Source organism: Rutidosis leptorrhynchoides, chromosome 4, assembly GCF_046630445.1.
Source record: "Rutidosis leptorrhynchoides isolate AG116_Rl617_1_P2 chromosome 4, CSIRO_AGI_Rlap_v1, whole genome shotgun sequence".
NCBI lineage: Eukaryota > Viridiplantae > Streptophyta > Magnoliopsida > Asterales > Asteraceae > Rutidosis > Rutidosis leptorrhynchoides.
Genome location: NC_092336.1, coordinates 170,063,478 through 170,135,566, shown reverse-complemented (window position 1 = coordinate 170,135,566; position 72,089 = coordinate 170,063,478).

Here is a 72,089-nt window from a genome sequence, read left to right as displayed (position 1 = left end):
ATAGAACATGTGTTTAGTTGATTTTAAAAGTCAAGTTAGAAGGATTAACTTTTGTTTGCGAACAAGTTTAGAATTAACTAAACTATGTTCTAGTGATTACAAGTTTAAACCTTCGAATAAGATAGCTTTATATGTACGAATCGAATGATGTTATGAACATCATTACTACCTTAAGTTCCTTGGATAAACCTAATGGAAAAGAAAAAAATGGATCTAGCTTACAAGATTGTTATAGTTGCCAAATCATGACACGAAAACAAGTTCAAGTAAGATCATCACTTGAAATAAGATTGTTATAGTTATAGAAATTGAACCAAAGTTTGAATATGATTATTACCTTGTATTAGAATGATAACCTACTATAAGAAACAAAGATTTCTTGAGGTTGGATGATCACCTTACAAGATTGGAAGTGAGCTAGCAAACTTGAAAGTATTCTTGATTTTATGTAACTAGAACTTGTAGAATTTATGAAGAACACTTAGAACTTGAAGATAGAACTTGAGAGAGATCAATTAGATGAATAAAATTGAAGAATGAAAGTGTTTGTAGGTGTTTTTGGTCGTTGGTGTATGGATTAGATATAAAGGATATGTAATTTTGTTTTCATGTAAATAAGTCATGAATGATTACTCATATTTTTGTAATTTGATGAGATATTTCATGCTAGTTGCCAAATGATGGTTCCCACATGTTTTAGGTGACTCACATGGGCTTCTAAGAGCTGATCATTGGAGTGTATATACCAATAGTACATACAACTAAAAGCTGTGTATTGTACGAGTACGAATACGGGTGCATACGAGTAGAATTGTTGATGAAACTGAACGAGGATGTAATTGTAAGCATTTTTGTTAAGTAGAAGTATTTTTATAAGTGTATTGAAGTCTTTCAAAAGTGTATAAATACATATTAAAACACTACATGTATATACATTTTAACTGAGTCGTTAAGTCATCGTTAGTCGTTACATGTAAGTGTTGTTTTGAAACCTTTAGGTTAACGATCTTGTTAAATGTTGTTAACCCAATGTTTATATTATCAAATGAGATTTTAAATTATTATATTATCATGATATTATCATGTATGAATATCTCTTAATATGATATATATATACATTAAATGTCTTTACAACGATAATCGTTACATATATGTCTCGTTTAAAAATCATTAAGTTAGTAGTCTTGTTTTTACATATGTAGTTCATTGTTAATATACTTAATGATATATTTACTTATCATAGTATCATGTTAACTATATATATATCCATATATATGTCATCATATAGTTTTTACAAGTTTTAACGTTCGTGAATCACCGGTCAACTTGGGTGGTCAATTGTCTATATGAAACATATTTCAATTAATCAAGTCTTAACAAGTTTGATTGCTTAACATGTTGGAAACATTTAATCATGTAAATATCAATCTCAATTAATATATATAAACATGGAAAAGTTCGGGTCACTACAGTACCTACCCGTTAAATAAATTTCGTCCCGAAATTTTAAGCTGTTGAAGGTGTTGACGAATCTTCTGGAAATAGATGCGGGTATTTCTTCTTCATCTGATCTTCACGCTCCCAGGTGAACTCAGGTCCTCTACGAGCATTCCATCGAACCTTAACAATTGGTATCTTGTTTTGCTTAAGTCTTTTAACCTCACGATCCATTATTTCGACGGGTTCTTCGATGAATTGGAGTTTTTCGTTGATTTGGATTTCATCTAACGGAATAGTGAGATCTTCTTTAGCAAAACATTTCTTTAAATTCGAGACGTGGAAAGTTTTATGTACAGCCGCGAGTTGTTGAGGTAACTCAAGTCGGTAAGCTACTGGTCCGACACGATCAATAATCTTGAATGGTCCAATATACCTTGGATTTAATTTCCCTCGTTTACCAAATCGAACAACGCCTTTCCAAGGTGCAACTTTAAGCATGACCATCTCTCCAATTTCAAATTCTATATCTTTTCTTTTAATGTCAGCGTAGCTCTTTTGTCGACTTTGGACGGTTCTCAACCGTTGTTGAATTTGGATGATCTTCTCGGTAGTTTCTTGTATAATCTCCGGACCCGTAATCTGTCTATCCCCCACTTCACTCCAACAAATCGGAGACCTGCACTTTCTACCATAAAGTGCTTCAAACGGCGCCATCTCAATGCTTGAATGGTAGTTGTTGTTGTAGGAAAATTCTGCTAATGGTAGATGTCGATCCCAACTGTTTCCGAAATCAATAATACATGCTCGTAGCATGTCTTCAAGCGTTTGTATCGTCCTTTCACTCTGCCCATTAGTTTGTGGATGATAGGCAGTACTCATGTCTAGACGAGTTCCTAATGCTTGCTGTAATGTCTGCCAGAATCTTGAAATAAATCTGCCATCCCTATCAGAGATAATAGAGATTGGTATTCCATGTCTGGAGACGACTTCTTTCAAATACAGTCGTGCTAACTTCTCCATCTTGTCATCTTCTCTTATTGGCAGGAAGTGTGCTGATTTGATGAGACGATCAACTACTACCCAAATAGTATCAAAACCACTTGCAGTCCTTGGCAATTTAGTGATGAAATCCATGGTAATGTTTTCCCATTTCCATTCCGGGATTTCGGGTTGTTGAAGTAGACCTGATGGTTTCTGATGCTTAGCTTTGACCTTAGAACACGTCAAACATTCTCCTACGTATTTAGCAACATCGGCTTTCATACTCGGCCACCAAAAATGTTTCTTGAGATCCTTGTACATCTTCCCCGTTCCAGGATGTATTGAGTATCTGGTTTTATGAGCTTCTCTAAGTACCATTTCTTTCATATCTCCAAATTTTGGTACCCAAATCCTTTCATCCCTATACAGGGTTCCGTCTTCCCGAATATTAAGATGCTTCTCCGATCCTTTGGGTATTTCATCCTTTAAATTTCCCTCTTTTAAAACTCCTTGTTGCGCCTCCTTTATTTGAGTAGTAAGGTTATTATGAATCATTATTTTCATAGATTTTACTCGAATGGGTTCTCTGTCCTTCCTACTCAAGGCATTGGCTACCACATTTGCCTTCCCCGGGTGGTAACGAATCTCAAAGTCGTAATCATTCAACAATTCAATCCACCCACGCTGCCTCATATTCAGTTGTTTCTGATTAAATATGTGTTGAAGACTTTTGTGGTCGGTATATATGATACTTTTGACCCCATATAAGTAGTGGCTCCAAGTCTTTAATGCAAAAACAACCGCGCCTAATTCCAAATCATGCGTCGTATAATTTTGTTCGTGAATCTTCAATTGTCTAGACGCATAAGCAATCACCTTCGTTCGTTTCATTAATACACAACCGAGACCTTGCTTTGATGCGTCACAATAAATCACAAAATCATCATTCCCTTCAGGCAATGACAATATAGGTGCCGTAGTTAGCTTTTTCTTCAATAACTGAAACGCTTTCTCTTGTTCATCATTCCATTCAAATTTCTTCCCTTTATGCGTTAATGCAGTCAAGGGTTTTGCTATTCTGGAAAAGTCTTGGATGAACCTTCTGTAGTAACCAGCTAGTCCTAAAAACTGGCGTATGTGTTTCGGAGTTTTTGGGGTTTCCCACTTTTCAACAGTTTCTATCTTTGCCGGATCCACCTTAATACCTTCTTTGTTCACTATGTGACCGAGGAATTGAACTTCTTCCAACCAAAATGCACACTTTGAAAACTTAGCGTACACTTCTTCCTTCCTCAATACTTCTAACACCTTTCTCAAATGTTCACCGTGTTCTTGGTCATTCTTTGAGTAAATAAGTATGTCATCAATGAAAACAATGACAAACTTGTCAAGGTATGGTCCACACACTAGGTTCATAAGGTCCATGAACACAGCTGGTGCATTAGTTAAACCAAACGGCATGACCATAAACTCGTAATGACCGTAACGTGTTCTGAAAGCAGTATTTGGAATATCATCTTCTTTCACCCGCATTTGATGATACCCAGAACGTAAGTCAATCTTTGAATAAACAGACGAGCCTTGTAGTTGATCAAATAAGTCATCGATTCTCGGTAGTGGGTAGCGGTTCTTGATGGTAAGTTTGTTCAACTCTCGGTAGTCGATACACAACCTGAATGTACCATCTTTCTTCTTGACAAACAAAACAGGAGCTCCCCACGGTGATGTGCTTGGTCGAATGAAACCACGCTCTAAAAGTTCTTGTAATTGGCTTTGCAGTTCTTTCATCTCGCTGGGTGCGAGTCTGTAAGGAGCACGAGCTATTGGTGCAGCTCCTGGTACAAGATCTATTTGAAATTCAACGAATCGATGTGGGGGTATTCCCGGTAATTCTTTCGGAAATACATCGGGAAATTCTTTTGCAATGGGAACATCATTGATGCTCTTTTCTTCAGTTTGTACTTTTTTGACGTGTGCTAGAATAGCATAGCAACCTTTTCTTATTAGTTTTTGTGCCTTCAAATTACTAATAAGATGTAGCTTCGTGTTGCCCTTTTCTCCGTACACCATTAAGGGTTTTCCTTTTTCTCGTATAATGAGAATTGCATTTTTGTAACAAACGATCTCTGCTTTCACTTCTTTCAACCAGTCCATACCGATTATCACATCAAAACTTCCTAACTCTACTGGTATCAAATCAATCTTAAATATTTTGCTAACCAGTTTAATTTCTCGATTCCGACATATATTATCTGCTGAAATTAATTTACCATTTGCTAATTCGAGTAAAAATTTACTATCCAAAGGCATCAATGGACAACTTAATTTAGCACAAAAATCTCTACTCATATAGCTTCTATCCGCACCCGAATCAAATAAAACGTAAGCAGATTTATTGTCAATAAGAAACGTACCCGTAACAAGCTCCGGGTCTTCCTGTGCCTCTGCCGCATTAATATTGAAAACTCTTCCGCGGCCTTGTCCATTCGTGTTCTCCTGGTTCGGGCAATTTCTAATAATGTGGCCCGGTTTTCCACATTTATAACAAACTACATTCGTATAACTTGCTCCGACACTACTTGCTCCGCCATTACTCGTTCCGACACCATTTGTTCCTTTCGTTCTATTAACCCCTGGTCTGTAGACCTCACACTTCGCCGCGCTATGACCATTTCTTTTACACTTGTTGCAAAATTTGGTGCAGAACCCCGAGTGATACTTTTCACACCTTTGACATAGCTGCTTCTGATTGTTGTTGTTGTTGTTGCAGTTATTATTGTTGTTGGGATGATTGTTGTAGTTGCTGTTGTTGTTGTTGTTGTTGGGCCGTTTGTTGTAGTTACGATTGATGTTGCGATTGTTGGGATAATTGTTGCGATTATTGTTGTAATTGCTGTTGTTGTTGTATTGGTGATTCTTATCACCGTTTTCCTCCCACTTTCTTTATGACTTGCTTCACATTGGCCTCTTCAGCAGTCTGTTCTTTAATTCTTTCTTCAATCTGGTTCACTAGTTTGTGAGCCATTCTACATGTCTGTTGTATGGAGGCGGGCTCGTGTGAACTTATATCTTCTTGGATTCTTTCCGGTAATCCTTTCACAAACTCGTCGATCTTCTCTTCCTCATCTTCGAATGCTCCCGGACACAATAGGCACAATTCTGTGAATCGTCTTTCGTACGTGGTAATATCAAATCCTTGGGTTCGTAACCCTCTAAGTTCTGTCTTGAGCTTATTGACCTCGGTTCTGGGACGGTACTTCTCGTTCATCAAGTGCTTGAATGCTGACCACGGTAGTGCGTACGCATCGTCTTATCCCACTTGCTCTAGATAGGTATTCCACCATGTTAACGCAGAACCTGTGAAGGTATGCGTAGCGTACTTCACTTTGTCCTCTTCAGTACACTTACTTATGGCAAACATCGATTCGACCTTCTCGGTCCACCGTTTCAATCCGATCGGTCCTTCGGTTCCATCAAATTCCAAAGGTTTGCAGGCAGAGAATTCTTTATAGGTGCATCCTACACGATTTCCTGTACTGCTAGATCCAAGGTTATTGTTGGTATGTAGCGCAGCCTGTACTACGGCTATGTTTGAAGCTAGAAAAGTACGGAATTCCTCTTCATTCATATTCACGGTGTTTCGAGTAGTCGGTGCCATTTCCTTCAAAATAGTCAAATGGAACAAGTTAATCATACAGAATATTAAGAGTAGTTAATAGTATTTCGTAGCATAATATGAACTCATTTATAAAAGCTTTTTCTTCATATTAGCGTTTTATAAGTTTAAATTCGGGTAGTACCTACCCGTTAAGTTCAGACTTAGTAGCTAATATACAATTCAACTACTACAATTCTATATGAAAAACTGATTATAATAATATTTCGTGTTCAAACTTTTACACAATATTTTACAAACTTACAATACCGCTTATTTTACATATAGCATGAAATATAGCACACAATAAATTTGATACAAGATGGTTGTGAAGATAATTCTAGCTAGTACACAAGTCGTTCAGCAAACGCAATAAAGACACGTAATTCATACGTCCAGAAACAAGTCATGCATTCTGGTTTTACAAGAATTACTTCCCATCCTTGGTCTTGTGGAACATAACCGTTATGGCCGTTGATAAGACAGCGTGTTGTAACGTCGTCAAAGGGATGAGGGTTACGTAATGTCCAACAGTCCCGTAACAATCTAAAAACCTCATTTCTTACCCCAATTACCGACTCCGTCACTTGTGGGAACGTTTTGTTTAATAGTTGTAGCCCGATGTTCTTGTTCTCACTTTGGTGAGAAGCGAACATTACTAATCCGTAAGCATAACATGCTTCTTTATGTTGCATGTTAGCCGCTTTTTCTAAATCACGAAGTCCAATATTCAGATATATTGAGTCAAAATAATTTCTTAACCCATTGCGTAAAATAGCATTTGGGTTCCCCGCAATATATGCGTCAAAGTAAACACATGTAACTTATGGATTTTCCAATGTGATATCCCCCATCTTTCGAACGAAAGCCTTTTATAAACCAAGGCATTCTTGGAACGTTCTTCGAATGTCTTACAAACTGATCTCGCCTTAAATAGTTGTGCCGAAGAATTCTGACCGACTCTAGACAAGATTTCATCAATCATGTCTCCGGGTAGGTCTCTTAAAATATTGGGTTGTCTATCCATTTTGTGTTTTTATACTGTAAAATAGACAAGAGTTAGATTCATAAAAAAAAATACTTATTAATACAAGCAATTTTTACATATATCATAAAGCACAAGCACACTATATTACATATATTACACCACACGAATACAACTATCTTATTCCGACTCGCTTATTTCTTCTTCTTAGGTTTTGGTTCGTTTTGCCAAGTTTCTAGGGATATATGATGTTCCCCTAATACGAGCCGTCGTTTTCCACATTGGTTTAGAAAAACCTGGTGGTTTAGAGGTTCCCGGGTCATTGTTACAACTTAAGGACTTCGGGGGTTGACGATACATATAAAGTTCATTGGGGTTGGAATTAGATTTCTCTATTTTTATGCCCTTTCCCTTATTATTTTCTTTTGCCTTTTTAAATTCAGTTGGGGTAATTTCTATAACATCATCGGAATTCTCGTCGGAATCCGATTCATCGGAGAATTGGTAATCCTCCCAATATTTTGTTTCCTTGGCGGAAACACCATTGACCATAATTAACCTTGGTCGGTTGGTTGAGGATTTTCTTTTACTTAACCGTTTTATTATTTCCCCCACCGGTTCCGATTCTTCTTCCGGTTCCGATTCTTCTTCCGGTTCCGACTCTTCTTCCGGTTCCTCTTCGGGAACTTGTGAATCAGTCCACGAATCATTCCAATTTACATTTGACTCTTCATTATTATTAGGTGAGTCAATGGGACTTGTTCTAGAGGTAGACATCTATCACATGATATCAAACGCGTTAAGAGATTAATATATCACATAATATTCACATGTTAAAAATATATAGTTTCCAACAAAATTTGTTAAGCAATCATTTTTCAAGTAAACACGGTCGAAGTCCAGACTCACTAATGCATCCTAACAAACTCGATAAGACACACTAATGCAAAATTCTGGTTCTCTAAGACCAACGCTCGGATACCAACTGAAATGTCCCGTTCTTATTGATTAAAAACGTTCCATATTAATTGATTTCGTTGCGAGGTTTTGACCTCTATATGAGACGTTTTTCAAAGACTGCATTCATTTTAAAACAAACCATAACCTTTATTTCATCAATAAAGGTTTAAAAAGCTTTACGTAGATTATCAAATAATGATAATCTAAAATATCCTGTTTACACACGACCATTACATAATGGTTTACACTACAAATATGTTACAACAAAATAAGTTTCTTGAATGCAGTTTTTACACAATATCATACAAGCATGGACTCCAAATCTCGTCCTTATTTAAGTATGTGACAGCGGAAGTATGTGACAGCGGAAGCTCTTAATAATCACCTGAGAATAAACATGCTTAAAACGTCAACAAAAATGTTGGTGAGTTATAGGTTTAACCTATATATATCAAATCATAATAATAGACCACAAGATTTCATATTTCAATACACATCCCATACATAGAGATAAAAATCATTCATATGGTGAACACCTGGTAACCGACATTAACAAGATACATATATAAGAATATCCCCATCATTCCGGGACACCCTTCGGATATGATATAAATTTCGAAGTACTAAAGCATCCGGTACTTTGGATGGGGTTTGTTAGGCCCAATAGATCTATCTTTAGGATTCGCGTCAATTAGGGTGTCTGTTCCCTAATTCTTAGATTACCAGACTTAATAAAAAGGGGCATATTCGATTACGATAATTCAACCATAGAATGTAGTTTCACGTACTTGTGTCTATTTTGTAAATCATTTATAAAACCTGCATGTATTCTCATCCCAAAAATATTAGATTTTAAAAGTGGGACTATAACTCACTTTCACAGATTTTTACTTCGTCGGGAAGTAAGACTTGGCCAATGGTTGATTCACGAACCTATAACAATATATACATATATATCAAAGTATGTTCAAAATATATTTACAACACTTTTAATATATTTTGATGTTTTAAGTTTATTAAGTCAGCTGTCCTCGTTAGTAACCTACAACTAGTTGTCCACAGTTAGATGTACAGAAATAAATCGATAAATATTATCTTGAATCAATCCACGACCCAGTGTATACGTATCTCAGTATTTATCACAACTCAAACTATATATATTTTGGAATCAACCTCAACCCTGTATAGCTAACTCCAACATTCACATATAGAGTGTCTATGGTTGTTCCGAAATATATATAGATGTGTCGACATGATAGGTCGAAACATTGTATACGTGTCTATGGTATCTCAAGATTACATAATATACAATACAAGTTGATTAAGTTATGGTTGGAATAGATTTGTTACCAATTTTCACGTAGCTAAAATGAGAAAAATTATCCAATCTTGTTTTACCCATAACTTCTTCATTTTAAATCCATTTTGAGTGAATCAAATTGCTATGGTTTCATATTGAACTCTATTTTATGAATCTAAACAGAAAAAAGTATAGGTTTATAGTCGGAAAAATAAGTTACAATTCTTTTTTGTAAAGGTAGTCATTTCAGTCGAAAGAACGACGTCTAGATGACCATTTTAGAAAACATACTTCCACTTTGAGTTTAACCATAATTTTTGGATATAGTTTCATGTTCATAATAAAAATCATTTTCTCAGAATAACAACTTTTAAATCAAAGTTTATCATAGTTTTTAATTAACTAACACAAAACAGCCCGCGGTGTTACTACGACGGCGTAAATCCGGTTTTAAGGTGTTTTTCGTGTTTCCAGGTTTTAAATCATTAAGTTAGCATATCATATAGATATAGAACATGTGTCTAGTTGATTTTAAAAGTCAAGTTAGAAGGATTAACCTTTGTTTGCGAACAAGTTTAGAATTAACTAAACTATGTTCTAGTGATTACAAGTTTAAACCTTCGAATAAGATAGCTTTATATGTATGAATCGAATGATGTTATGAACATCATTACTACCTTAAGTTCCTTGGATAAACCTACTGGAAAAGAGAAAAATGGACCTAGCTTCAACGGATCCTTGGATGGCTCGAAGTTCTTGAAGCAGAATCATGACACGAAAACAAGTTCAAGTAAGATCATCACTTGAAATAAGATTGTTATAGTTATAGAAATTGAACCAAAGTTTGAATATGATTATTACCTTGTATTAGAATGATAACCTACTGTAAGAAACAAAGATTTCTTGAGGTTGGATGATCACCTTACAAGATTGGAAGTGAGCTAGCAAACTTGAAAGTATTCTTGATTTTATGTAACTAGAACTTGTAGAATTTATGAAGAACACTTAGAACTTGAAGATAGAACTTTAGAGAGATCAATTAGATGAAGAAAATTGAAGAATGAAAGTGTTTGTAGGTGTTTTTGGTCGTTGGTGTATGGATTAGATATAAAGGATATGTAATTTTGTTTTCATGTAAATAAGTCATGAATGATTACTCATATTTTTGTAATTTTATGAGATATTTCATGCTAGTTGCCAAATGATGGTTCCCACATGTGTTAGGTGACTCACATGGGCTGCTAAGAGCTGATCATTGGAGTGTATATACTAATAGTACATACATCTAAAAGCTGTGTATTGTACGAGTACGAATACGGGTGCATACGAGTAGAATTGTTGATGAAACTGAACGAGGATGTAATTGTAAGCATTTTTGTTAAGTAGAAGTATTTTGATAAGTGTATTGAAGTCTTTCAAAAGTGTATAAATACATATTAAAACACTACATGTATATACATTTTAACTGAGTCGTTAAGTCATCGTTAGTCATTACATGTAAGTGTTGTTTTGAAACCTTTAGGTTAACGATCTTGTTAAATGTTGTTAACCCAATGTTTATAATATCAAATGAGATTTTAAATTATTATATTATCATGATATTATCATGTATGAATATCTCTTAATATGATATATATACATTAAATGTCTTTACAACGATAATCGTTACATATATGTCTCGTTTAAAAATCATTAAGTTAGTAGTCTTGTTTTTACATATGTAGTTCATTGTTAATATACTTAATGATATGTTTACTTATCATAGTATCATGTTAACTATATATATATCCATATATATGTCATCATATAGTTTTTACAAGTTTTAATGTTCGTGAATCACCGGTCAACTTGGGTGGTCAATTGTCTATATGAAACATATTTCAATTAATCAAGTCTTAACAAGTTTGATTGCTTAACATGTTGTAAACATTTAATCATGTAAATATCAATCTCAATTAATATATATAAACATGGAAAAGTTCGGGTCACTACAGAGACACCACCTTAAACCCGTTTAAATCGACAAGCTACTACTGTTGCAATTTTTTTTTCTTTTTCGTATGCTACAGCTGCTACAGTTTTTCTATTTCATATTTAAACCAAACCCATGAAGAACTGCTGCTACCATGATGTTTCTGTTTCTGTTACGAGCTGAGCAGACCATCACAACCCCACCATGAACCCATATGAACATCACCATTTAGTTACTGCTACAGCTATACGTTTCTCTTTCAATCAAACAAAGAGGAAGATGAGTAACGATGGTTATGATATTATAGCGAGATAGATGGTGGATGATACACAAGATCGTGAATGATTGATGAAAGGGACGATAGAATAACAATTAGGATGATGAAGATGATAGTAGAATGATCGTGATGATAATCACGATGATGATGAGTACGATTAAAATTGATGATGTTTAAATGATTATGATAACGATGATGAAGTTAATGAAATGATGATGATGATATGTGATAATGATAAATGATTTGATGATGATGAAGATGTAAATTAAATGGGTTTTGTTTAAGAAGAAGACAATAAGTCTCATAAGGTTAAATAAATTAAACTTGCTAGTTAATTCAAGAAAGTAACAACGGTTCAATGGTTAAGGGTGTCATTTGGGTTACGGTTGGTTGTGAGTTCGATTCCAGGCTACAACAAATTATCTTTGTAATTATATTGGGGCATGTTACTGTAGCAGCCCAACTACACAAGCCCAACTCAATCATCTAAACTGCTAATGTTTGCTGGGCCGTTTGGGTTTCCTACTTGGGTTAAATCACGTAAACCCAACATCAACAGAGTAAAATAATTAAATATGGGGATTAACTCAAAAATAGTTGATCAGTTAATTGGTTAGGCTTGTTTGGTTTAACCGAGAGGTCTCAGGTTCGAGTCCGTACTGAGGCATTCTTTTTGGGAAAAATTTGAAAGGTAGTCTTCCATTATTATTATTATTATTGTTGTTGTTGTTGTTGTTGTGTTATTATTTTTAGATTACTTATTATTATTACTAAGACTAACATGATTATTATTATTATTATTATTATTATCATTAATATAAATTATATTATTATCATTATTATTATTAAAAAAAGTATTATTATTATTATTAATATTATCATTATTAGGAGTATAAATATTATCATGATTTTTAAAATTATCATTTTAAGTAAAATTATTATTAACATTTTTATTATTAATTTTTATCATTATTATTATTACTATTATCATTATTTTCATTTTTATTATTAACGTTATTATTATTATTATTATTATTATTATTATTATTATTATTATTATTATTATTATTATTATTATTATTATTATTATTATTATTATTATTTTTATAGATACAAATATTATTATAGGAACGATTAAGTTGCAAATTAAATAAAATTTTTAATAGTATTATTACTATCATTACTATATCATTATTTTAGTAACAAACAAATATTTTTATATATAAATAACTACATTTAATACAGGTAACATAACTATATTAATTTTTTACTAATTATTTATCTAAACTATATAAAATAGATATACTTAATTAAATTATTAATGAAACCTATAAATTATTAAAATAACAATTATATCACTAATAACATGTAAATTTGTTTGATTACGATTATATGTTTTAATATATATAATTGATATAGGTTCGTGAATCTGAGGCCAACCTTGCATTGTTCAGTTCCATCGTATGCATATTGTTACTACAAAATATCGTATCGTGAGTTTCATTTGCTCCCTTTTTAAATGCTTTTGCAATATATATTTTTGGGACTGAGAATACATGCGCTGCTTTTATAACTGTTTTACGAAATAGACACAAGTAATTGAAACTACATTCTATGGTTGAATTATTAAACCGAATATGCCCCTTTTTTAGTCTAGTAATCTAAGAATTAGGGAACAGACACCCTAATTGACGAGAATCCTAAAGATAGATCTATTGGCCCAACAAGCCCCATCCAAAGTACCGGATGCTTTAGTACTTCGAATTTATCATGTCCGAAGGGAGTCCCGGAATGATGGGGATATTCTATATGCATCTTGTTAAGGTCGGTTACCAGGTGTTCACCATATGAATAATTTTTGTCTCTATGCATGGGACGTATATTTATGAGAAATGGAAATAAAAATCTTGTGGTCTATTAAAATAATGGAAATGATTGTTTATGATAAACTAATGAACTCACCAACCTTTTGGTTGACACTTTAAAGCATGTTTATTCTCAGGTATGAAAGAAATCTTCCGCTGTGCATTTGCTCATTTTAGAGATATTACTTAGAGTCACGCATGACATATTTCAAAAGACGTTGCATTCGAGTCATTGAGTTCATCAAGATTATTATTAAGTCAATTATAGTTGGATATATTATGATATGCATGCCGTCAAATTTCGATGTAAAGAAAGACTGTCTTTTAAAAACGAATGCAATGTTTGTAAAATGTATCATATAGAGGTCAGAACCTCGCAATGTAATCATATGTTATTGTATTCGTCCTTATGGATTAGGACGGGTCATCTCATGTGGTATCAGAGCAGTGGTCTTAGCGAACCAGGTCTTGCATTAGTGTATCTAACTGATTGTTGTTTAGATGCATTAGTGAGTCTGGACTTCGACCGTGTCTGCATGTCAAAAGTTTTGCTTATCTTTTCGTGTCGAAAATTACTTGCTAATCATTCTTAAGGAATCACTTGCTTATCATTCTTAGTCTAGACACATTTTATTGCATTAACTGCATGAATAGTGTATAGATAAAAATTCATATCTTAGCGTATCTGTTATTGTTACCTTTGCCTGACAGATTCCGTAGATTCCTCCATAACTTATGGGATTTTAGTATTATATATGCATATGTAAATTATGTATTGCAGGGTACTAATCTACATCCTATAATCTATTTCTTATCAAAAATCCTTCATCTGATCGTACGGGATGAATCTCTCAATCAGTTCAAACTCCTCGGATTTTGACATTTATTCCGATATGGATTTTCACTCTAGCTTCAAAAGCAGTGAGACTGGAATGGATCAACCATTTAGCCATCATCAATTCATCTGATGGGTTCGTAGTTGACTTAATCAATGGAGACGAGAAGAAGGTGATCCTTTTCACCCACCGAATTTCCCTCTTGGCGAAGAACCTGAAACACTTACTGGCGAATCTATCCGAAACACCATTTTCAGCCTCATTTCCAGGGTAGCTTGTCACGATTATATTCTATCTAAAATTCTAAACCTTATTCATCCACTCGTTCCGACCGAAAATCATCCCGGAATAATAGAAGAAGTCAACGAACTTCGCGCCCGAGTTGTAGCCTTGGAAAGTATGGTGCAAAACGTACCAGCTTCAGCAACACCACCGGCACCAACATCAATACCTGTACCACTAACAACAACATCCGCATCACACGCCTCAACATCAAAATCTATACCTCAAGCATAATCATCGTTATACATGACGTTTTACGTCATTTAGCTTCGTTCAATATGGCAATTATGTAATCTTTAATGTTTTAGAGATTATATATTCTAGTTCTAACCTAAATGAGTTTAATATCATATTAACTCATTAAATCCATGATTACATCTGAAGAAAATATATATGTATATATGTTTTCATAAAGATTGTAATTAAAAATTCTTTTGTACAAACTGTTAATGGTGAAAATATTTTAACGGGTAGGTAATACCCGAGGAATACCTACCCGAGGAATATTTAGATTTCACCTTAATAGGTTACACTGTACATTCTTCAAATCTGATTCAATATTCATTTACTATTCTACTTACATCCACAGATATACGAATCCATTCACCACAGAATAACCATTTTCATTCAATTTCATTTTTGGATTTTGACCTATCAGAGTCCAACAAGTGGCATAATGAAGAAAACATTGGATAAAAATAAAATTTGTTAGAAACAAACAAATTAATTATGAGAAAAAAAATTTGTTAAGAATCCACGCTAACAAAATCCTAGCTAACTGTTCCTAGCTAACTGTTAATTATTTATTACATTTATTTATCGCAATTTAATTATCGCAATTTATTTATCGCAAATTAAATTCTCACAATTTTATTTATCATCATTTTATTTCTGTTATTTATTTTACGCACTTTATTTATCGTCATTTAAATACTGTTATTTACGCATTTAAATATCGAAACACGTATACAAGGTTTTGACATATCATATCGACGCATCTATATATATATTATTTGGAATAACCATAGACACTCTATATGCAGTAATGCTGGAGTTAGCTATACAGGGTTGAGGTTGATTCTACAATAATATATACACTTTGAGTTATGATAGAGTCTGAGACATGTACACGGGTCACGATACGTATTAATTAATTCAAATATTATATATTAAACTATATATGAATTATTGGACTGTTACTGTGGACTATCGACTGTGGACTTATAACATTGGACAATTAAAATGAATTAAAATATTGATTATAACATATGAAACTAAACATTTCTTCAAGTTTGACACTTGATTTCATCTTAAACCCCATTTGTATCTTGACAATTACAATCTGCGTTCAAACTTTTCATGATTCTTGGAAACACCTCAATCGAGAGGATGAACCAACCGCACTTCATCTACAGAAGGAAGGATTTATACATATAGTTATGCACCTGAAAAACTCTCGGAAACTGAGTAAACATTTAAAACGTATCTGTACTAGCTCCTTTGGAGTTGTTATTACCGAAGATAACTTTACAATTCCTATCCAAATTAGCCAATTTTGTCACAGCTCCAGCAAGACAACTTCGACTTTTCATTCGGATTAGCCTCAATAAAACTTTGTTATATAAGTTGCATTTCGTCATCGTTACCAGAGAACCGTTTATATTCCACCACATTAGCAGTAAACTTACCAGCAACTTCATTACTCATTTGCATAAGTTTCTCCGAAAAACCATTATATCCGTTCATTGAAACCCTATCATGTACTCATCGACATCTTGTAACGATAGTTGCCATATCAAAAACTGGGAAGTATTAATCATTAATTCTCGAATTTCGCAGCGTTTCTACGTCAACAGTTATATATCTATATATAACTCATATTTTCTGGATTGATGAATTTCAATTCGGAATCTCTGAATTCCTGAAAAGCACTCTAGCTTACGAAACAGATCTCTGAGTTTTGAGAAAATTGATGAAGCAGCGAAAACTGAAGACTGTTTAAAACAGTCAAGAGTTTGATAATAAAGAGCGACATACTGAAAAAGCTCAAAAGTTTTGATACTGAAAACGATTTGAGCAAACCATGAAGGAGGCTGTGGACAAATCACAAAGACTAAACCTGCCTTCAAAGAATCCAAATGATTCAGTGTCTACTGAAGTCATTATTGAATACCATGCTCCTGACTCTACACTTTTACGAACAAATCTCCATCATCATCCTTCGATATTAAAAAAAAAAAATTTCCAAGATATCATCGTATTTTTCATTATAAATATCCTCCATATTTCTGAAGATATTTTCATAACTATTCTTATCTGAAATCATTAATCTCTTAGTGCTATCAGTGTTACATTATATAGAAACTGTTAGTTTCTATACTCTGCAAACTTTCGAGCTTAAAATATGAATGTTATTGAAGTAATGCTGGGAACTGATGCATGAGTTAGTATAATATAATGACACTTGATCAACGTGATTATATTACAGTAAGTCATGCTGAGTTTCTAATGGAATGTGATGATTCACAGATCATAACGTCATCATGTGCCATGTTACACGACTCTTACATTCTACATAATCTCCAAATATATCAAGAACATATCTTTCTGATAAGTTCTATCTTTTCTCTTGAATTTTGGTAATTTAACCAATCAAGATCATGATATTACAATTTCTTAGAACATTAGCCATGTTCATTCGAAACTCCATACCTACGAATTCTGGACCATTATTCGCTTGACTTAAAGTAAAAAAAAAAAGAAAACGAAAGTTTGGAACTCCAAAATATAAAGGAAATGAAGAGGGTGGATTTACAATGAAATATCAGACAGAGTAATCGAGGCAGGTCATCGTGTTTAATTATAGAAATCTTAATTTCCTTATTCGCTGAAGAATCAAATCTTTTAGACTTTGAAGATTTCCTCTAAACCCCTTGAATTCCTGAAATCAACCGTGACTGCGTCACCGATTAAGACGAACGTGCAAATATTCATTTCACTCTTTAGTGATAGCTTCATTCGTGCTCTTCGAATAATCGAATTTATCCATAGTACTCAATGATGATAAAACTCTACTTATCAACTCACATTCGTCATGAAAACATTTTTAAGCCATGACCACCTCACTCAAATTTCGGGACGAAATTTCTTTAACAGGTAGGTACTGTGACGACCCAGAAATTTCCGACCAAATTTAAACTTAATCTTTATATGATTTCGACACGATAAGCAAAGTTTGTAATGTTGAAGTCTCAAAAACTTAGAACTGTCTTCATGTATACATTTGACCTTTGAACTATTTATATGGATTCATTTAACCTTTGACCATTCCCGACGATTCAAGAACCACTATTTATAAATAGATACATATATATTTAAATATATGAATTTGAAATATAAATTGAAATAGTGTATGACGTAATTGTTAGAACTAATAATGTAAAATAAAATAATATATAATAACTATTATTTAAAAGGTATCTATATATGTAAATGATGTATATTGAACATATATATATATTTTCGAATTTATTTTGTAATCGACAGTAACGCTCAATTGTAATTCGATCGATATTAAACGAGTTAAAAATGAATATATGTGATTTTAAAATAAACGGTGATCCGAAAATGAGTTCTATAAATTTTAGACTTATTAAAAGTGTATTTAGGAACTATTGGTTAAGTTTTGACACTTTTTATATTTTACCCATAAATGAGAGGGACAGTTGATGTAATCTTTATTTAACAAATTAATGATCAAATTTTATACCATAATGACCAAAATAAATAAATATAGTTAATTTAAAAATATGAGATTTTTTCTGGATACTTTTATTTGCCATTGAGTAACAACGGACCACGATATAATCACCGTGTTAAAATCGTCGGTAGATAAAAGCCAAATATATGGCTGCTACCTATTCATGTACTGTTAATGATTCAATTATGAATATGAATTAGGATTGAATTATAATATGTTACTGTGTAATCTTTTGCATCTTTCCAAACATTTATAAAATACATATTCTTGTCTGAATGCAAACAACTTATATTTACGAGTCAAATTATTAAAGTAATGTACTGTGTATAATTGATATATTGGTGATTCTGTATTGTGTGATTGATTATCCTTTTACCACTAACAAACTTACTTTACATATTTAATATACATGTGTATAATGCATATATATAGATCACGACATAAGCAAAATATATAGATATATATCCTATCACCTTTTATTTCTCTTTCTTGTTTACCACACAGCAAACCACTAGAACGCTTTTCATCACACTTGTTGGCCAAAGAACCACCATAAAAACTGCACACCTTCAATCACGATCATCAAACCCAAATATCCAGTTGATCTTGCCAAACTACTTACTTCGAACCATAGTTATTGCTTCTGTTCAAGGAAGACCAAAGAACATCGTGAACCATCTTGCTCACTAGCTCATCACCACCGGAGAACTACCTCTAACCATCTCTTTCAATCTCTCTCTCTCTCCTTTAATCTCCTTCGTAAACCTACACAACACCACTATCTCTTTTTCTGTTTGCTTCGATGGATGCAGCACCCATTAAACTCAGCCCACCGCCACCATCATAAACCATCCTCACCGTACCACCACTTTAAAACTCATCACCATCCAATACCGCCACCTCGACAACATTTTTTTTCGTTTTCATTACCAACCCAAGAATCCATAACCACACCATCATCTACTGCTGCTACTGCAGTTTAGCTTCTGCTTTCTATTCCCATCGTGAACACCCTAAACCACGACCATGAGAGACTACCTTAAACCCATTTAAATTGACAAGCTACTACTGTTGCAATTTTTTTTTCTTTTTCGTATGCTACAGCTGCTACAGTTTTTTTGTTTCATGTTTAAACTAAACCCATGAAGAACTGCTGCTACCATGATGTTTCTGTTTCTGTTGCGAGCTGAGCAGACCATCACAACCCCACCATGAACCCATATGAACATCACCATTTAGTTACTGCTACAGCTATACGTTTCTCTTTCAATCAAACGAAGAGGAAGATGAGTAACGATGGTTATGATATTATAGCGAGATAGATGGTGGATGATACACAAGATCGTGAATGATTGATGAAAGGGACTATAGAATAACAATTAGGATGATGAAGATGATAGTAGAATGATCGTGATGATAATCACGATGATGATGAGTACGATTAAAAGTGATGATGTTTAAATGATTATGATAACGATGATGAAGTTAATGAAACGATGATGATGATATGTGATAATGATAAATGATATGATGATGATGAAGATGTGAATTAAATGGGTTTTGTTTAAGAAGAAGACAATAAGTTTCATAAGGTTAAATAAATTAAACTTGCTAGTTAATTCAAGAAAGTAACAACGGTTCAATGGTTCAGGTGTCATTTGGGTTACGGTTGGTTGTGAGTTCGATTCCAGGCTACAACAAATTATTTTTGTAATTATATTGGGCATGTTACTGTAGCAGCCCAACTACACAAGCCCAACTCAATCATCTAAACTGCTAATGTTTGCTGGGCCGTTTGGGTTTCCTACTTGGGTTAAATCACGTAAACCCAACATCAACAGAGTAAAATAATTAAATATGGGGATTAACTCAAAAACAGTTGATCAGTTAATTGGTTATGCTTGTTTGGTTTAACCGAGAGGTCTCGGGTTCGAGTCCGTACTGAGGCATTCTTTTTGGGAAAAATTTGAAAGGTAGTCTTCCATTATTATTATTATTATTGTTGTTGTTGTTGTTGTTGTGTTATTATTTTTAGATTACTTATTATTATTACTAAGACTAACATGATTATTATTATTATTATCATTAATATAAATTATATTATTATCATTATTATTATTAAAAAAAAGTATTATTATTATTATTATTATTAATATTATCATTATTAGGAGTATAAATATTATCATGATTTTTAAAATTATCATTTTTAGTAAAATTATTATTAACATTTTTATTATTAATTTTTATCATTATTATTTTTACTATTATCATTATTTTCATTTTTATTATTAACGTTATTATTATTATTATTATTATTATTATTATTATTATTATTATTATTATTATTATTATTATTATTATTATTATTATTATTATTATTATTATTATTATTATTATTATTATTATTATTATAGATACAAATATTATTGTATGAACGATTAAGTTGCAAATTAAATAAAAATTTTAATAGTATTATTACTATCATTACTATATCATTATTTTAGTAACAAACAAATATTTTTATATATAAATAACTACATTTAATACAGGTAACATAACTATATTAATTTTTTACTAATTATTTATCTAAAGTATATAAAATAGATATACTTAATTAAATTATTAATGAAACCTATAAATTATTAAAATAACTATTATATAACTAATAACATGTAAATTTGTTTGATTACGATTATATGTTTTAATATATATAATTGATATAGGTTCGTGAATCTGAGGCCAACCTTGCATTGTTCAGTTCCGTCGTATGCATATTTTTACTACAAAATATCGTATCGTGAGTTTCATTTGCTCCCTTTTTAAATGCTTTTGCAATATATATTTTTGGGACTGAGAATACATGCGCTGCTTTTATAACTGTTTTACGAAATAGACACAAGTAATTGAAACTACATTCTATGGTTGAATTATTAAACCGAATATGCCCCTTTTTTTAGTCTGGTAATCTAAGAATTAGGGAACAGACACCGTAATTAACGCGAATCCTAAAGATAGATCTATTGGGCCCAACAAGCCCCATCCAAAGTACCGGATGCTTTAGTACTTCGAATTTATCATGTCCGAAGGGAGTCCCGGAATGATGGGGATATTCTATATGCATCTTGTTAAGGTCGGTTACCAGGTGTTCACCATATGAATGATTTTTGTCTCTATGCATGGGACGTATATTTATGAGAAATGGAAATGAAAATCTTGTGGTCTATTAAAATAATGGAAATGATTGTTTATGATAAACTAATGAACTCACCAACCTTTTGGTTGACACTTTAAAGCATGTTTATTCTCAGGTATGAAAGAAATCTTCCGCTGTGCATTTGCTCATTTTAGAGATATTACTTGGAGTCACGCGTGACATATTTCAAAAGACGTTACATTTGAGTCGTTGAGTTCATCAAGATTATTATTAAGTCAATTATAGTTGGATATATTATGGTATGCATGTCGTCAACTTTCAATGTAAATAAAGATTGTCTTTTAAAAACGAATGCAATGTTTGTAAAATGTATCATATAGAGGTCAGAACCTCGCAATGTAATCATATGTTATTGTATTCGTCCTTATGGATTAGGACGGGTCATCTCACTTCCCACACTTAAGATCTTGCAATGCCCTCATTTGCAAGAAATCAATAACAATTTAAATTATTGAGGGTGATTAGCGTAAAAGGATGATTAAAATTTTACCAAAGTTTCCAAACATATTGTTTTATACTTTGAATGATAAATGGTGCACTTCATTTGTTCATTCCGTCTGTTGTTATTTCACATATATTTTGCATTTTGTCGTCAAAATTAATAGCTTTTGCTGAACTTAATGCCAGTCTTTGAAAATGCGCTGTTCTACCCAGTTTTGTACAATTGACAATATACAAACATACAAATATAAACATGCATGATAATTTGAAATGAGACTTAATATCCCACTTTCAGATCAAATATGAAATATTAGTACAAAATAATAAAAATGTGAAAAATTTCATAAAAGTATCACAATATTATATGTTTAAACATAAGTAGATAAAAACAATAAAAGTATAGAAATCACCAACGGAACTATATCAATCTGGATAGGAGTTTCAGTTCATGTCATCGCTCGGGTTCCATGGTTGGTGATAGGTGTCCTGATAGGCTTGGTTAGGGTCGTACAAGGTAAAGGGTGGTCGCATATTGGGCTGATGTGGCGGATAGTAAGTAGGTCGAGTCGGGACGTAGTTATGCGCTACCTGATATGATAGCTGGCTCATGATCTGATGCTGATGATAGTGCCATCTATCATGCTGGCATTGCCTGGATTGCTCGTACACATTCTCGGCGTGCCACTGCTCATACTGACAATGCCTAGCCTCGTTCGTCATTTCTACCTCATCTATACGCTGGAAAACGTCAGTAGCACTATCCCTAATAACATCCCTTATTTCATCCGCTTCCTCCATATCCTCATCCGAACCCCTTTCCACCTGTAGATGGTTGCCCTGATATTGTATTGCCTGATTGCGTCTCCTATTCAATAACTTTGCACCTTGATAGACTTGCAAACCTAAAGTCTCGTCATGTTCCCTAACCACCATCATTGGACCCCCTTGTTCCCTATCTACACCTAAATACTCTCCAATGAGAGTAACAAAAATACCTCCTCCTATTATTCCCCCGTCCTGTATACCTTCTACCATTTTGGACAGATAAAAAACAACACAGTAGGGGATATTAACAAAGCCTCTAGTGTCTCGAATGCACTTAACATAAAATAAATCGTGTAGGGTCATTTTCTCCTTGTTGTTACCTCTTTGTGTAATCGAGTTTGCTAAAAATCTATGTATTATACGAAGTTCAGCTTTATTAATATCTAAATAGGAGTGTCTTCCTCCTCGCATAAAAACATTAAAATTTGACATACGCCTCCAGATGGCATTAGCGTCAAAATTTCTATCTACCCACGCACCATGATAAATCAAATTTGTACAATCAGGTGATAGTAATTCAGCGGGAGTGTAAATCTGTAAAGCCCTGGCCATGTCCAGCATGGACATACTGTACATCCTACGGCCAAGTAAAAATCTAAGAAAACTCTTATCATCTAACCTATCTACATCCTTATTAAAAGCTATAGTACTCATTAGCTCAACACACCACTCTTTATATACAGGCCTACGAGTGGTAAATAAACGTTCTCAATCAGAAAAAGAAGAGTTGTCATACCTTTGGATTAGATGCTGCCTAACTGGGTTAGCTAGGTGGACCCTTTCCAAAGGCTCCCAATCTATTATCCTTGGTACTTCTACATTTTTGGTCCAAAGCTTAAATTTGTTACTTTGGTACGTCGGGTAATCTCTCCAACTTATATCAATCCTTAGATTTGGTGGTAACTCTTGTTCATGAATTCTTGAGTGTTCTATTACATGGTGAAAGGGAAATACTACCTAGGCAATAAAAAATTGTGGTTCTGGTTCATAGTATGGCACATGTTGATTATAATGTTGTTGTTGTTCAAGTTGTGGTTCCGGTTGCAGTTCTTGATCAGGTTCTTGTTCAGGTCGTCTAGACAATGATGCACCGTCCGTATCTGTATTTCTCTGCAAAACACATTAAAAACAAAATTTGTGCATACAAATATGCATTAGTGTTAGCAAAATAACAAATTAAAACAATTACAATAACATGTTTAATCCATATTAAACTTATACTCATTTTCATATTTTTATCAATTCTACACATTTTCAAATAATCATATATGAAAATGTTTACAAAGTTCATAAGCTTTTATCTCAAATAACATGTAAAAATAATCATTACTAGCAATTAAACAAGTTTCAAATGGCATTTATATCAAATTAATCAAGTTCATGAATTTTAGACTTAAAAAGTCCACTTTAATTCTCAAAAATCATGTTTAGGATCAATGTTTGGATCATTTAGCTACCTAAACAAGTTACTCTACTTAATTTAGCAATAATCCATAACAAAAATCGGCCATAACCTGTTTATATCAAACAACACCAAATTGCTCAAGAACACAAACCCTAGATTTCTAAAAATTTTGAAGCTTTTGGCTTCAAATCATGTTATATAGCATCAATCTAGGTTATACATGCATAATATACTAACAATTTAACTCTAATTACAATAAAAATTAACAAAATCAAATTATTGCAATTAATTAAAATTATCACAAAAAGTAGGAAATTTATGAGTTTAGGGGTGAAATTTTTACCTTCCTGCTTCCCCATCTGAGAAAAGACATGATTATAGATAATTTTAGTGACAAATTTCGTGAATTTTGGTTGAAAAATGAAGATTTTTGGATGATTTTTGTGTGTGTGTGTTCGTGTAAATGTGTGTGTATTGTGATGGGAACAGAGGCAGTCGCTGGGTTTTATCATTATGTCCAGATATCTAGCCTCATGCAATCGCATGGTGGTGTAGGCTAAATCCAATGCGATTGCATGGGGTGCCTGCTTTTTTTTATTTTATAAAAACCTTTAACGTATAAAAAAATATTAATTAATTTTAAAAATTTGTTTCTTTTAAGAATGAGGGCGTTTTGGTACGTTGACCTAGTTCATCTCTCGATAAAATTTTAAAATTTGTCATTTTTTAAGCGTTGTTTTAAAAGCAATGATTTTTTGGGTTTTTTAAATGTTTTTGGCATACTTTAAATCAATAAGATTAAAAATAATGATAATAAAAATTTTCGTCCTGCCCTCGGGTAAAGCAATTTCGATTCCATAACCTAGTCTTCAACTTACGACGAATTTTAGGTATCAAATTTTTAACTTAATGAAATAAAGTACATTTTTTTTTTAAATTCATACCGAACTTAAATTTAAAATGCATAATAAAATTTCATACAAATATCATTAATATTTAAATATATTAGTTTTACAAACTTATATTAAAAATATTAGTTTTTAAAATATTTACAAACTTAATTATATTGGTTTTAAAAATTTACAATAATTATTTAATATTAATTTAAAAACAAGGTAAAATTAAAATTAAAAATCTTTTTGGTCTTTTATCCCACTTTAATCAATCAAATATTATCAAAAATATACGCCCCTCTTTTGGGTAAAGTAATTTCGGCTATATTACCTAGTTTTACTCCTAACGAATTTTTGAAATATTTTGAATTGATTAATTAAAGATATTTATACCTTATGAATAAACGGTAAATTTCGCAGTGATGTAATAAATTTTTGTATGATATCAATAATTTCGGTTTCGAATACCTAATTTTATTGAATATCAATTTAATACTTTATAGCGAACGATTCAGCGTTTATTATCAAAAGGTTAAAAGCAATAAATAAAAACAAATAAAAATTGTACATGCTTACTTGTGAGATAGAATTCTCAGAGACCTGCTTTAGTCGACTCATAGGAGAGTCGTGTGATTTGGTTCTCCATAGCTACGTAAGCGTAATTGATAGGTCAGATCATGTTGAGATTGAGAGAAATGATAAGATAAAGAGAGATTCGGTATGTAAGAATGAGACTCGGTATTAGAGAGAATCGGTAAAATTACATTCCACAGCTTCTAGAACTCGGTTACAATGCAATGGCTATCTAATTAGGATTACTTAGGTTCCTTATATAGCCCTCTTCTAAGGAACCTTCATTTAAGCTTATTTCACATTAACACTATACAACTTCGGGGTCCTAACATTCTCCCCCCTAGTGTTAAATGTGAACTTTACAACATAATCCTATTTTGTAATCTTGAGAGGTCCAAACGTTAGTTTCCATCGTGTGCCATCTGGTTTTGAAACTTCTACTTGATTTTCCGAAATTTGCTTAGAAGGTTTCCAAACACCCCACGCTTTTCTTGGATCTCCCTCATGTAATGGATATTCATCCATTTCCTTGAAATATCTTCTCTTTCTCCGTCCACGAAGTATCTCAAACAGTCTTGTACGAACCCGGAGTTTCAGACGAACTCTTATATTCTTTATGAATTCTCCAAGACCCATTATCATATCAATGTCATGGAACTTGCTTTGATGAATCTTAAGATACTTCAGTGCAGCCTTAAATGTTCCATCTGAATATTTGTTCAGCTCTTCAGTACGAATGAACACCTTTTCTTTTTGAGAATTTACAAAAACAAACCCTTCGGGTTCGAATTGCATTTGAAACATCCTCATATCCTTCAGTCCCTCTGTAAATTGATTCAGACACGTAATTCGAATCTTTTTACTTTTTGCTTCGAGATCTATTTGAAAATCTTCACGTCTCATCAGTTCAATTGTCTCCATCATGTATCTTTTCACAGCTTCCAAAGCTTGAGCCTTAGCAAAAGGTCGTATGGTGATGATACTGAGGTAGTTGTAGATGTGAATGATGTCAAGCATATCTAGATTATGAAAATCTGTTTCAGTGAACTTGTAATCTTTCTCATCTTCTCTGATAACGTGGAACTGACTGGTGACGTTTTTCTTTTCGCTTATCTCTACTCCGACTCGAGTAATATTCAACACTTCTGAAATACGATATTTTCTTTGAAGCCACAGATCATCTTCATCTTTGTTAATATGTTTCCTCCACATAAACTCATACCAATTCCTTTCACTTGCTGGAAGCAATCATGAACCTATATAAGTAAACCTTTTACTCCTTGGTAATTCATTGATGCGGAATATCTTGTAAGCATTTTCCTCGATGAATATGTTTCGTAATGTTATAAAATCATGTTCTACTCTGTAACATCCCAACCCGTAATACAAACGATCACGCAGAAATATCAATAAAAAAAAAATTGCGGGAACAGCATATGGCGCGACGCGCCATATGGCCGCGCGGCACGCCAAACTGGCCTGTCCAAAAAGTCATGAAATGCGAAAATGTTTGACCACTTCCTGACGTATTTAGACAAAACGCTTTTAACCATACATTAATATATGTAGAACTAACACGTCCCATTAATAAAATTAGTTTTACGAAGACTGGGCCCACATCGGCCGTTTTACGACTTTCGTACGAAAATACAAGTTTTCAACCACATGATTTGTAATACAAAATAAAGGCCGAGCATAGCGATTGGGGATACGCTACCCAATCCTAATCAATTCAAAAGCAAGCCTTCTAAAGCAACTACGCAAGTCCACTAGTCCCCGCTTAACCGAGCCTCCGCATCCATGCAATCTATAAAAAGTCAACAACGAGAGGGTAAGCTAACGCTTAGTGAATGCAATACTTATACATATACATATGTAATTTACGTACACGCATCCACTTACAATACCATGCAAACAAAATGCATAAACGAGCTAGCAACACCAAACATACGACTAGCAACAACGTTAGTATATAAATCGCCACAATAATATACTAAATCACAATAATGCATAAATATAACAAACCGTTCCCCGCTATGGCACTACCGACTTGTAGACGACCATTAACGTCGAGTCTCACTCGTATGATGTCACCGACTTGTGACTCATCGTAAGGTGCCACCGACTTGTGAATCACCATGTGGCATCACCGACTTGTGAAGCCCCACCTAGTGTCACCGACTTGTGAACACTAAGAAATGTCACCGACTTGTGACTCATCATAAGGTGTCACCGACTTGTGAATCACCATCTAGTGTCACCGACTCGTGAACACTACGAAGTGTCACCGACTTGTGAATCACTTCCCCAACTTATGGTATCACCGACTTGTGAACCATCAACCAATTACCAAAGGGGTCACCGCCTCGTGGACCACCAAGAGTTGTCACCGACTTGTGAGGCACCTAACGAGACACTACCAACCCGTAGTTCTCTTCACCCTTAACCTCAATAAGTCACCATCTTGTGACATAACGCCCAATACTCACGATGTGGCACCAAAGGCCCACATCGCGTACGAGTAAATAAACCACATACATACATGTATAAATATTCCACTCACCTTGTCGCCTTGAAGAAATGCCACCGAATAATCCACAACACACCGATGGAATGTACCTATTCCATTATCACAAACACAACAACACAATTAGGGTGGATTTACAAATCAACCCAAATTGACAACTAGTGCAATTTCGACCCAAATGCACTTCCAAGCACAAACCGTGCCCAAACTAACCAATAATCACTAACACAAGTGATAATGGTCCTAATACGCCAATTAGACCCAATCATAGGTGTTAAACACCTATCTTGCCCAAAATGGCACTTAAACCCTAATTTGACCCATAAGAAGTCAATATCGCACCATTATCAAGTTTTAACAACAAAACATATTTAACTCGGTTTTATACTTCAACTTAATCCATTTTAAATTTATAAACCTTATTAAATCGACAATTGGGTCATAATCATCAACAAACCCTAATTTTGACTCTAGTCAAAGTTAGTCAACCATAAGAACCCTAATGGTTTCCAAAACACCAATAATCACTAACACTAGTGATTATACACCATTTACGAGTCTTAAACATGGTTAAATCATTAACCAACCCAAAACCCGCCAAATATCAAAATAGCAAGTTTCCATAAACCCTCTTCATCAACCAAATGGATTTTATAACTAACAATCTCAAACCCTAACTTGAATATCAAATCTAACAAATGAAATTCGGAGTTAGAACTTACCAATACTACCAAAACGTAGCTAGGAGCGAGATGAACAACTTTAAAACCCGAGCTTTGGGGAGAATTCGACTCCTTCTTCTCCAAATCAAGCTCTCTCACTCTAGAAATCTTCCTCTCTCTCTAGATGTGGATGAGAGTGTTTGTGTGGGTGAGAAATGAGCTCCAATGGAGTTCTAGATCAGTCTTGATGACCCTAAACCGACCCTAAATGAAAAGACCAAAGTACCCCTCATTTAGACCTTTTAAAAAGGCTGAAAATTGCATCAGACGGGTTCGGCGCGCCGCGCCGAAAGGTGGAGCGCCGCTCCAACCTACAGGTCAGTTTTCAGAAACTTGTTTTGGCCATAACTTTGTGACCGTAGCTCCGTTTTCGATGAATCAAATATCATTGGAAATGTAATAAGATTTCCTTTCCAATGGTAAGGCTTTGAAACATCAACACAAACTTTATTTGGGTTTGAAAAGATACGTACACACCTTGCCACTTCAGACAACGTCCAGTTTCCTTCGGCGTTCGAGCAAGCAACACGTACACTTCATACATGCATCGTACACCATAAATACATTATGTACAATAAATATTTGGGTCTTACAACTCTCCCCCACTTAAAATCGATCACATCCTCGTGATCTTCTCCACTTAACCAATCCGGAACTACTCATCGGCCCTCAATCCTAAGTTCCAATCCGAACTTTTCTAGACAATTCTTCCCAATGAATCACCTTTAACAACTAAAATCGTCACCCGCGATTTATCAAAACCACCATCCGAGCACTAAAACCTGCTCTTTTCCCCATATCGGGAAAAACTCAACCAATCTCGTACCGAGATATCAATTCCTTAGCGTACCTTTACCGAGGACAAAGCTAAAAGTGACCAAGTTTCAACCTAAAGTCAACGATCCGAACGTTGAAGATCGAACCACATGAATCCTTACGGATTACACTTACCACTAAACATCCTTTGTAGTGCGCAATACAACCAATACGCCACTATCCTAACATCATAAGCAACGGCTAAAACCAAAAGCGCCCAAAATGACTATGGCTACGCTAAACCTAAGGTGTACAAAATCGACTATTGTTACACCCGTAACAACATGTGAGCGAAACACTGCAATCGCCTCACTAATCCCACGACATAGTCCTCACGACCCCACTCTCGGCGTATAAAACCACCAATAGATCACACATCCAACAATCATGAAGACTGGCCGAAAACTATACACATCAAAGATAGTCAACATCCGTGACTCTTCTTGCACACATACTTGGTCAACTTAAACGCCTCTCGAACGGCATACCATTTCTACGTTAACCATTATGGAGAACAATACAATCTAATCACCTCATGGTTACACCCGACTTGGTTAAGCCTCCACACCAAAATAATTAACCCGAACTCGTTAGTCAAACACACTTGGTCAACCCGCCTCGATCAACACCTATCACCTAATTGATTAACCCGACTTGGTTAAGTCAAACTTACTTGGTCAACCCGACTCGGTCAACACCTAACATCTAATTGATTAACCCGACCCGGTTAGTTAAACTCACTTGGTTAACCCGCCTCGGTCAACACCTAACATCTAATTGATTAACCCGACTCAGTTAGTCAAACTCGCTTGGTTAACTCACCTCGGTCAAACCTCTAACGACAAATGATTAACCCAACTTGGTTAGTCAAACGCATTCGGTCAATACCTAACATCAAATTGATTAACCCGACTCGGTTAGTCAAATACCCTAGGTCAACCCGACTCGGTCAATGCCTATCATCTAATTGATTAACCCGACCCGGTTAGTCAAACTCACTTGGTTAACCCGCCTCGGTCAACACCTAACATCTAATTGATTAGCCCGACTCGGTTAGTCAAACTCGATTGGTTAACCCGCCTCGGTCAACACCTAACATCTAATTAATTAACCCGACTCGGGTTAGTCAAACTGCAATGGTCTAACTCGACCTAGCTAGTCACTACATCACACTAGAATACCTTCGTGCGAGAGTATAAACTCCCCCACCTAGAACTCCGTTCCGTAAACACATCGTCGAAATAATAGCATCCCATGGAATGGCCACTCATCAACATACACAACCAATATCCTCATTGGTCATAGTCCTCGAATTCTCACGAATTCGTCTCCAACAATAGCTCCCGACGATAAACACATGCTCACTCTCACGGAAAGAGTGACCACTAATCCGACAACTAATGCGCCAATCGCATTATCATAACTCCTAAAATAAAGACGAGGTTCACCCGTCTTACATCTCTTAATACGCACGTCAACAAACCTTGCTCCAACCTTGAGCATACAAAGGATTTCGGATTATCCTTTGCTACATCAACCGAAGCACTTACCGAATCGTAAGGATATTACTCTAGCAATCGTCGAGTTGCTATCGCTTGTAACTTCCACACCGCCACTCAAACACCTAAGGGTTTTCTTGTCGGTACCCTATGCTCAATGTAACCGTAACACCATCGAAGTTGAATACCATGCTAGTAGGTATGAAAGAGGCACCTAACGTTGCGTCCCGTAGACTCCATTACCAACATTCATCTAGATCAAACACTTGATCTCAGGGGTTTCATCCACCCGACGAACCTCATGGATCATCAACTTCAACACGAAAGCGAACACGCTCTAACATCCGAATACTACTACAATCGCCTAACATACATGTAACTCTAGCATTAAACTCAACGTCGTTCGTCTCGATCCCATTTCTCGTTTCTAAGGAATGCAAAGCGATTAGATCACGAACGTATAAAGCACACACACAATACCACCCCATCTTGCTAAACACTCGTCGTACATCACTTGCTAGACACGATTTGCACCTGTAATAAGGTTTGCAAGTCCTTATTACGCATACACGTCGTATCGACTCGTTAGTACAACGACCGCCCCTCTTGATGATATATGCAACCGCAAACACAAACAAAACATAACACAAGAATCATTATTACAGCACAATAGCATATTAATAATATCCGCATTACTAATATAAATGTTAGTCAACCTATAAACAAGGCACTAACTAAACCCATTCCGACCCGTAATCCTACAAGTCCCGCAACAAATTTAGCACACACAAAAGTCTAAGTCTAGGCACCTATCTCAAGTCACCTAAATCCCTTAGACCATGCTCTGATACCACTTGTAACATCCCAACCCATAATACAAACGATCACGCATAAATATCAATAAATTTTTTTTTGCTGGAACAGCATATGGCGCGACGTGCCATATGGCCGCGCGGCGCGCCAAACTGGCCTGTCCAAAAAGTCATGAAATGCAAAAATGTTTGACCACTACCTGACGTATTTAGACAAAACGCTTTTAACCATACATTAATATATGTAGAACTAACACGTCCCATTAATAAAATTAGTTTTACGAAGACCAGGCCCACATCGGCCGTTTTACGACTTTCGTACGAAAATACAAGTTTTCAACCACATGATTTGTAATACAAAATAAAGGCCGAGCATGGCGATTGGGGATACGCTACCCAATCCTAATCAATCCAAAAGCAAGCCTTCTAAAGCAACTACGCAAGTCCACTAGTCCCCGCTTACCCGAGCCTCCGCATCCATGCAATCTATAAAAAGTCAACAACGAGAGGGTAAGCTAACGCTTAGTGAATGCAATACTTATACATATACATATGTAATTTACCTACACGCATCCACTTACAATACCATGCAAAAAAAATGCATAAACGAGCTAGCAACACCAAACATACGACTAGCAACAATGTTAGTATATAAATCGCCACAATAATATACTAAATCACAATAATGCATAAATATAACAAACCATTCCCCGCTATGGCACTACCGACTTGTAGACGACCATTAACGTCGAGTCTCACTCGTATGATGTCACCGAATTGTGACTCATCGTAAGGTGTCACCGACTTGTGAATCACCATGTGGCATCACCGACTTGTGAAGCCCCACCTAGTGTCACCGACTTGTGAACACTAAGAAATGTCACCGACTTGTGACTCATCATAAGGTGTCACCGACTTGTTAATCACCATCTAGTGTCACCGACTCGTGAACACTACGAAGTGTCACCGACTTGTGAATCACTTCTCCAACTTATGGTATCACCGACTTGTGAACCATCAACCAATTACCAAAGGGGTCACCGCCTCGTGGACCACCAAGAGTTGTCACCGACTTGTGAGGCACCTAACGAGACACTACCAACCCGTAGTTCTCTTCACCCTTAACCTCAATAAGTCACCATCTTGTGACATAATGCCCAATACTCACGATGTGGCACCAAAGGCCCACATCGCGTACGAGTAAATAAACCACATACATACATGTATAAATATTCCACTCACCTTGTCGCCTTGAAGAAATGCCACCGAATAATCCGCAACACACCGATGGAATGTACCTATTCCATTATCACAAACACAACAACACAATTAGGGTGGATTTACAAATCAACCCAAATTGACAACTAGTGCAATTTCGACCCAAATGCACTTCCAAGCACAAACTGTGCCCAAACTAACCAATAATCACTAACACAAGTGATAATGGTCCTAATACGCCAATTAGACCCAATCATAGGTGTTAAACAGCTATCTTGCCCAAAATGGCACTTAAACCCAAATTTGATCCATAAGAAGTCAATATCGCGCCATTATCAAGTTTTAACAACAAAACATATTTAACTCGGTTTTATACTTCAACTTAATCCATTTTAAGTTTATAAACCTTATTAAATCGACAATTGGATCATAATCATCACCAAACCCTAATTTTGACTCTAGTCAAAGTTAGTCAACCATAAGAACCCTAATGGTTTCCAAAACACCAATAATCACTAACACTAGTGATTATACACCATTTACGAGTCTTAAATATGGTTAAATCATTAACCAACCCAAAACCCGCCAAATATCAAAATACCAAGTTTCCATAAACCCTCTTCATCAACCAAATGGGTTTTATAACTAACAATCTCAAACCCTAACTTGAATATCAAATCTAACAAATGAAATTCGGAGTTAGAACTTATCAATACTACCAAAACGTAGCTAGGAGCAAGATGAACAACTTTAAAACCCGAGCTTTGGGGAGAATTTGACTCCTTCTTCTCCAAATCAACCTCTCTCACTCTAGAAATCTTCCTCTCTCTCTAGATGTGGATGAGAGTGTTTGTGTGGATGAGAAATGAGCTCCAATGGAGTTCTAGATCAGTCTTGATGACCCTAAACCGACCCTAAATGAAAAGACCAAAGTACCCCTCATTTAGACCTTTTAAAAATCCTGAAAATTGCATCAGACGGGTTTGGCGCGCCGCGCCGAAAGGTGGAGCGCCGCTCCAACCTACAGGTCAGTTTTCAGAAACTTGTTTTGGCCATAACTTTTTGACCGTAGCTCCATTTTCGATGAATCAAATATCATTGGAAACGTAATAAGATTTCCTTTCCAATGGTAAGGATTTGAAGCATCAACACAAACTTTATTTGGGGTTGAAAAGATACGTACACACCTTGCCACTACAGACAACGTCCAGTTTCCTTCGGCGTTCGAGCAAGCAACACGTACACTTCATACACGCATCGTACACCATAAATACATTATGTACAATAAATATTTGGGTCTTACATACTCCCAACAATAATCTTTGCTCCTGATTCTTAAAGAATATTCCATGGTTGTATTTGAATCTGGAATCCACTATTTCACTTGATGTAGATGTACCAGAAGTTGAACTTTCATTAGCATTTGTTGAATTTGAACTCGATGAGGGTGTAGAATTTGATGAATGACTAGTAGGATTTGTTGCATCATCATTGGGAACATCATCATCTTCAATATGATCAAAGATCTCATCTTCATTTGGATTAACATAAAGATTGTCTTCATCGTCATCAGAAGAATCCATTTCATCATCACTTTCTATTACTGGTTCAGGATTCTCTTCATCTACAATCTCTACATCTTTCGGAATTGAAGATACTGATGATAACTTGCTTAGAATGACAAATCCATCGTCATCCGTCTCTTCAAGATAGAAATCACTCAAGTTCAAATCCTCATCTACCAGTCCACTATCATCCTCATTATGAACAATTGGAATTATAACTTGCTCAGGCTCCTTATCATCAATTTCATCATGTGTAGTAACCATTTCTGATTCCATCTGAACTTGTTGAGCTTGTGAAGCTGATGAAGACCTTACACCACCACCCTTAGTTGAAATGTTTACCATTAGATATTCTCCATCTACTCCTATCTCCCCCTCATGGCTATTCTGAGGATCAGAATCATCTTGTTCATCATCACGGTGAGGACTCAACGGAGAAGACCAGGAATTAAGTGGATATCGAACACGAGCACGAAACAATGCTTGAAGCGAAGTGCGTCGAAGAACATCTAGATTGACTCTAGAAAACATACGACTGAAATATTCTTGCTCCAAAGCATCATAGAAATGTGGTAAACGAGAGGGTGAAGGTGGAAAAGTAACAATAGGAACACCAGCAGCAGCAACTGTTGAAGGCAATGTTGGTGGAAGTGTTTGAGTTACCGTGAGGGCAGGTAAGGATGATTGTGCGGTATTATTCTTATATGTAGGGCTATACATACTACTAGTCAGATTCGTGATATCCCCTTCTGATGGAGGTTGGGTAACAACCGGAGTTGTCACTGGCGAAGTTTCTTAAAAAGCATCCGCCTCCATGACTTTGGTCTCATGGGACTCTGACAGAGTAGTAGAACTACCCGTCTGTTTAGTTCTCGCAGAGATATTGCTATCCCCGACTCCTGAAATCATTGATATACCATGAGGTGGCACATCTCTTTCAGTTAAAGACTCTTCCTCCAGACCCTGAGATTCAGAATCCGGAAGAGAAGTGGTTTGAACCAATGGATCACTTTCATGAACCAAGGGAACAGTCTGCTGGAAGTCTGATAAATATCCCGAAGGATTGTCATGTTGACTCGTTTCCATGGGACACGGCAGATCTTCCTCATCAAGATAAGCCGGACCTCGAGACCCTGTTGTACGTTGAGGCACAGGATGATTTCCAGCCAATACGCTGTGACGACCCGGAAATTTTTGACCAAATTTAAACTTGATCTTTATATGTTTCCGACACGATAAGCAAAGTCTGTAATGTTGAGTCTCAAAATTTTGAACTGTTGTCATGAAATCATTTGACCTTCAACCATTTTCGACGATTCACGAACAATAGTTATATATATATATATATATATATATATATATATATAATAACTTGAAAACGTTAATAAAGTATTAAACATATAATGTTATACTTATTTGTTTCAATATAGATATTTAATATATTTATCTACCTAATAAAACATATCACTAAAACATATTTATAATAAATACCTATTCCCATGATCTAATAATTAAGTACTATGAATTACTAATTATATCACAAATTACTTCCTAACACACGTTTAATTATCTATTATTTTAACCCTTACTAACTATGAAATGAAATGGGATACACCACCATCCTCATAGATTTCCACTATCCTTGATATTTATTAATTAATTAATAATTAAAAAAACAACTTTTGACTAATCAAATTTAAGAACATGGCCACGTCCTTTTTTTATCCATTTCAATGCATGTTTTATTTAACTTATTTACATTGAGCATGTTGATTGCTTAAACCCGTGCTTGTTAAAAAGTGGGAATTAATTGACATAGATTATTGTTTTGGTTGGCTTAATATCTTGACTTATATATCTACGTGTATATCCATGATAGATATTACACCACAAATCACCAACTACTATACATGTTATTGTTCAATCAGTCCCCACCATCCCATTTAATCATGAGACTCGAAAAACCATTATATTCTATTCTTGTTTTCTTGTGCATTGTTTGTCTGATTTATACATCAATTATCTATCATCAACATGTGGGGTTTTATATTTCTTTTATTATTTGCTTTACCGGAGTAAAATTTTTATATATAGCATACACATACATGCATGATATCACACTCATCAAAACACTGATTTATGTTACTGCTGCCTTTTTGCAATCACTCTTTACAAGCATGTTCTGTTGCTACGTACTTATTTGTTTTTATTCCTACTGAATAATAATTCGATTGCTACTGCTTTTAGAATCCTCTTTCCAACCAAGAACCATTATCATCCTTTTGTTCAACAAACCCACCTGCGGTTCTCAATTAATGCTACTGCCGTAAGCCTAAGATCACAAACCATGTACCAACACAAACTATATCATTGAACAACCCTTTAAAGTTAACCAAATTGCTTGCTATGTTTCCTGCTTATGTTTTCGAACACCACAACCTTCATCAAAAATCCATCACCACTTCACTTCACCCCCGCCATCACAATCGACGGCTACCATCCAACACCATGGCAAACCACCATCTCTCTCTCTCATCCTCTTCTCTCTCTCTCTCTCTCTCCAAATCACGATCGTGAATCACCATTCTTAAATTCTTGGTTTTTCTTCTTGAAACCTAAATCACCATCAACATCCATCACTCTTTCATTGTTGAACTGCCACCCTCTTTGAACCATATCACCACCACTACAATCTTTGGCCGCCACCACCTTCACCTTAAACCACCATACGATCACCACCTCCACCCTTTCGCCATCAACCGTCACCTTCATAAACCCATGAAACAATCACCCACATGATCCACCATTTTATCTATCTCTCTCTCTTAAACTTATTCTTCGATCAAATTGTCATCAAACACCATCATTTATATAACTAATATGCTGTTGCATATGTATTCTCACTTTTGATTACGTTCAAAGATCAACCACCAATACCACCACCTAAGAAAAACCACCCTCACCATCATTAACATTTTCGACCCGCAAACTCAACACCACCATCAACTAAAAGTTATTACGGCTTTGCTACTGATTTACTTCTGTTCCGAACAGCTCCCTTTCAATATGATATCTCACTTATTTTTTAAACGAAAGCATGACTCTTCTTACCACCAAAATCGAGCACGGTTGAGAATTTAATCCTACTACAACCTACAATTTTTTTTCTTCTGTTTACAGCTGCTAAATAGCAGCGGATGCTGCTACCATGTTTCTGTATCTTGTTTCCCTTATTGATCGATGCTATGATGTAGAAATCCCGTTATTTTTTCTCCGTCCAAAACACTGAAGGATGCCATTACCTCGTTTCCTTTTTATTTCCAAACAATTGATGGACAAATGATAGTGGTAATACTTTTGCTTATTCTATAGTTAATGGGATATACAGCTGTTACTTTTGTTTCCTAATTCATGTCTCTTGCTACTGTAAACCGTAACAAAACAAATGCTCTTAGCTTGGGCCGTATTATTTTCCTTTGGGCTGTTAAGATTATGTTCTTTTTGGGCTGAGAAGCTTATTAAATTATCTGGCCATAATTCTATTAGTTAGGCTGTCTAGTTGGGCCGAGTATTTTTGTTGGGCCGAGATGCAGTTGGGGTTTCTATTGGACCGAAGGGAGGACAAGGAAGATGTATGCAATAATGGTAGATGATACATGATGTTAGACGATGACTTGATAATCATGGAACTGTGAAATATTGATGATAACGAGTATTAAATAGATGATATATGTTGGTATAGTTGATGAAACAGAGATAATAAAATGTGCATGATAATATAAAAAATAATAAATGATGGTGAGGTGAATATAGGATGATCATGATAGTTATCATGATGGTAATATGGTTAATGATTATAGTACGGGCAAGGTTGTGATGATAATCTTATAATGATCGAGAAGATGATTGTGCTATAAAGTTAAGGATGATGATGATGATGATGATGTTAATTAAATGGGTTCTTTAAAAAGAAAACTGAATTGCGGGTTAAAACAATTTGGATCCGTATTATATTAGGAAATCACAAATGGAATAATGGTTAAGGATATTATCGGGTTAGCGGGACGTCGCGGTTTCAAACCCGGAATTGGGCATTTTTTTTAAGGACTACTTCATTGAGGTAGTTTACTTATTACTCATTATTATTATTATTATTATTATTGTTATTATTATCTTATTATTATTATCATTACCATATTTATTATTATTACTATTATTATTCTTATTAAGTATTAAGTATATTTATAAAAATAATTATTTTCATTATCGTTATTATTAAACTTATCACTTTATTTAAAAACTACTATGGTTATTATAAATATCATTATTATTATTATCATTACTATTTTTATTAACAATATTTTTATTATCATTATTATTATTTTTAACATTATTATTACTATTATTATTAATATTATAAGATAACACAACTTTTTATGTATTATTATTAATATTATTGTACCAAATAACAATTAGTTACGTAAAACTATATTTAATACATATGATATACTAAACTAACAAGTATATTCCTAATATCAATATATAAACTTATTTGATTAGTATTATATGTTTTAATATATATGAATGATATAGGTTCGTGAATCTGAGGCCAACCCTACACTTGTTTAATGTCGTCATATGTATTTTTACTACAAAATACAGTATGGTGAGTTTCATTTGCCGTTTTTACTCTTTACATTTTTGGGCTGAGAATACATGTAAATTCTTTATTAACTGTTTTATAATATTTATATGCGTGAGTTCATTTGAATCCCTTTTACTCTTTACATTTTTGGGCTGAGAATACATGCGCTGTTTTTATAAATGTTTTACGATATAGACACAAGTAATCAAAACTACATTCTATGGTTGAATTATCGAAGTCGAATATGCCCCTTTTTATTAAGTCTGGTAATCTAAGAATTAGAGAACAGACACCCTAATTGACACGAATCCTTAAGATAGATCTATCGGGCCCAACAAGCCCCATCCAAAGTACTGGATGCTTTAGTACTTCGAAATTTATATCATGTTCGAAGGAGGATCCCGGAATGATGGGGATATTCTTATATGCATATTGTTAATGTCGGTTACCAGGTGTTCAATCCATATGAATGATTATTTTGGTCTCTATGCATGGGACGTATATTTATGAGAAATGAAAATCTTGTGGTCTATTAAAATGATGGAAACGATTATTTATGTTAAATTAATGAACTCACCAACCTTTTGGTTGACACTTTAAAGCATGTTTATTCTCAGGTATGAAAGAAACCTTCCGCTGTGCGTTTGCTCACTTACATGGAGTCGTTTATGGCATATAGAAGTCAGTTCATCGCGATGGTACCAGATGTTATTGCATTCGTTCAGGAAGATTTTGGACGGGGTATGACATGTGGTATTTGAGCGGTGGTCTTAGCGAACCAGGTCTGCATTAGTGTGTCTAACTGATAAGTCGTTAGGATGCATTAGTAAGTCTGGACTTCGACCGTGTCTGCATGTCAAAAGTTTTGCTTATCATTTCTTGTCGGAAATTACCTGCTTATCATTCTTAGAGAATCACTTGCTTATCATTCTTAGTCTAGACACATTTTACTGCATTGACTGTATGAATAGTGTATAGACAAAATTCATAGCTTAGCGTATCTGCTACTGTAGACTTTGCCTGACAGCTTCCGTAGATTCCTCTGTAACTTATGGGATTTTAGTATTATATATGCATATGCAAATTATGTATTGCAGGGTACTAATCTACATCCTATAATCTATTTTTTTTTATCAAAAATCCTTCATCTGATCGAACGAGATGAATCCCTCAACCAGTTCGAATTCCTCGGATTCCGACAGCTATTCCGATATGGAGTTTCAATTAAGCTCCGAAAGCAGTGTCACCAGAATGAATCAACCAATCAGCCATCCCCAATTCATCTGATGGGTTCATAGTCGACTTAATCAATGGAGGTGAGAAGAAGTGATCCCTCCCACTAATCATATTGCCCTATTGGCAAAGAACCTGAAGCACTTACCGGCGAACCTGTTCGTAATACCATATTCTCTCTCCTTTCTCAAATATCTTGCCATGATTATATACTATCTCAAAACCTTATTCACTCGCTCATTCCTACCGACGATCATCCCGGAGTAATAAGTCAACGAGCTTCGCGCCCGAGTGGTAGTCTTGAAAAATATGGTGCAAAACGTACCAGCTTCAGCAACATCACTGGCACCAACAGTACCACCATCAGCAACATCAACAGTACCATCACCACCAACAACAGTAATATCCGCATCCCATACCTCAACATTAAAATCTGTACCTCGAACATCAACATCATACGCACCATAGATACCAAGGAGTACCAACAACAATGAACGATGAAGTATTAATCCATAACTTCATTGAAGAAATATTATGCGAAGAATATGTGATTCCTAATAGTTTTAGAGATTACTTATTCTAGCTCAAACTGAAAATCATATGAGTTTAATATCATATTAACTTATTAAATCCATGATTACATCTTATGAAAATATATATGTATATATATTTTCATAAAGATTGTAATTAAAAGTTCTTTTGTACAAACTGTTAATGGTGAAAATATTTTAACGGGTAGGTAATACCCGAGGAATATTTAGATTCACATTAATAGATTACACTGTACAAATCCTATTCAACAATCATTTACTATCCTACTTACAACCATAGATATACGTATCCATTCACCAAAGAATAACCATTTTCATTCAAATTTAATTTCATATTCGGATTTTGACCGAACAAAATCCAAGTCAAGATTTAACAGAAGACATCACTTTTAGATTCTTACATCTTTCAAAGTCATACTTTGAATTCAAAACTGTGCCAGATCCATTGGCGTGTTATTACCAAAAATAACTTTACAATACCTTTCCAAAATTAGCCAATTTTGTCACAGCTCCAGCAAATCAACTTCGACTTTCATGCGGATTAGCCTTATTATAATTTTGATATATAAGTTTGCCACTTGATTTCATCCTAAACAATCATTCGTATCTTGACGATTACAATCAGCGTTTAATCATCTAAAAACACAATTCTCTTGAAACTACCTCGGATTGATAACCTATGATTCAGATATCGTAGCATTAAATGTAGAGGAAACAGAAAGATTGTAGATGGTCTAAACGGCCAAAAGTTTGATGATAAAGAAGGGAGTGTTAGGAACGCTCGATAGAAAATTTGGTACTGAAAAATGGATTGAGCACACCATGAAGGAAACCAAGGACAAATACAAGGACCAAACCCTATATTCAAAGAATCCAGGTAATTCGGGATCCGATGAAATCTTTAGAGAAAATCTTGCTCCGAAGTCATGTTAAAATCTTGCGGAAATTTTTTTTTTCATCAACCCTCGAACTTAGAAATTCCAAAATATCATCAAAAATATCTTCGATATTTCTGAGGATAATTTCATAAATATTCTTGTCCGAAATTATCTACCTCTTCATGCTTTCTGTATTCCATTATATTGGAAACTTCTGTAAAATCTAAGTATAAATTATGAATGAATTGGAGAAGTGTTGGGAATTGAATCATGGGTTAGTATAATATAATGAAGCCCGGCGAACGCAGTTATATTACAGTAAGTCATGCTGAGTTTCTAATGAAACGTGATGATGGTTCACAGTAGATCATACCATCATCATGTGTCATGTTACATAACTCTTTCATTCTGCTTACATAATAAACATATCAAGAAAATATATTCTTGATAGTTCTATTCTCAGTGATTCTGGTAATTTGACAAATCAAATCGTGCTATTACGTTCTTTCTTGTTTAGAACATTAAGTTTATTCAAAACTCCATACTTACAAATTCTGGACCATTACTCGCTTTACAAGAGGTCGAGAAGAGAATAAAAAGGCAAAGGGCTCCAAAATATAAGAGAAAATATAAAACCCAATAACAACATGGGGGTCACAAACCGTGGATATTAATACAAATAGCAATATAAAGACTCGAGAGATTTAAAAACACAATAAGCCCAAGAGCATAGTAGATGTAGACAGATGTCTCCGGTGGTAGATGAAAAAGGAGAATGACTGATATGAAAGTCAGGATTATATCCAGAATTAAAACTGGATGAAGCATATTGACCGATGATTTGGAAATATGAATTAAAGTATAGAAAATGGGAGCGGTGGAAAATAATGGAACGGAAAAAGTTTAATTTATGATGGAAATATCAGATAGAGTAATTGAGGCGGATCACCGTAATTAATTATAGAGATCTTAATTTCCTTATTCGCCGAAAAATCAAATCTTTTAGATTTCGAAGATTTTTTTTAAATCCCTTGAATTTCGGAATTCAACCCTGACTTTGTCAAAAGTTAAGACGAATCTTTACTTTTCCTATTTCAATCTTTTGCGATAGCTTCATTCGTACGCTTCAAGTAACTGAATCGTTTAATCTATATTACTCGGTAAGGATAAAACTCTATTTATCAACTCATATTCGTCCTGAAAACATTTTTATTGTAGCCATGACCACCTCACTCAAATTTCGGGACAAAATTTCTTTAACGCGTAGGTACTGTGACTACCCGGAAATTTCTGACCAAATTTAAACTTGATCTTTATATGTTTCCGACACGATAAGCAAAGTCTGTAATGTTGAGTCTTAAAATTTTGAACTGTTGTCATGAAATCATTTGACCTTCAACCATTTTCGACGATTCACGAACAATAGTTATATATATATATATATATATATATATATATATATATATATATATATATATATATATATATATATATATATATATATATATATATATATATATATATATATATAATAACTTGAAAACGTTAATAAAGTATTAAACTTATAATGTTATACTTATTTGTTTCAATATAGATATTTAATATATTTATCTACCTAATAAAACATATCACTAAAACATATTTATAATAAATACCTATTCCCATGATCTAATAATTAAGTACTATGAATTACTAATTATATCACAAATTACTTCCTAACACACGTTTAATTATCTATTATTTTAACCCTTACTAACTATGAAATGAAATGGGATACACCACCATCCTCATAGATTTCCACTATCCTTGATATTTATTAATTAATTAATAATTAATAAAACAACTTTTGACTAAATCAAATTTTAGAACTTGGCCACGTCCTTTTTTTTATCCATTTCAACGCATGTTTTATTTAACTTATTTACATTGAGCATGTTGATTGCTTAAACCCGTGCTTGTTAAAAAGTGGGAATTAATTGACATAGATTATTGTTTTGGTTGGCTTAATATCTTGACTTATATATCTACGTGTATATCCATGATAGATATTACACCACAAATCACCAACTACTATACATGCTATTGTTCAATCAGTCCCCACCATCCCATTTAATCATGAGACTCGAAAAACCATTATATTCTATTCTTGTTTTCTTGTGCATTGTTCGTCTGATTTATACATCAATTATCTATCATCAACATGTGGGGTTTTATATTTCTTTTATTATTTGCTTTACTGGAGTAAAATTTTTATATATAGCATACACATACATGCATGATATCACACTCATCAAAACACTGATTTATGTTACTGCTGCCTTTTTGCAATCACTCTTTACAAGCATGTTCTGTTGCTACGTACTTATTTGTTTTTATTCCTACTGAATAATAATTCGATTGCTACTGCTATTAGATTCCTCTTTCCAACCAAGAACCATTATCATCCTTTTGTTCAACAAACCCACCTGCGGTTCTCAATTGATGCTACTGCCGTAAGCCTAAGATCACAAAACTATGTACCAACACAAACTATATCATTGAACAACCCTTTAAAGTTAACCAAATTGCTTGCTATGTTTCCTGCTTATGTTTTCGAACACCACAACCTTCATCAAAAATCCATCACCACTTCACTTCACCCCCTCCATCACAATCGACGGCTACCATCCAACACCATGGCAAACCACCATCTCTCTCTCATCCTCTTCTCTCTCTCTCTTTCTCTCCAAATCACGATTGTGAATCACCATTCTTAAATTCTTGGTTTTTCTTCTTGAAACCTAAATCACCATCAACATCCATCACTCTTTCATTGTTGAACCGCCACCCTCTTTGAACCATATCACCACCACTACAATCTTTGGCCGCCAACACCTTCACCTTAAACCACCATACGATCACCACCTCCACCCTTTCGCCATCAACCGTCACCTTCATAAACCCATGAAATAATCACCCACATGATCCACCATTTTATCTATCTCTCTCTCTTAAACTTATTCTTCGATCAAATTGTCATCAAACACCATCATTTTTATAACTAATATGCTGTTGCATATGTATTCTCACTTTTGATTACGTTCAAAGATCAACCACCAATACCACCACCTAAGAAAAACCACCCTCACCATCATTAACATTTTCGACCCGCAAACTCAACACCACCATCAACTAAAAGTTATTACGGCTTTGCTATTGATTTACTTCTGTTCCGAACAGCTCCCTTTCAATATGATATCTAACTTATTTTTTTAAACGAAAGCATGACTCTTCTTACCACCAAAATCGAGCACGGTTGAGAATTTAATCCTACTACAACCTACAATTTTTTTTCTTCTGTTTACAGCTGCTAAATAGCAGCGGATGCTGCTACCATGTTTCTGTATCTTTTCTTCCCTTATTGATCGATGCTATGATGTAGAAATCCCGTTATTTTTTCTCCGTCCAAAACACTGAAGGATGCCATTACCTCGTTTCCTTTTTATTTCCAAACAATTGATGGACAAATGATAGTGGTAATACTTTTGCTTATTCTATAGTTAATGGGATATACAGCTGTTACTTTTGTTTCCTAATTCATGTCTCTTGCTACTGTAAACCGTAACAAAACAAATGCTCTTAGCTTGGGCCGTATTATTTTCCTTTGGGCTGTTAAGATTATGTTCTTTTTGGGCTGAGAAGCTTATTAAATTATCTGGCCATAATTCTATTAGTTAGGCTGTCTAGTTGGGCCGAGTATTTTTGTTGGGCCGAGATGCAGTTGGGGTTTCTATTGGACCGAAGGGAGGACAAGGAAGATGTATGCAATAATGGTAGATGATACATGATGTTAGACGATGACTTGATAATCATGGAACCGTGAAATATTGATGATAACGAGTATTAAATAGATGATATATGTTGGTATAGTTGATGAAACAGAAATAATAAAATGTGCATGATAATATAAAAAATAATAAATGATGGTGAGGTGAATATAGGATGATCATGATAGTTATGATGATGGTAATATGGTTAATGATTATAGTACGGGCAAGGTTGTGATGATAATCTTATAATGATCGAGAAGATGATTGTGCTATAAAGTTAAGGATGATGATGATGAAGATGTTAATTAAATGGGTTCTTTAAAAAGAAAACTGAATAGTGGGTTAAAACAATTTGGATCCGTATTATATTAGGAAATCACAAATGGAATAATGGTTAAGGATATTATCGGGTTAGCGGGACGTCGCGGGTTCAAACCCGGACTTGGGCATTTTTTTTAAGGACTACTTCATTGAGGTAGTTTACTTATTACTTATTTTTATTATTATTATTATTGTTATTATTATCTTATTATTATTATTATCATTACCATATTTATTATTATTACTATTATTATTCTTATTAAGTATTAAGTATATTTATAAAAATAATTATTTTCATTATCGTTATTATTAAACTTATCACTTTATTTAAAAACTACTATGGTTATTATAAATATCATTATTATTATTATTATCATTACTATTTTTATTAACAATATTTTTATTATCATTATTATTATTTTTAACATTATTATTACTATTATTATTAATATTATAAGATAACACAACTTTTTATGTATTATTATTAATATTATTGTACCAAATAACAATTAGTTACGTAAAACTATATTTAATACATATGATATACTAAACTAACAAGTATATTCCTAATATCAATATATAAACTTATTTGATTAGTATTATATGTTTTAATATATATGAATGATATAGGTTCGTGAATCTGAGGCCAACCCTACACTTGTTTAATGTCGTCATATGTATTTTTACTACAAAATACAGTATGGTGAGTTTATTTGCCCTTTTTACTCTTTACGTTTTTGGGCTGAGAATACATGCAAATTCTTTATTAACTGTTTTACAATATTTATATGCGTGAGTTCATTTAAATCCCTTTTACTCTTTACGTTTTTGGGCTGAGAATACATGCGCTGCTTTTATAAATGTTTTACGATATAGACACAAGTAATCAAAACTACATTCTATGGTTGAATTATCGAAGTCGAATATGCCCCTTTTTATTAAGTCTGGTAATCTAAGAATTAGGGAACAGACACCCTAATTGACGCGAATCCTAAAGATAGATCTATCGGGCCCAACAAGCCCCATCCAAAGTACTGGATGCTTTAGTACTTTGAAATTTATATCATGTCCGAAGGAGGATCCCGGAATGATGGGGATATTCTTATATGCATATTGTTAATGTCGGTTACCAGGTGTTCAATCCATATGAATGATTATTTTGGTCTCTATGCATGGGACGTATATTTATGAGAAATGAAAATCATGTGGTCTATTAAAATGATGGAAATGATTATTTATGTTAAATTAATGAACTCACCAACCTTTTGGTTGACACTTTAAAGCATGTTTATTCTCAGGTATGAAAGAAACCTTTCGCTGTGCGTTTGCTCACTTACATGGAGTCGTTTATGGCATATAGAATTCAGTCCATCGCGATGGTACCAGATGTTATTGCATTCGTTCAGGAAGATTTTGGACGTGGTATGACATACGCAGGGTGCCTTTTCAAGATTTTTCGGCTCCCCTTCGGCCGTTCTGGACTTTAATGATTGAGTGTCCTCAATCGATTGAGTCAACGCAGACTTTACTGCAGAGGAAGACTTTACTTCCTTAGATACCGAAGCATCTTGCTTTGTGGGATTTATTCTTAAGTCCTGTTTAGATTGGATGGGCTTAGTGGTCTTTTTACCATCCGTGCGTTTAGATCTCTTGCCTACCGAAGCTTGCGCTTCATTTAGTGTAGGGCTTACTGTTATTCTTGGATGTGATACAGAGATGGTTGAAGGTGACCTAATTGACTCTAGGCCTTAGTCCGTATCACCAATGGTTGGAGTAACTGTTTGGCGGACGATGGGTGTCGAAGTCCTAGATCTAGTTACTCGTTGGGTTGGCGGAGTCTGAATCATCTCATCCGGCATATATCGAGTTCTCTTAGGAGAATGTTCAGGAGATGATTCAGATGCTATTTCTGAAGTGTCACTGCTTACTTCGGGTGTTGTGGAAAGGGTTGGTTCAATCCTAGTTGTACTAGGTTCCCTGATCCTCACGGGTTGAGCTTGGTGTGCTACCCTATATCGTTTGAGGTTCACCCTAAGTGGAGGATTAGCTGGCCCGGGTGGTTGAACTACATGTTCCTCTACAACCTCTGAGGCTGGAACCACGGCAGGTTAAACTTGTTCTTGTTGTACCGGGTTCGGAAGAGGTATTCCTACAACCTGAAAATAAGAACGCATACGAGCGTCTTGAGGTTCAGCTAGCCTCACTAGCCAATTTGGAATTGGCGCAGTGAATTGATTATCAGACACCATAGGGGTGTTCATCTTCAGCTCTCCAAACTTTTTCATCTGTAATCCATGTGTACCTGGTACAAATATATTTGCATTTCTGCAAGCATTTATAGCATCATGGATAAAGATACAGAAAAACCTTTCTCAAGAGATGTATGAACCCCTTGGCTTTTCAACCTGTGCCTGAACCAAATCCCATATAAGTTCTGCATAATCAGGATTCTCTACTCTTGTGAATGAGTAGAAAAGTTTGAGCATCGGCACAGTTATGCTATCAGATCCACTTCTTGTCATCAACAAGCATCTGTTGATGATTGAGAATATCACATACCACCTGGAGTGCAGATACTTCTTTTGAAAGTTAGCAGGTGGAACATTAGTTGCTCCAACATATCCAAGAGAAAAGATTGAAGACATCATCTGCTATGTGGCAGGAAAAGCAAGAGCATTCTGTACAAGAGGAAGTCTGAATATCCTACTGAAGTCTGCTTTTGTGATACTCCTGAATCCTTGTACTCCCCTCAGCCTAAATTCAAATCTGGCTGGTTCACCCTGTGGATTAGTAGCATTTGGTTGTGTGGCCTCCACAAATCTGATTGATCTGTTTAGAATATCCAAGTCTATTTCTGGCACACTAACTGTGGAGCTCAGAGCAGGCCATAAAGTATGCCTCTCTAGAATTGCAGTCCAATAATTGCAGGGAATATTGGTTTCAGAATTGATAAAGTGATTATTCGCCATTTAGCTGTATACATAAGAAATAGAAGACCACAAAATGTTATCATAAAGCACATTTCTCTATTCTTATTTCCTTTGAAATCCTTTTTATATTTTTCAAATTTTATAATTTTTATGACTTTTCTAAGATATAAAAATCATTTATTCCAAATATGAACAAATAATTGACAACCATGACATTCATATGATATTCATCTTAGTACAAAATCATCATGCAAAGTCAATTATATAACACAAGGAATCAGAACAACACTTAGTCAATTTTCAGCACAATTCAAGCAGATTCGGTATTTATGAAAACTTTAGATTCTGTAACCAAATAAGCTTGAGTTTTCATATCAGAAAGATATAGAATAAACATGTTAAGTGTTTGAAGAAAAAAATCAGAAAATTTCAAGGTACCAAATTTCAGACTCGGTATCAAGAAAGAAAACCAGATTCGGTATCTTCAACAATTAATAGAAAGTCACTCAAACATGCATATTCTATCACATATCATGTAATTTCACAACCATGATCAATTAACCATTCAATTACAAGCATATTAACATGTTAATTGTATGAACAAACTCGGTATCAGGATAAGAATACATTCGGTAGATACAGAATTCATCAAATAAGCAATTAAACATGTAATCAGGTTCGGTCAAATGATAGATCAGTCAATTTAACTCAGATTAGACAAGATTTCATGTTGATTTTCCAAATCAATTGAGTTTAATCAAAGATTAATTGAAATCGACTCAGACTCAGTATAATCAACAAGATTTCAAAAATTAAAGGTCATAATCTAGTTATTTTTGATCTTTTCTGGTTGATAAAAACTTAATTATCTCAGATCTACAATTATATATATCTTAAACATTGATTAAAATGAACAATTACCAAGAATTTGAAGAAACAGAATGACGGACTCGGTAGAATTAGGCAGATTCGGTATAATCAACAGACTCGGTAGGTAATTAATAACAGTAAGAGAGTAATGTTTGACTTTGACTCTCCTTTTATAGATACCGAAGGTAAAATACCGAATGGGCTTTACAGAATGGGCCTAATATACCGAATACAGTCCAATTTTTCAAAACTTTAACAATTTAACTCCAAATCTTGACAAATTGATTTTTCCTCTTGAAATCCATTTCAATCTTTTCATGAAAAACAATTCTAAGACAATTTTTGAAAACTTTGAACTTACCGAATCTGTACTGTTGGTTGTCAGACTCGGTAAAATGCTAAAAATAGCATTTATTCAGTAAAATTTAAATATATTTTTTTTATCTTTTCCAATTTTTATGAATTTTTCAAAATAAGATTTGTACTTAAAAGAACTTTGAATTTTATACAAAGTACAAATCTTCAGTGATACCAATTGTTGACACGGGTTGCATACTGAGATGTATATAAGCCATAGTGAATTATTTCAGATAAAAACAAAGAAATTTTGAATTCACTTTTGAAAAACAATATTTTTGAATAATTTTCTCATTTTCTTCCTTTTTCTCCCCCTCAAAATGTGATATACAAGAAAGTAAATCAGCATTTTGATTATGTTCCGAAGAAAATGAATTAACTCCCCCTTGAAATAGGATATCAATGAGTTACCTCCCCCTTGCGTAACCATTGAACAAATATATCTAGGAAGTTATCATTAATCTAAAGGTAGTCCCTTAAAGAAAAATTATCTAAAGCACTGAAACTTAGTTGCTCCCCCTAGAAAGTATCTACTCCCCCTAAACACAAGATCCCAAAAATAAGTCCCAACAGATCTAAGGAATATCAAGCACTATACTCTACCATGCCAATCTCTTTGATCAAGAATTTTAGCCTAAGTTCATCTAAAGGTTTAGTGAACATGTCAGCTAATTGCACTTTAGTAGGCACAAAGTATAACTCTACATCCCCTTTCTCTACATGGTCCTTAATGAAATGATAACGAATATCTATGTGTTTAGTTTTAGAATGCTGAACTGGGTTGCTTGTTATTGCAATAGCACTTTGTGAATCACAATAGATCAGGGTCTTAGAAATCTTAAAGCCATAGTCCAAGAGTTGAGTTTGCATCCACAAAACTTGTGAACAACAGTGAGCTGCAGCAATGTACTCAGACTCATCTGTTGATAAAGACACACAGTTCTGCTTTTTGGATGACCAACCAACTAGCCTATTCCCCAACATCTGAATTGATCCAGATGTGCTCTTTCTATCAACATTGCAACCACCATGATCCGCATCAGTATAAGTAGTGAGATTGAAATCGGATCCATGAGGATACCAGATCCCAAGGTTAGGTGTACCTTTAAGGTATTGAAAAATCCTAACAACCGCTTTGGAGTGAGATTTCTTAGGGTTGGACTGAAAGCGGGCACAGACAGTTACGGAAAGTGTAATGTCTGGTCGACTTGCAGTCAGATACATTAAAGAACCAACCATGCTTCGATAAAGCGTATTATCAAAGGGTTCCCCATTAGTATCAGCATCCAGTAAAGTCCTCATTGGGGTTGTCATTGGTTTTAAAGCAGTCATTTTAAAACGTTTTAGCATATCATTGATATACTTTGTTTGACTGATAAAAATATCATTTGGTAATTGTTTTACTTGTAAACCCAAGAAGAAAGTTAACTGGTCAAGCATGCTCATTTCGAATTTGCTGGCCATAAGGTCACCAAATTCTTTGCATAAGGCCGGGGATGTGGAACCAAAAATAATATCATCAACGTAAATTTGAACCAAGAGAATGTGACCGTGGTTTTTACGGATGAATAGCGTTGTATCAATAGTTCTACGAGAGAAGTCATTGTCCAGCAAATACTTTGTTAAGGTCTCGTACCATGCACGCGGTGCTTGCTTCAGACCATATAAAGCTTTCTCCAAGTAGTAAACGTGGTTTGGATGAATGAGATCGACAAAGCCTTCTGGTTGATCAACATAGACTTCCTCTTGAAGATAACGATTCAGAAAAGCAGTTTTGACATCCATTTGAAAACTGTGAACTTCATATGAGAAGCAAATGCAAGGAAAAGATGAATTGCCTCAATCCTAGCAACCGGAGCAAACGTTTCGTCATAATCAATGCCCTCTTGTTTTCGATATCCTTTGGCCACAAGACGTGCCTTATTTCGAACCACAATTCCATCAAAATCCTTCTTGTTCTTGAAAATCCACTTAACCCCTATTGGTCGTTGACCCGTTGGTCTTGGAACTAATCGCCATACTTTCAATCGTTCAAATTGATTGATCTCGTCTTGCATTGCAACTACCCAGTATGGATCTAGTAAAGCTTGAGCAACCGTTGTTGGTACAATCTTACTAAGAAAGGCTGTGAATAGACACATATTCTGAGTAGCCCTTCGAGTTGAAACTGGAGCAGATGCGTCACCAATAATAAGATCTATTGGATGACTTTTAGTCCATCGGGTGTGGGGAAGACGTTGAACATCAATTGTATCCATCGGAACATCAACCGTTGTTGACGTTGAGCCTTGATCTGCTTGATCTGATGTAACATTATCTAATGGATTCAATAGAGTATCTGGAGAAACAGCTGGAGTTGTATCAAATGATGAATCTTGATCTTGTTCAAGATTATCAGTAACAGGAGGTTGAAGGGAGGATGAAGAAGCAACATGTGAATCAGTTGGTGTTGAATCTTCATCAAAAAGACTTTGAAGAGTCTCCACGGTAGTTGACTGTAATGGTGTAACCGGTACGGCTTGAACATTTGAATCCCGTTGAGGAGTATAAAGACTATCAAACAAGATATCCAGTTCCTCTGATGTAACCGTAGGAACACCCTTCTTCGAGAAAATTGAGTTTTGCGCGGAAAAAGTAGTAGCCAGGTTAGGATCGGGTTTTGAACTGAGTTGTTCAAAAGCCATTCCCGAAAATTCATCGAACTTGACGTTAATGCTCTCTTTAATCATCTTTGTCCGCTTATGATAAATACGATAAGCAACTTTGTTTGAGGAATAACCAAGAAATATGGCCTGATCACCATGAGGATCAAACTTTCTGAGGCTGTCAAAATCGTTAAGCACATAGCATATACAACCAAAAACACGGAAATATTTGACATTCGGGCGTCTACCATATAATAACTCATATGAAGTTTTATCAAAACGTTTGTTTACAATACAACAATTTTGGGTATAGCATGCAGTTGAAATGGCCTCCCCCCACATTTTTGGAGGTAATTTGGAGTAGGCAAGCATCGTTCGTGCTGCTTCGCACAACGTACGATTATGTCGTTCGACTACTCCATTTTGTTGGGGGGTCCGAGTAGTAGAGAACTGATGTTCAATGCCTTGGTCTTTCAAATAACTATCAAGCGGGTCATTCTTAAATTCCGTCCCATTATCAGTTCTGATGCTCTTAACATGTTTTTTAAAAGAGCGTTGAATCTTTTTAATGAACTCAATGATAATGGCGGGGGTTTCTGACTTAGTTCGCAAAAGAAAAATCCATGTAAACTGGGTATAGTCATCAACAATGACAAGCACATGTTTCTTGCCACCGAGGCTAGAAATACGCATGGGTCCACATAAGTCCATATGCAATAATTGCAAAGATGATGAAGTACTGGGGTTTTGCTTAAGCGGATGATTGGTCCGTTTCAGCTTACCCATTTCACATGATGGACACATATGATGCTTATCATATTGAAAGGTTGGAATACCATCAACTAAATCTTTAGCGACTAGTCGATTGATACCCTTGTAATTTAGGTGTGACATCCGATGATGCCATAACTGTAACACCCAGCTTAACATGACCACAATATTGTCCGCTTTGCCCGCAGGCGCACGGCTTTTTCTTGGCGACCACACACGAGAAGCACTTTCCCAGGAGGTCACCCATCCTGGTAGTGCTCTTGCCCGAGCATGCTTAACTGCAGCGTACTCACACATCTGCTCTGTCTGTGGTCCCAAAACGCGTTGTGTCATTTAAGCGTGAGTATTACCTTATAATCCCATGATCACTCATGTTCGTGGGCGATGTGGGATTTGCCTAGGGTGTTACATTCACCCCCCCTTAGGGACTCATCGTCCTCGATGAGGTTTGCCCCACCACCCCCAACGGCACATGAGTGGCTCTGATACCATTCTGTAACACCCAGCTTAACATGACCACAATATTGTCCGCTTTGCCCGCAGGCGCATGGCTTTTTCTTGGCGACCACACACGAGAAGCACTTTCCCAGGAGGTCACCCATCCTGGTAGTGCTCTTGCCCGAGCACGCTTAACTGCAGCGTACTCACACATCTGCTCTGTCTGTGGTCCCAAAACGCGTTGTGTCATTTAAGCGTGAGTATTACCTTATAATCCCATGATCACTCATGTTCGTGGGCGATGTGGGATTTGCCTAGGGTGTTACAATAACCATTAATTTTCTTTGGTAGAACGAGTGGCCAAACACATGGTTGCATGTGATGGTGCATCATTGAGGTCAATAGTATATAGTGAAGCACAACGTTTACCAACAAGAAGATCATTCCCTTCGGTGGATTGCACCGAGCATTGTCGACGTTCAAACAAAACTTTGAGATCTCCATCGCAGAATTGGCTCACACTAAATAAACTGCACCCCAAACCCTCAACATATGAAACCCGTTTGATTGTTATGCCATTTTGCACAAAATCTCCGTAACCCGTTATTGCTGCAATCTCATCGTTTCTGAATGTAACCGTTCCTAGAAATTTGTCAATGAAGTTGACAAGCAAGAATTTATCGCCCGTCATGTGTCGAGAACAACCGGAATCGATATACCAAACACAGACGTCGAAACCCTGCAAATGTGAATTTCCTAGAGTTTAGGTACCCAAAGTTTCTTGGGTCCTTTTCGGTTAGTACCAGCAATAAACTTTGGATTAACAACAAACTTTGGATCAATGATGAAATAATCACGTAAAGCATCATGCAGTTTAGACAATAAAGCATCATTTAAAACCACATTACATGAAGCATCATACGCAATATCAATCTTTACATCGTTATCATAAGTCTTAACACACAATTTATTCCAAGTAGATGTTTTGTTCACAGACGAAAATTGAAAAACATGAGATGATTTCCTAGGCCGACTAACAGATTGCTTTGGTTTGGTTGCTACTTTCTTAGTCATGGACTTAGGAACCCATAAAGATTTGTAATTCAAGTTTGGATTATGACCTGTGACACGAAAAACACCTTTGTTAGTTAGACGTCCAAACTTTTCAGTTGACACATGAGATGACTGATTTTGCAGAATTTCCAATTTGATTGTACGTTCTTTTGCATCATACTCACTTAAATCAGGTTTAGAACTTGTGTGTGTTGTGGACTTAACTGATTTCTTTAAAAGACTCACTTTTGAAGTTTTTGTCATAGGAATCATAGGAATCTTTTCAGTTAACATAGAACCATTTGGAGAATGAACCTTTTTAACAATATACTGAGTTGTAGAAACAACTTTCGAACCATGATTGCCAAATTGAGAACGTAGAGGATTTTTAAGAATAGTAATGGGTTTTACATCCTTAGATGTTGTTGTTCCCTTCCCCTTCTTAGTAATCCCACCAGTACATTCAAGCACATTGGTTGCAACATTAGACGTTTGCTTAAGTGTGTTAGCCTATTTCAGTTGAATTATCTTTTGTTTTAAGCTTTTAATCTCAAGACATAATTCTTCCGCAGAAACTATCACTTCACCCTCCTTAAAAGCATAAGTACATTCTTTCTTAGGCAGTGAAGGCAATTTATCACACAAAGCAAGCATTTGTTCTAATGATTGGCACTTAAGTTGCAAGTCAATATTCTCCTGTTCAAGTTGAGCTACTATACGATTCAAATCACGTACAGTAGGCAAATGCAAGTAATAATCATGCAAAGGATCAAGTTGACTTTCAAAATCTATCAAAGGTTCAATGTTCGGTTCATTCTGAGGTTCTACTTTTTCATCTAAAGAATTTTGACCTAGAGAATCTATCTCAAAGAAGACAGTTAGTTCATGTGCTAGGTCTTCACTGAAAACATCATCTGGACATGCAGGTAAAGTTGGTAGAATTGGTTTCACATCAAAAATTGGTTCATCAAACACCTCATCTATTGCAGTAATGCTAGAACTAGGTTTGTTAAACACTTCATTCTCAAGCATTAAAATGTATTTCTCTAGCATGAGTGTTGGGATATAAACTAGTCTACGCTTAGGCACATAATCTTCATGTTGCATGTTCTTTTCAGTTTCAACAAGATTTTTTAAGAAATCAGGATTCGATTTACCTATCTTAGCATTGATTTTTTCATACATTAAGCTAATTTGATGGTATTTCCTAGATTTAAGATTCATCATAATATCATCAAAATCGGCATCAGAAGCATGTACAAAATGCGATGGTAAACCGGCTTGAAAATAATCAGAATGATATAATCCTGGAATCTTTTTGGAAGCATCTTCCAAAATTTTCGGATCTTCATAACCCAACCCCCACTTTTCACCATGAATCATTTTTGGTCTATTCATGAAAATTGTTTGTTTTGAAAGTTCCATATCCATGATAGCTTTGGATTGCTCTGTTCGGTAGAGTTTTTCCTCATATCGAGCAAGTTGTGCTTTCATTTGAAAAGATTCTTTTGACAATAAAGAAATTTCAGTGTTCTTTTCAATTATGTTGTTTTCCAATTGAACGATTTTCTTGTTTAGTTTTGAAAGTGTGGGTTCATGTTGGTTTTTCAAATCAGAAAGATCTTTTTCTAAAAATTGAACTTTTTCTGCAAGTCGTTCCGATTTTAAATGATAATCAGTTCTTTCAACTTTAATCGGATGAATTGTCTTTTTCAGATCTTCCAACTCATTTTCCGTAGAGTTGAGTTGGAGAGTCAGTCGTTGCACATCCGTTTGTAATTTGGATGAGGAAGGTCTGGTCTCATTCATTTTGATTTTATCTTTTAAAACCTTGTTTTCAGATTTTAAGCCTTTGACTTCTTTTGACATTGAGACCAGATTCTTCATCAAGTCATTTTGCATTTTTATAAAATCAGGTGAGAATTCAGTTGATTGTACCTCATCATCATCGGATGTTGAGTCAGAATTCTCCATTGCTTCCTTAGCTTTGATGAGATTTGTCACCTTGCAAACATTTGCATGTTCCACCTCTGAATCTGAATCGTCAGTCCAGTTAAACCAAGTATCATCAACCGGTTTTAGCTCTCCCCCAGTTTCCACAATCTTAGCCATCAACATTTTCTTCTTGTAGTAAGTTGCGTCCTTTTTCTTAGGCATCTTGCACTCCCGAGAATAATGACCAGCTTTGCCACAATTGAAACAAATTGAATCTTCCTTCTTGGAATCATCAGCACGTTGTTGTTTAGATTGATCAGCTTTCTTGTAGTACGAGGAAGATGACGAGTTTTTGCGTTGATTGCTTGATTTGCCTTTAAACTTGTGTTTGTTCAAGGCTTTTGTGAACATGGCTGCCATCTTGGCTAATTCAAGGTGAGAATCATCAACATCAAAAAGATTCAAATCTTCTGAATCAGTTGATTCTTCTACAAGCACTTTCTTGGACAAGCTTTTGGAAGACGTCAACGATTTGCTCTTCTTTTTGGCAATTAGGGCAAGTGGATCGCCCAGAGAAGACTCTTTCCTTCCTTCTTGAAGTTTAGACACTTCAGGTTGGTAATGCATAAGAACTCCAACAAGCTCATGAATAGTCAACTTGTCAATCTCTTTAGTAGATCGAACAACGGTTCCATAAGGAAGCCAATCAGCATTGAGCTTTTTGAGAAACTTCATGTTGACTTCAGCATTTACTTTTATGATCTTGCACCTTTTCAACTCATTGAGAACACCATTGAAATGACGATAGGTATCCTTGAGTGGTTCATCAGTTTCCTGCTTGAAATCTTCATAGAATCCCAAAGCCTTATTCAATTTAGTAACGTCTAACATGTCATAACCTTCTTGCTGTCGTTTGATCTCATCCCATATATCTTTTTCTATTGTGTTGCTATCAACATTTTCAAACAATTCATACGGGATAGCTTGCATAACAATATTCTTTGCCTCTATGTCACCCTGAGCTCTCTCACGCTTATCACCAGAAAGTTCATAGACTGGAATTGGCATACCAGTATCCGGATGATAATCAACAACTGGACCATCTCTCAGAGAAGCCCAAATGTACTTTGCTTTTTCACCCTTATAGTCTATGTACTGAGTGATACGGTGAAGCCACTGAGTGTACTTGCAATCAAACAACACTGGAGGACGGGAATCTGATCCAATGATCAAAGTATCTTGAGTAAACATCTTGAAAATGAGGTAGATTCGGTAAAGATTCTGTATTACACAAATCTAAAATGAGAAATCACAACAATCTGATCAGAATGTCAGATTCTGTATCAGATTCGGTACTGTAGCAGATTCGGTAAAGATTCTGTATATCAGATTTTGTATAAGAAACTGATCAGAAATACAAGTGACACACCCAGATTCAGTATAGATTCGGTAATCACAAGAATTGTAGCCTGTAACCACTTAAAACAATGGATTAAGTGATACAGAAACTCAGACTCGGTAGTCAGATTCTGTATGAATTTGAAGTTCAAACTCAATTCAATCCTTTTGAATTAGATTCTGTAACCTTGCTGCACAAGGAAACAAGTTAGTATCACATAAAATATCAAAGATACCGAAAGTATAGGATACCGAATGTCAACTGTAGCAGTTGACAATACCGAGTCTAAGTTTAAAACTTAGAAATATGACAGAATCCTTTCTCAAACCACACCAATTAGCTACGTATAATCAAAACGAATGTGATAGAATCACGATCACACCACAATCTGCAACACTTAAGATGAATTTAAGTAATGAAGCAGACTCGGTATGACAGTTACGATACCGAGTGTTGATCAAATCTTCAAAACTTGATGAATTGAAGAAATTGAACCGTCAGAAATATGATTTAACACCTCACGAACACAACTGAATCTTTAAATCTTAACAAAAATCCAGAATCAAGCTTGAATTAAGCAATACCGAGAGTTTTAGCCACAAACTCTAAAAATCAACTTGATTCTCCATAATTGAAGTTAAAAAGCTGTAATGATGATCGAAACTCTTTCTAAAAGACGTAATGCACCTTCGCTAAGCTTATCACAAGAATCTGAACGTCAGATTATCAAATTCGATAATACCGAATGTGATTAAAAATACCGAGAGTATTCAGATTCTATAATCTACAATCTCTGGATCGATATAGTGATGTAGAATCACTTCCTGGAAGCTCTGATACCAAATGATAGGTCAGATCATGTTGAGATTGAGAGAAATGATAAGATAAAGAGATATTCGGTATGTAAGAATGAGACTCGGTATTAGAGAGAATCGGTAAAATTACATTCCACAGCTTCTAGAACTCGGTTACAATGCAATGGCTATCTAATTAGGACTACTTAGGTTCCTTATATAGCCCTCTTCTAAGGAACCTTCATTTAAGCTTATTTCACATTAACACTATACAACTTCGGGGTCCTAACAGTAACCTCGATTCTTCAATAACTTTTCTTCTAAACATATGAACGGTCCTTCTCTGCATAGAGTAACAAATTCGGTATTTGAATATGTTTGATTGTTCGAACATTTACCTTCGTGTGACCATATTCTGCATTTATGACATCTTTCAAGGTATCGTGCTCTTCTTTTTGTTGCGGATTTTGATTTTCCTTTACCAAAATGTGTCTTATGATGATTCTTCCTGAGTTCTTTCCTCACTTCAACCATTTTTTTCTTATGAATGATACTAGTTCACTCGGGAAGATGTTATTATTACGTTTAGTAATCAAAGCGTGTAGTAGTAGACCATGGTTCAGATAAAATGAATTCTTCATCTCGTAAAACCTAAAAGAAATAAAAATTCAGAATGGAGGGAGAAGACTAGTTCTTTAGGGTCTGCTAGGGAAAGACCATTCGGATTCCATTTTTGAGAACTACACGAAAACAGAAAATCTAACCCTAACAGAAATACATATTACCCTTAAAAGATTCGAATCTTCCCACACTTAGTTAGTTGTGGTGTCGAAATTGTGATTAACTTCATCTTCAACTTCCATTGGATTATCTATGTAATGTTTAACTCTGTGACCATTAACTTTAAATTCAACCCCATTTGAATTTATTAATTCTACTGTTCCGTATGGGAAAAATCTTTTGACTATGAATGGTCCAGACCATCTAGATTTCAATCTTCCAGGGAATAGCTTGAATCTTGAATTGAAAAGAAGAACTCGGTCTCCTTCCTTGAATTCTTTTGAACTTCGAATTCTTTTATCATGCCATTTCTTCGTTCTTTCCTTATAGATTAACGAATTTTCGTATGCTTCATATCTCAATTCTTCTAATTCATTTAGTTGACTTAACCGTAGACGTCCGGCTTCATGCAAATCAAGATTACATGTCTTCAAAGCCCAAAATGCTTTATGCTCAATTTCTACTGGAAGGTGACATGCTTTTCCGTAAACGAGTTTAAAAGGTGTGGTTCCAATTGGAGTTTTGTAGGCTATTCTAAAAGCCCAGAGTGCATCCTCCAATTTCATGGACCATTCCTTCGGATTTGATCCTACAGTTTTCTCTAGAATACGTTTTAGTGCTCGGTTGGTATTTTCAACTTGTCCACTTGTTTGTGGATGATAAGCGGTTGAGATTTTATGAGTTACTCCATATCTTTTGAGAACTCTCTCAAGTTGATTATTACAAAAATGAGTACCCCGATCACTTATTAAAGCTTTCGGTGTTCCGAACCTAGCAAAAAGACGTTTTAAGAAGTTGACTACAACTCGTGCGTCGTTAGTTGGGAGAGCTTATGCTTCCGCCCATTTAGATACATAATCAATGGCAACCAGAATGTCGAGATTATTATGAGATTTTGGAAATGGACCCATAAAGTCAATACCCCAAACGTTATATACTTCACATACTTGAATGACATTTTGTGTCACTTCATTACGTTGACTTATTTTTTCGGCCCTTTGACAAGCATCACAGGATTTACAAAGAAGGTGCGTGTCTTTGAAAATTGTAGGCCAATAGAATCCAGCATCGTAAACTTTTCTTGCTGTAAGTTGAAGCCCATAATGCCCTCCTGTTGGTCCTGTGTGACAATGGTTTAAGATTTGACTAGCTTCATCTCCGAGTACACATCGGCATATTATTCTATCGGGACAACTTTTAAACAAATGTGGACCTTCCCAAAAATAGTGTTTTATATCACTAAAGAATTTTTTTCGTTTTTGGTACGACAACCCTTTTTCAAGGAATCCACATACTAAGTAGTTTGCATAATCTGCAAACCATGGAATTTCATTAAAATTAATCTTCAAAAGATATTCATCAGGAAAGTTATCTTGTATAGCCGATTCATTTAGAACTTATAATTCGGGATTTTCAAGACGAGAAAGATGATCAGCTGCGAGATTTTCTGCTCCCTTTTTGTCTCGAATTTCAATATCGAACTCTTGTAAGAGTAAGATCCAAAGGATTAATTGTGGTTTGGCATCTTGTTTTGAAAATAGGTATCTAAGAGCAGAATGGTCAGTATAGACCACCGTTTTTGTTAGAACGAGATATGAACGAAATTTGTCAAAAGCAAAGACAATAGCAAGGAGTTCTTTTTCAGTAGTTGTATAATTCGTTTGTGCTCCTTGTAACGTCTTACTAGCGTAATAGATAGGTTGAAATCGTTTTTCAATCCTTTGTCCTAAAACGGCTCCCATTGCAAAATCACTTGCATCGCACATGAGTTCAAATGGTAGATTCCAATTTGGAGTTATCATGATCGGCGCATTAGTGAGTTTTTCTTTAAGAATAGTAAAATATTTGATGCATTCATCCGAAAAGATGAATGGAGCATCCTTTTCTAGGAGTTTATTCATAGGAGTGGCAATTTTAGAAAAATCTTTTATGAAACTTCGGTAAAAACCGGCATGCCCTAGAAAACTCCTAACTCCTCTAACATTGGTGGGATGTGGAAGTTTAGCAATAACATCTACTTTAGCTCTATCCACTTTAATTCCTTCCTTTGAAATTTTATGACCAAGAACGATGCCTTCTTTAACCATGAAATGGCATTTCTCCCAATTAAGAACTAGATTTGATAGCTCGCATCTAATAAGCATTCGTTCAAGATTAACTAGACAAGTTTTAAAAGTATCACCGAAGACTGAGAAGTCATCCATGAATACTTCCATGCATTCTTCTATCATGTCGTGAAAAATTGCCATCATGCACCTTTGAAAGGTTGCAGGAGCATTGCAAAGTCCAAATGGCATGCGTTTGTAAGCAAAAGTACCATAAGGGCACGTGAACGTGGTTTTTTTCTTGGTCCTCGGGTGCAATTGGAATTTGAAAGTATTCGGAAAAACCGTCAAGAAAATAATAGTATCTATTTTCGGCTAACCTTTCCAACATTTGATCAATAAAAGGTAAGGAAAAGTGATCTTTTCTGGTGGCATCATTTAATTTTCTATAATCAATACAAACACGTCATCCTGTTATAGTCCTAGTAGGAATAAGCTCATCTTTTTCATTTTTGATGACAGTCATGCCACCCTTCTTAGGTACACATTGAACTGGACTTACCCATGGACTATCAGAGATTGGATAAATTAAACCTGCATCGAGCAGTTTAATAATTTCTTTCTTAACAACATCTTGCATATTAGGATTTAGTCTTTGTTGGCGTTGCACATAGGTTTTATGGCCTTCTTCCATAAGGATTTTATGTGTGCAATACGAAGGACTTATGCCTTTAATGTCATGAATCTTCCATGCAATAGCTGGTTTATGAGTTTTTAGCACAGAAATGAGCTGAGATTTTTCATTTTCCGTAAGAGAAGACAATATTATTACAGGTAATTCAGATTCACCATGTAAATAAGCGTATTCCAAATGGTTTTGAAGTGGCTTTAACTCTAATGGCGGTGGTTATTCTATCGATGATTTATATCGATATCTGTCTTCTTCTTTTAGCATTTGAATTTCTTCTATTGTTGGTTAGTATTCATTAGCCATGAGTGTAGCTAACATTTCAGCTTCATCAATTGGTTCAGTTCCTTCTCCTATAGAACATTCTCCTGTTCCTTGTAATTCTTAAAACTCTTCTAATAATTCTGCATGTGAATCTATGGTTTGAATATAATAACATGTATCATCTGTAAATTGCGGTTGTTGCATGGCTCTATCAACAGAAAAGGTAACACTCTCGTCCTCTATACTTAGGGTCAGTTTCTTACCGAACACGTCTATTATTGCTTTAGCCGTGTTTAAGAATGGTCTTCCTAATATGAGAGGAACTCGAGAATCTTCTTCCATGTCCAGAATAACAAAATCTACTGGAAATACTAAAGTACCAACTTTAACTAGCATGTTCTCCATTATCCCTCTAGGATATTTTACTGATCGATCGGCTTGTTGTATGCTTATTCATGTTGGTTTCAATTCTCCAAGGTCTAGTTTAGCGTATAATGAATACGACATTAAATTTATACTAGCACCTAAGTCTGCCAATGATTCTATTGAACTAAGACTTCCCAGAAAACATGGAATTGTGAAACTTCCTGCATCTGAAAGTTTTTCTGGTAGCTTATTCAACAGCACTGCAGAAAGGGATTGAATTTAAATAATACTTCATTATCGAATTCCATTTGGTTATTTTTATGATTTTTATGTTTTTATCTTTTGACTTTTTCATGTTTAAACTTATGTTATTGGATATATTTGTGTAATTTTTATTATTTTTATTATTATTGTGTACTAATATTTCATATTTAGAATTTGAAAGTGGGATATTAAGTCCCATTTCAAATTGCCATGCATGATTATATTTGTATGTATGTATATTGTCGATTGTACAAAACAGGGTAAAACAGCGCATTTTCAAAGACTGGCATTAAGTTCAGCAAAAGCTACTAATTTTGACAACAAGATGACAAATAAATGTGATGCAACAACAGACGAAATGAACAAATGATATGCACCATTTATCATTCAGCAACCAAACGCCAATATGTTTGGAAACTTTGGTAAAATTTAATCATTTTTACGCTAATCACCCTCAATAATTTAAATTGTTACTGATTTCTTGCAAATGAGGGCATTGCAAGATCTTAAGTGTGGGAAGGGGTTAAATTCTTTCGGATTTTTAAAATTTTTATCTTAAACACTTGGTTACCATTAAAAATACTAGTAACGTAGTAGTTGTATTAGAATCTAGTGCTCTCTGATGATAAAGAACATCCCTAGTCTTATATACTGACTACCCAAATCTAGTAAAATTTTTCAAAATTTTCAATTAAATGAACTCAAAATTATGTTTATACATATTTATGAACGATAAAACTAGGTGTTAACACCGAAATTATTGTTAGCTCAGAAAGGACATAAATTGAGAAACAAACCAAAATGTTAAAATTCATTTAAAATGGAATAGAGGACAATAAAAAAAAGAAAATAAAAGCCAAGCGTGGAAAAAATTACCAAGTTATCTTAAAAACATATGTCACATAATTCTGTAACAAATAACTGAAAATACTTTTGCTTTGGACTAAACTAAACTATTTTACCCAATGAAAGAAAAGAAGAGATGGATCTACACGATGAATCAATTCCATCATTAAAAGGAAGTAAAGTCTTTCGAAAAAGAAACGCGCTTCTTGATTTAGGTCAAGAAGTTGTCGTCCAGACCAGCTGTAGGTTGACGAAAAACCTAGAAAAGTCATCACTAAAATCAGCAGGAAATCCACGGACCTCAGCATTAAACAGGGTCACCAAGTGGTCAGACTTATCCTAACCATGAGAGGATCTGTCTCGTAGAATGGGGAGGGTGCCGTGCAAATTAGCTTGATAAGACTAATGGATCAGACCCCCAGAAAAGGATAATCTCCTTAAAGATAAAAAAAATCAGCATTTAAGCCTGATATTACTCAATCCTTAAGATTGACTTTAAAGATTGAGAATTACAAACTCATGGAATTCGATGATATCTAAACTCGAGCTTGAACGAGAAAATATTTTGATCAAATTAAAACCGATTTGTTTTCTGAAAACCCATTTTCAATGCGTTCATTACCATTGAACGTAAAATCCTAGGAATTCACCTGGAATTCATTAGGTCACCTGAACCAAATCGGGTGTCAACCGTAAGAATGGTGGTTGCATAGCATGGTCGAAGACAGGACCTTGTGCCAGACCGAAAAATTATAAGGATGAGCTTTACTATTGCTCCTACAAAGGATAGTAATTGAGTCCGACACGTTATAGACCATAATTAAAAGCATGTCAGGGGACATTGCCTTAATAGTTGCTTGTTCAACGCTTTCCTTTACAACCGGACGGTAGTTTATCGAAAGGTAATATACGGAGCAAGTATACTGGACGTGTTGCTTTCCTAATACAAGGTTAACAAGTGGGTGACACAAAACCATAAGTTTTGAGCTAAAATTTTCAAATCTGAAACCCACCAAGCCCACAAAAATATTTTGCAAACACCGGTGAAGGGTTATTCCGGAAAACTTATCTAGGGTAAAAACTAGATTTAATTTTTAAAAGATCAAATGTTTTCATAAAGATCCAATTTCCTTAATGGATCTAAATTTTATAGTCATGTGGGACTGTAAACCACATCGTTACTACCATTGTTTATACCGCCGTATTGAAATCACTGATGTACAAAATGTGAAGAATAAAGAAGTGATTCTTGTATTTCAAGACTATATTGCTTGAGGACAAGCAACGGTCAAGTGTGGGAATATTTGATAATGCTAAAAACGAACATATATTTCATAGCATTATTCCTCAAGAAATACAAGCTTTTAGTTGCAACTGTTCTATTTACAAGTGATATTCGTTTAAATAATAAAAGGTGAAGACAAAAGACAGATTCGACGAATTGAAGACGCAAACGACCAAAAAGCTCAAAAGTACAAAATACAATCAATGAGGTTCCAATTATTGATAAGAAATGTCTCAAAATTACAAGAGTACAAGATTCAAAACGCAAAGTACAAGATATTAAAATGTACCCAAGGACGTTCGAAAATCCGGAACCGGGACCAGAGTCAACTCTCAACGCTCGACACAACGGACTAAAAATTACAAGTCAACTATGCATATGAATATAATATAATATATAATTAATTCTTAAAATTAATATATATATTATATTATATTTATAAAACGTCGGCACAAGGAAACAAGCAACATGTGAGCTCTCGCATGGCCAGGAAGAAGAAAGTCCATGCGATCGCATGGCATGAAAAGTCAGGCCACATCTCCTATAAATTCGCAGTTTGGTGAACGCAAAAATATATATATCCATCTCTCTATCTATATACGTAATATTTATATTTATAATTTATATTTTAATTTTAATTTTAATTTTAATCCTAATAATAAAGGTATGTTAGCGAATGTTGTAAGGGTGTAAGTCGAAATTATGTCCGTGTAACGCTACGCTATTTTTAATCATTGTAAGTTATGTTCAACCTTGTTATATTAATGTCTCGTAGCTAAGTTATTATTATGCTTATTTAATCCGAAGTAATCATGATGTTGGGCTAATTACTAAAATTGGGTAATTGGGCTTTGTACCATAATTGGGGTTTGGACAAAAGAACGACACTTGTGGAAATTAGACTATGGGCTATTAATGGGCTTTATATTTGTTTAACTAAATGATAGTTTGTTAATGTTAATATAAAGATTTACAATTGGGCGTCCCTATAAATTACCATATACACTCGATCGGACACGATGGGCGGGGTATTTATATGTACGAATAATCGTTCATTTAACCGGACAGGGGAATGGATTAATAGCCACTAGAATAATTAAAACAGGGGTGAAATTATGTACAAGGACACTTGGTATAATTGATAACAAAATATTAAAACCTTGGGTTACACTCAGTCGACATCCTGGTGTAATTATTAAACAAAGTATTAAAATCTTGTTACAGTTTAAGTCCCCAATTAGTTGGAATATTTAACTTCGGGTATAAGGATAATTTGACGAGGACACTCGCACTTTATATTTATGGACTGTTATGGACAAAAACCAGACGGACATATTAAATAATCCAGGACAAAGGACAATTAACCCATGGGCATAAAACTAAAATCAACACGTCAAACATCATGGTTACGAAAGTTTAAATAAGCATAATTCTTTTATTTCATATTTAATTTCCTTTATTTTATATTTAATTGAACTTCTAATTATCGCATTTTTATTGTTATTATATTTAATTGCACTTTTAATTATCGTACTTTTTAATTATCGCAAGTTTATTTTATCACACTTTTATTATTCGCAATTTCATTATCGTTATTTACTTTACGCTTTAAATTAAGTCTTGTATTTATTTATTATTTTACATTTGGTTTTAACTGCGACTAAAGTTTTAAAATCGACAAACCGGTCATTAAACGGTAAAACCCCCCCTTTATAATAATAATATTACTTATATATATATTTGTATTTTTATAAAAGTAAACTAATATAGCGTTAAGCTTTGTTTAAAGATTTTCCCTGTGGAACGAACCGGACTTACTAAAAACTACACTACTGTACGATTAGGTACACTGCCTATAAGTGTTGTAGCAAGGTTTAAGTATATCCATTCTCTAAATAAATAAATATCTTGTGTAAAATTGTATCGTATTTAATAGTATTTCCTGCTAAAATAAAAAGCTATTTTATATACACCTCGTACGACATCAAGTTATTTTTGGGGCTGCTGCCGGGGACAAATCTAGCTTAAAAGCCGGAAGCGCAACGGTATATAAAAAAAAGATTTTTATTTTTAAGTTTACTTTTATAAAAAAATACGCTTTTGTAAAAATACGTTTTAAATATTCTAAAATATAAAAAGAAAAATATAAATATAAATATTTTTAAGAGTTTGTTAAATATTTAAGTTCTATAAAAGTTTCTTTATCTTTATTTTATAAAAATATAAGTTTTATTTAATTTATATAAATATATTATATAAATATATAAAACAGAAAAATAAAACACAAAAAAAAAAAAAAACACTCGAGTCCAGTACTGTAGCAGCCCAGTAACTGACCCGAAACCCTAGCCCATGCGATCGCATGGCTGGGTAACTTAGGACTCATGCGATCGCATGAGCCCTGCTGACACGCCACAGTTTGACATCGTACTGCATTAATTACGGATTATAATTATTATTATTATATTTAAACCCTAATTAGGGTTATATATTATATTATTTAGTTTAGTTTATTTATTATTTGTATTATTTAGTTAAATTAGTTTAAATAAATTATAAATTTAATAGTTTTATAAAATAAATAATATAAAAATAATATTTTTATAAAAATTGTACTTTTTACAACTTTTTGTATATTTTTATATTTTGTCCCTTTTTAATAGTTTTAGCGTAATTTTTGTATTTTTCGCTCGTATTTATTTTTAACTCATAGTTTTTGCCATAGTTATTTTTACTTCTAGATGTTTAGGCTTTGCCGTAAAATCCCTTAAGTGCTTTTTCTTTAGACTAAGATTTAGGTGCTTTAGAATTTTGCGACGCCTTTTTAAGTTTTAGTATCTTTTTAAGTTATTGCCATTTGGGATATAGTTTTTCTTGTAAGCTTTAATATTTTTAGACACCTTTTACCTATGTATCAATTATCATTCCAATTAGTAATTTCAATTTGCGATTATAATTTTAAGTTAGTTGTAGTAATAAGGTTAGGTTAGTCAAGTGTTTTTAAGTTTTATAAGTTTCTTTTATTTTTCCGTCACCTTTTATTTTTCAACCATTTTTCTTTTTCGACCTTTTTCGACGCACTCTTTTTCATTCTTATTTCTCGCTATTCTAGTTTTTAGGACATAGATTTTTATTCTACTTCTTATCTAAATTTCTTAAAATTACGAAAATTTATTTTAAGTAGTTAAATTGATAGACATCAAAATTTTCTGGTTCGTAGTAATACTTGGATTTGTACGTGGACCGGGTTATTGGAGCCAAACAGTCCTCAATTATATTGAGACCAAACGAATCCTGCCCCTCTGCTGCATCTTTTGGCTATTCGAAACGTGGGCAAAATCAGAAAATTCTATTGATTGGATAACTTATATAATTTTTCTTTCCTTTTTAAAAACTAATAGGATATTCAGTGAATGCACCGAGCAAGACGTTCACCACCTTTTGTACGTTCACCACCTATAACTAGATCAAGACATTTAGCAAATATTACCGCAGTTGATTTTTCTTTAGAATCTTCATCCAGTCGACCAAGTACTCCAGTTCAAATTTCCGATAATCCATTTTTTGAACCCGACCTCACAATTGAGAATCCGGAGAATATTCAGGGACGATTCATAGATCCTGAACCATTAAATTTTCCTCCGAAACCACCAATCATTCAAACAGAGATTGTTGAGGAACGAACCATTAAATCAGAATCCTCTAGTGATTCCGATTCAACAAATTCAATTATGGAAGTAACAGAACCTTTAAGTATGGAAGACCGAATGAGAGCTAAACGCACTGGCCAAGGTCACGCAATTACTCATCCAGACATTAATGCGCCAGATTATGAAATCAAAGGACAAATTCTACACATGGTGACTAATCAATGCCAATTTAGTGGTGCGCCGAAGGAAGATCCAAATGAACATCTACGTACCTTTAATAGGATCTGCACACTATTTAAAATAAGAGAAGTTGAGGATGAACAGATATATCTCATGTTATTTCCCTGGACTTTAAAGGGAGAAGCCAAAGATTGGTTGGAATCGTTACCTGAAGGGGCGATCGATACATGGGACGTTTTAATTGAAAAATTTCTTAAACAATTTTTTCCTGCATCTAAAGCCGTAAGACTTCAAGGAGAAATTGTTACGTTCACACAGAAGCCGAATGAAACTCTATATGAGGCGTGGACAAGATTTGGAAAGTTATTAAGAGGATGTCCGCAACATGGTTTAGATACCTGTCAAATAGTACAAATATTCTACCAAGGATGCGACATCACTACAAGGAAAGACATAGATATAGCAGCTGGTGGTTCTATTATGAAGAAAACCGAAACTGATGCTTACAAAATTATTGATAACACTGCTTCCCACTCACATGAGTGGCACCAAGAAAAAGATATCTTTAGATCATCTAAAGCAGCTAGAGCCGATTCTAGCCATGACTTAGATTCCATTTCCGCAAAGATAGATGATGTCGAGAGACGAATGGAAAAGATGACTAAAGATATTCACTCAATACGAATTAGTTGTGAGCAGTGTGGAGGACCACATTTGACAAAAGATTGTCTCAGTATTGAATTAACAATGGAACAAAGAGAGAATATTTCATACATAAACCAAAGGCCTGGAAATAATTATCAGAATAATTATCAACCGCCAAGACCGATTTACAATCAAAACCAGAACTATAACTGAAATATTCCATACAACAACCAACAAGGTCGTAGCAATCAACATGTATCCAACAATACTTACAATCAGCAAAGGCCTAATTTTCAAAACAAACCACCACAACAAACCGATGATAAAAAGCCGAATTTAGAAGATATGATGACGAAGCTAGTTGAAACTCAAACGCAGTTTTTCACATCTCAAAAACAAACCAATGAACAAAATGCTCAAGCATTTAGAAATCAACAAGCTTCTATTCAAAATCTGGAAGAAGAAGTAAGTAACCTAGCAAGGTTAATAGGTGAAAGAAAACCGGGAAGTTTACCTAGTAATACAAATGCTAATCCCCGAAATGAAACAGCTAAAGCTATTACCACAAGAAGTGGTACAACACTTAAACCACCTGAAATACCTGTAACTTCTGATGAAGCTATTCCTACTCCACAAGAACCACAACCTGATCAAGATAAGGAAAAAGAACCGGTAGTTGAAAAGGTTAATGAAGATAACACAGTTAAGGCTAAACCTTATGTTAAACCATACCAACCACCACTTCCTTACCCGAGTAAAATGAAGAAAGAGAAACTTGAAGCCGAGCAATTCAAATTCTTGGATATGTTTAAACAGATAAATGTAAAGCTTCCTTTCATTGATGTAATTTCAGGAATGCCTAGATATGCTAAATTCTTGAAAGATCGAATCACGAATAGAAAGAAAATGGAAGAACTCTCGGCTGTTACTATGAATGCTAATTGTTCAGCAGTGCTGTTGAATAAGATACCAGAAAAACTATTTGATCCAGGAAGTTTCACAATTCCATGTTTTCTGGGTAGTCTTAGTTCAATAGAAGCGTTAGCAGATTTAGGTGCTAGTATAAATTTAATGCCGTATTCACTATACGCTAAACTAGACCTTGGAGAATTGAAAACAACAAGAATAAGCATACAACTAGCCGATCGATCAATAAAATATCCTAGAGGGATAATGGAGAACATGCTAGTTAAAGTTGGTACTTTAGTATTTCCAGTAGATTTTGTTGTTTTGGACATGGAAGAAGATTCTCAAGTTCCTCTTATATTAGGAAGACCATTCTTAAACACGGCTAAAGCAATGATAGACGTGTTCGGTAAGAAACTGACCCTAAGTATAGAGGACGAGAGTGTTACCTTTTCAGTTGATAGAGCAATGCAACAACCGTAATCTGCAGATGATACATGTTATTATATTCAAACTATAGATGCACATGCAGAATTATTAGAAGAATTTCTAGAGTTACAAGGAACAGGAGAATGTTCTTTAGGAGAAGGAACAGAACAAATTGATGAAGCTGAAATGTTAGCTACACTAATAGCTAATGGATATGAACCAATAACAGAAGAAATCCAAATGCTAAAAGAAGAAGACAGATATCGATACAAATCATCGATAGAAGAAC